The sequence below is a fragment of the Gossypium raimondii genome, chromosome 8 (genome assembly GCF_025698545.1).
Source record: "Gossypium raimondii isolate GPD5lz chromosome 8, ASM2569854v1, whole genome shotgun sequence".
NCBI lineage: Eukaryota > Viridiplantae > Streptophyta > Magnoliopsida > Malvales > Malvaceae > Gossypium > Gossypium raimondii.
The window spans coordinates 53,603,752-53,675,840 of record NC_068572.1 but is presented as its reverse complement, the minus strand read 5'-3'; the positions used below and the strand labels follow the sequence as shown (position 1 = coordinate 53,675,840).

The window sequence follows — 72,089 nt, the reverse complement described above, 5'->3', positions numbered from 1 at the left end:
GAACAATTTAATTCATAAATAAAATCACAAGATAAACATAACAATATCAATCCAAAAACATACATAAAGTCCCTTATACTAGCTCTTGAGGCTCAATACGGATATTGGAAACGATTCAGGACTAAATCAGAAACATATGAAATTTTTCAGAAAAAAGTTAAAGTTTTTCCAACTGCAGGGGTCACATGGCCAAGAGACACGCCCGTGTCCTGGACCATGTGGATATTCAAAATAGGGACACACACCTGTGTTCCATCCCGTGTCTACACTCGTGTAACTTACTGACTTGGGCCACACGCCCGTGTGCCAGGTTGTATACCCTTCGAAATGACCTCACACGCTCGTATGCCAGGTTGTGTGCTAGGCCGTGTAATAGCTTGACTTGCAACCCCTTTTAAAGCTACAGGGGGCACACAGCTGTGTCGCCTGACCGTGTGTCACACACGACTGAGACACACGCCAGTGTGGACGAAAAGTAGGCCATTTCCAAGCCATTTTTCTCACCAACTCACAATTCATGCTCAAGCCATTTGCACCTAAAAATAAGCATTCACATCAATTTAACAACCACTCAAAATACCATATAGTCTTAATAACTTACCAACTAATTTATCAACCAAAATAACATATATACAAGCCACACATAATGGCTAAATTCATTAAACAAGACACCTATACATGCCATTTTAACCATAATTCAAAAACTTTAAAATATACCGATATAACTGATGGATAGTGTGATGGATCTCCAACAAGCTTCCAAACCGCACGAACCTCCGATTAACTAGAATCATAAGAGAAAAATCACACTAGTGAGCATAAAATGCTTAGTAAGTTCGTGAATCATTAACATTACTTACTATTTTATTATAAAAGCATAAAAGAAAATAATGTACATATCCAACATTGCTTGGCACAAGCCTAAGTACCAACAACAATTCACAAATATAATTAGCATATAAATTAACCAAACTCATTATACAACAAAGAGCTTCATTAAGCTTTCCATGTAAACATTCATTCTATTATGAACATACTAAAGATCTTTAATCAATATCTTATCATAACTTTCTCATGCTTTCATGACATTATAAGTCGATGCTTATACCGATCCTTCACTTTTAGTTTATCCGTTGAACCACTAGAATAATATCGGATACGCGGGAATCTCGCACACTAAGTGCCCATTTGTGGTCGAACCACCACTAACTCATATCTCATATCAATGCTCTCTCTTGAGCCATAAATAGGTCTGCTTACAAAAGCTATCAAGTAATCGCAACACATGCCGAAAACTCAGACACCTGTAGGACGTACGAGACCAACACCCAAAACACGGTAACCCCTAATGCATGTAATTTGTATCCTATATATTCCTAAGGTTCAAACGGGATCCGAAAATTGCCAAAACTTCGTTGAATATTTTCGTAGAGTCATAATACCAAGAATATAACATAAAAGTATTTAAATCAAACATAATTTAATGCAAATTAAATATACGAACTTACATCAAACATGTACGGAGAAAAACGGTCGATTAATCCAATACTTTTTTTCTTTTTCTCGATCTAAATCCGTACGTTGCTTTTCTTGATCTAAATAATCAAATTTAATTCATTCAAAATTCATTCTATTCAATTTAATCCAAAAATCATGTTTTGGCAAAATTAAACTTTTGCCCCTATAATTTTGAATTCAATACAATTTAGCCCATATCTCATAATAATGCAAATTCATGCAATTTAATCTACACCCATGCTAGTCGAATATTAATTAGTCCATAGCAATCCTTATATTTCATTTATTTCACATTTTCACCATGAACATTTTTCTATTTTTCAATAAAATCCTTAATTGACAATTTCATCAAAAAATTCTTTATAAAAGTTGCTCAAATATCATTAGATATTCATTTCCATCCCTCAAACATAAAAAAAACCAACATACATTCATAGTAAAACCCTGTACTTTTAACAATTTTGCAAATTAGTCCCTAAGCTAGCTAGATTAAGTTATAACGACTCCAAAAACTTAGAAATCATTAAAAACCAAGCAAAAATGCACTTACATGCACTAGTAATGTTGGCCGAATATTAGGTGCTCAAAAATGGTGTCTTGCCCTAGCTTTTTTAGGTTGGAGAAGAAGAAAGAAAGATGATGTCTTTCTTTTATTCATTTTTATTTTAAGTTGTTTTATTATTTACTAAATTAACCTTAAGTAATGACCTTTAAAATCATAAAAATAATGTCCATCATTGTCCACTATTAATCTTTATGGTCTAACTACCATTTAAGGCCACTCATATTCCAACTTCATATTAAATTGACACCTTCTCTAGTAGAACACAAGTTTTGCACTTTATGCAATTTAATCCTTTTTATCAAATTAAACATGCAAACGATAAAATTTCTTCATGAAACTTTTATACAACACCACTAACATGCTGTAGACATTAAAATAATAATAAAATAAATTTTTTGATGTCAAATTTATGGTCCCGAAACCACTATTCTGATTTCATTAAAAACTGGTTGTTTCAAGGGGTGACCCTTCTATATATACCTTAGAGCACGAGAGATTAGGGATCCTCCTTCTTCCCAAGAAAACCCTAAGTATTAGCTTCCTTATCCCCTTCTCCTTCTTCTTCTTGACCACCTAAACTCCGACTCTCCACTTGTCACAGGTAAATCATCATTCCCATCTCCACCGCATTCTCCTCATCGTTGAATACTTGTATAAACAACTATATTTCTGAAAGTATGGAAAAGAAAAGCCATTGTTGATAGTGTTAAGGGTTGGATTTTATAGTCAAAGCTACTATTGTTCAACTACTTAACAATTTTACAATAACTTACAAGAGTTTTTCAACAACATACTAACAATTGACAATAGTTAGTAATACTCTTATCTCTTGTGGTTTATTGTGTTTCCCTCCCTTGAGCTTGTGCTTTAATAGCAACTGCAACTTTAAGGGCTCAAGAACGATTTCAATTTCATTTGACCAGACAAAAGATGCCAAACCAGAGTTTCATCTTTAAAGGTTGGGTTCCTTTGGGAAAGTATGATTTACCATGTTGGAGATGATAAAAATGAGTTTAGAGTTTCCTTATACCTTTGTTGGATTGTTGTTTCTATTGTATATATTTGGTTTAACCTGTTCTAGTCTTTGTTGTTATGGAGCTTTGTCTCCCTCCTTGAAATAATTTTCATGGAATTAAATTTCTCCGCTTCATATATATATATATATATATATATATATATATATATATATATATATTTATACCAATCAACTTAGAGTGTGTTATAAATAAAAGAAAGTTCATTTCATTGAATTTTTCAATGTTTAATTTCTAAACTGGTTTGGTAAATATATTAAATTTATAATTAATATAAAATTTTAACAAAAAGTATTGAATAGGATAAGTAAGTGGATAGTTACTTATCACTTAATGTTAAAAATTTTAAGTTTATTTTATTTTAAAGCGTCATATTTAGAATAAATATTTTCAATAAAATGAAATATTCAAATTATTCAAAAAGTATCCAAAAATATAATTTTATTAATAAACAAAACATTTTTATAGTATGTTAAAATATGCTCTTAGTCCCAATACTTTGACAAAATTTTAGATTTAATTCATATACTTAAAAGTTAAAATTAAGTCCTATTTTTATTTAAAATCTTAGTCAAATCATTAAAATTGTAAATATTTTCTATCAAAATTTGTCAACTTGAAATTTTGGTTAGGTTTGTCTTCATATGACGTGGCATATGGTTGATAGAAAATAAACATATTAAATTGATAGAAAATGTTTACAATTTTAATGATTAAATTGAGATTTTAAATAAAAATTATTTTAAAATTTTAAATTACATTAACCTAATCTCAAAACATTTTAATCTTATAAAAGAAACTCTTTACTTGTAAATTTTAATATTTAATTTTGAGTACTTAATTTTAAATTTATCATAAATAAGAGAGAGGTGATATGTATAATTGGGCTTCAATAATTGGTCCAAAAATTGGAGCTTATGGGTATGGTTTTGTTTACTTTATATGGTACTTAGTAGACCTGTCCATAGGCCGGGCGGCCCGGCCCGCCCGCCCGAAATATGGGAGGGTTTGGGTAAAAATATAGGCCCGAAATATGAGTTTGGGCAAAAAAACGAGGCCCGTTTAAAATTTAAAAGTATACGAGAAAAAGTTAAGGAATGTAAATTTGTACCACGATCCAACCATCAACCCTAGCTTAGGTTCCACTCATTGACTTCGTTGCCTCTCTCTTTTAAACCATGATTCCATAATCATTCTATCTGTATTCTTCATTTTTCTTATTTTCTCAAGGCTTTGACTATTGATTTATGTTTCTCTTCATAAATGTCAAATCTAAGGATGTCAGTGAGGCGGGTTTCTAAAAAATTAGACCCACCATCGGTAGTGGGGCAGACGTGGGTATGACCTTTTACCTACCACATCCTTGCCCTCCCGCATAATATAATAATCATATCTAAAAAATAAACATTTATAAAAATTTAATTTAATAATTATCTTAATAGTATTTTTTAATTTAATATTAAAGTGGTTATCTTAATATTATATTTAATTTAATGTTTATCTTGTAGATAAATATTCTATTAATTTAATAAGATTTAATATTAAATTTAGTCTAATATTTATCTTGATAAGTATTATATTAATTTAATATTAAAGTGGTTAAGTTTAATTATAGTTGAACTCTTTAAACTCTCCCTACATAAAGAAAGACTTGGGTCATTATTTCATACACTTGAATTCAAGAGAAAGTTGTAAAGAGAAAATTCTCTAAAGAGATTATTTCAGGAAATTTATAGAGATATTTTTCTGATTTACAACTTGACCCAAAAGTTTAGAGAAATTACAAAATTATCCCACTCTTAACTTTTGTGAAAAATTTTCTAATTCGAAGCAAGCCCACACTTAGGGGTGTTTAATCGGTTAACTGATCCGAACTACCATTAACCGACCCCTTTAAACCCTTAACCGTTAACCAAACCAAAATTTTTTTAACAAAATTAACCAAACCAAACTTTTTCCGTTAATTTGGTCGGTTAACCGAATTAACCGAATTTTTTTTTATTTTTAGTCAAAACAAGTATAAAACATATAAAAAAATTAACCGACTTAATAATCGATTAATTTATATGTCCAAAAAATTAACCGAACCGACCGAATACTTATATATTATAATATTATTTATTAAATTCAGTTAATTCAGTTAACCGACCATTTTCGAATCGAATTAACTGCTAACCGAACTTCCAAAAAATTATTAACTGACCCTCGACCGAATTACATCGATTAACCGACCGATTAACCGAATTCGGTCGGTTAACCAAATTAATTCGGTTTTACCCTAAATTTGCACACCCCTACCCACACTTGACAGACGTGAGCTTGAGGATAGAAGAGAAGACTACTCGGTCTAAGCGTTCATCCTAGACAAATAAAAAAATATACAATTTTATTTAAGTGTTTATTACTTTAGATATCACAATCAAGTTATTGTTTTGGAATTTTTTTTAAAAATTTGGTTTTTCTCTAAATTTATTTTATGTTGCGTTTTCCAAATATGATTTTCTAACATTGAGTCATACATTAATTTTTTTTTGTTTTGTTCAATTAAGTGATTTTTTTTGTTCTTGTTCTTATTTTGTCGATGTTAATTCTTGATTTGTTTTGTTCAATTGAGTGATGTTTTGTTAAAGGAAATGACCAGTCCAGATGCTAATGCTCGCACCCCCTCAAAACCATCAACTTCGGCAAATTGTACTCCGATTTCATTGGATGATGACGAAAGCCAGTAGATAGTGGTTCAAATGGTCCTTCTGTTCTACCTTTAACTAGAAGACATACATCATCAGTTTGGACTGATTTCACGAGAAAGTGAGTTGGTGATGCCATAAAAGCCGAGTGCAACCATTGTCCCAAGCTTCTTGATGGTGGAAGAAGAGCTAGAACAACCCACTTGAAAGATCGTCCAAAAATTTATCCAAAAAGAATATGTCAAGATGTACGACAAACTAGATTGTTTGGTGTAAAGGCTAATCCAACTAACAAAAGTGACACATTGACCTTGGCACCATATAAGTTCCACCAAGAGGATGGGAGAAGAGACTTGGAAAAAATGATTATTTTGCACGAGTACCCCATTAGCATGGTTGAGCACTATGGTTTTAGAAAGTATTCTAAGACACTTCAATTAGGGTTCAAAGTACCGAGTCGCAATACAACTAAGAAAGACATCATGCAAAGATATGTTTCTAAAAAGGGGAATATCAATGCATTGTTGAGAAAAAAAAGTCGGATTACCTTAACTGTTGACATGTGGAGTTAAAATAATTAAAGAAAAAGCTATACAATTGTCACTGCACATTTTATTGATAATGCTTGGAGACTACAAAGTCGAATCATAATGTATTGCATTCTTTTAAAATCTGTTAGGGATAAATTTTTTTTAGCTGGTTTAGTAACCTTTTATTTATTGCATATGGTAGGTTTTGTTATGTCCGAGCCCTTCACACTGCTGAGGTACTTGCTAACACTTTGAAAGAATGCATTCAATGTTAGAATCTTGATTATAGATTGTCTGTTATCAGTGGACAATTGTACAACTAATGATGCAATGATGGATATTTTGCATGGAAAGTTTCCTTATGGTTCACTTCTTTTACACGGCCAATTTTTTCATATGTGTTGTTGTACTCATATATTAAATCTAATTGTTCAATATGGGTTAACTATTGTTGTAGCTGATGGTGTCCAAAGAATTAGAGATAGTGTTGTGTTTTGGAATGCTTTTGATAAAAAAGATCCAAAAGTCTGAATACAAAAAAAAATGGCACTTGGTTGCAAGACTCGGTGGAATTCTACTTTTGAAATGTTTACAGTTGCTATGAAGTATAGGGAAGTGTTTGTTATTTTGGGTGGCCGAGATAATCTTTATAAGAATCCACCGAACAATGAAGATTGGGAGAAAGTAGAAAAAATATGTAAAAAATTGGAAGTGTTTAGTACTACCACCCTTGACTTCTCTGCTTCAAGATTTCCCACTTTCAATATTTATTTTCCCAAAATTTTTACTCTTAAACTTGCTATATCTAATTGGCTTTCGTTTCCCTATGATTATATAAGGAAAATGACACAAGTAATGCTAGAAAAATACAAGTCCTAGATTGGTGTTAATAATCTAATGGGTGTGGCGACAATACTTGATCCAAGATACAAAATGTCCCTTATCCACTTTTATTTTAAAAAAAATATTTGATCGTGATGAAGTTGAGAGGGAGGTTAGTAGAATTAGTACTTTTCTTTGCCAGTTGGTAGAAGAATATTGGTCTAAGAATGATAGGGCTCAAACTACTAGTTCTCGAGCACTTAGTGATATTGGTAACATTGGAGGATATGCACATATGCAAGAATTTGCACAATTTATGGAGCAAGAAAAGAGTCTGAGTTATGAAAAATCAGATTTGAAAAAATACTTGGAAGCTTCTAATGTACCACTTTATGATGATTTTGATATCCTCACCTGATGGAAGACAAATGGAAGCACATATCAAATTCTTTAACAAATAGCTAGGGATATTTTAAGCATTCTTGTTTCTACAATCCCTTCGGAATCTGCTTTCAGCACTAGTGGTGGAGTACTTGATCCTTATCGTAGTCGACTTCTACCAGAAAGTATTGAGGCTTTGATGTGTGCTCAAAATTGGATTTGGGCTAATTTTAAAGGTAGTTTATGATATTTTTATTTTGAATTTATTTATAAAATGGTAACATATCATTTTTTTACATTGAATTTATTTGTCAAATAAAAGTGCAAGTTACTTATAAAAAAGCTTACATATGCAGGTTCAAGTGAAGTTAAAAAGACACAATGCTCACAATTGATAAAAGAATTAGAAAATGAATGTGATACAGAAGTAATAGGAGTGACCTATATTGATTGATTTTTGGAGTTTTTGCACTTGTGTTGCATTTGAAGACATTTATGATGTATTTGAGACATTGTTTGTATTTGGATATGTAAGGACTTTATTTTCTGAATTTTTTAAACTCGTGTTGAAGTTATATTTTATTTACCAATTAAAGGGTCGCGATGATTTTTTTTTTAAATGGTGAGAGTTGGAATAATGTCACATATGTTGTGGGAGTCTAGAGGACATGCATTTCATACTTTTTTCATAAAAAATTTTGGTTTATATTTATTTAACTGATATTTATAAATATATTATATGAAGTGGATTGCGGGAACGGGGATTTGGTGGGTCTGGGGACCCACGTGGGTGGTGGGGCGAGGATGGGGATGAAAATTCTTGATGGGGATGGGTGCAGTGGGAGCATCCCCTGCACCCACCCCGTCCAATTGACATCCTTAGTCAGATCGTCTGAAAAGAGTCAATTTATAACTCTTCTTCGATCGGAGGGACAAATTGTTAAATAATAATTACAACCCGACCCGGGATCCAACCTGGAATCCAACTTGATTACCCCGACCTATATAATAAAATTCTAAGGCATGAGACTGGAGGACTTTTTCTTCCTCTTTGTTTCTAATTCTCTACTCCTCTTGGAGAATGAAATCACTCAACCCCATCCCATTTTACAACTGTTAATCCAGTGCATCAACAAAATGAAATTATAAATGAATGAATTGTTAAAAATAAATTACCTCCTTGGTAAGAAGACCCAAATATGTTTACTATCATTGTAAAATAATTAAAAAATTGTCTAGTGTGATTGAGGAGCTTCCATAAATATTATATCTCCACCTATTTATTCATATTTGAATATTGGATCATTAAAATACATGTAAGATATTTTAATCAATTGATACGTCGATTATTTACCCTAAGAGAGTATTAGAGGATATTTTAGTGTAAGCAATAGATTGGTCTTTCCCACCAATTTTTTGTACTTGTATGGAAGATGAATTTTCTTCTCTTAATTCAACACCAATTTTATACAAAATACATTTTATGAGAACATGTAGGATTAAAATTGATAATGCATGATGGTACATTTACTACAAAATTTGATAATGATACACTTACTATAAAATTTGATATTTATGATGTCATGAAAAACCCAATGTTGATGCTATTTATAAACCCATTTGATTATAATGATGATATTAGTTAAAATTGAGTTTAATTGATTAAATTTATTTAATTCAATTCGGTCAAAGAACGATTAATAATTTTAAAATTTTGATTATCGATTAATTCAATTTAAAATTGGATAATTAATTAAACTTAATAATTAATATTATGTGTTAATTTCAAGACTTCGTAGAGTTTATAAAATTTCGGTTAATTTTCAAGGCAAAACATATATTTCGATTAATTTCAATGTATATTTTATATGTTTTATGCTTATTTTAATCAAAAGACAAAAACATATAAATTTCGATTAATTCAATTAATCGACCAAATTAACCAAATTATTTCAATTCGATTAACGATTAAAGGATTATACAATTCGACTAATGCTAATTCGATTCGGTTAATAATTGAACCGACCATTTGAAATCCCACTCTTGAATGAAGGATTACAGAGATTACAGAAAGTTTCAAATTGCTACCAACCAAAATTTAAAAGAAGTAATTCCGCAAAATTAGTTTCCATTGCGGCACCAGCAACACATAACAGTAGAACGAAAACAGGAACCCTGTAGCGCCATATCAATTAGATCTGTCCTACCAAGAAAAATAATCTAAAAGGTATACCTTAGCATACTGCATCAAGAAAGTCAAGCAGATACACTGCCAGAACCTTGTAACTGCATCAAAATGGATGACCAACCCAACTTGGGAAACACAGTTGGCAAAAACAAATACCCACTTCTAAATCCTGAATTATGCTAAAATCAATAGGAACTCCTGTTCAGTAGACAAACAACTTAGGTTTCACAATAACTCTAATAGAACAAAACATGAGTGAGTGATACATCTTGAATTTTCTTAGAGCTAGTTAGTTTCAACATTAGTATTCCGTATAGCAAGACTGATACTAATAAAATATACAACCATATAACTAAAATAATTCCCAGCACAATAAACCAACAAGCATTCACTTACAAAAATATGAAAACAAGAAACGCTAAAAAGCATCCACATTAGCAGTCACAATAACAAAAATCCTAACCTTGAAAATGCTTTCACCCCTTACTCAATTCTAGCGGTTGAGCTCAGCAGGCAATGGACGATTAAACCCGCCTCTTCGATTCATATACTGCCTGGGCTGCCGCTTAGTCACGGTCCTAACTCCACTAATATCAGTCCCAGGTACATGTTTCCCTTTGGTGGAATCAAAACCAACTGGAATCCCTAACTTCTTCATCATCTCCATCTCATCCTGCTCTCCTGCATCCCCATGCTCATTCTCATTCTCATTCTCATTCTCATTCTCATTGTTTCCTTTCTTCTGCTGCTGCTCTTTAGCTATCTCGTCCACAAAATCCGACACTGCCTTTTGCCTATCCTTCTCCCTTTCCTCGCTTTCGTGGCGGTGACGTTTCCTCGGGGGTTCATCTGACGGTGTTCGGTGCCGGTGCCGGTGATGACGGTGGGCGGAGCGTTCCTGAGAGTGGGAGCGTGAACGGTACCGTTCACGGTCAGGGGAACGCGTAGAAGAGCGCGTGTGACGGGATCGGGTACGCTCCGGAGTGCGGGATCTCTTGCTGCGCGTCCGTTCCCTGTCTCTGTCTCGCTCTCGGTCGCGAACATCTCTGTCTCGCCTGCGATTCGTTTCGCGGTCACGCTCTCGGTCTCGGTCTCTCTCGCGATCCCTCCCTCGTTGCCTGTCGCGGTCTGACATTGCAGAGGATAGCGGTGGTGGACGGAATGGATGGCGTCCAGTAATTTCCCTTGGATCAAAGGAACTAGAAGAACGGAAACTGCGATTCAAAACCACAATAATTCAGCAAATCATAATAAAATACAAATCATGTACTAAATGCAACTGAATATGGCATCGAGAAACAGTGAAAATTGAATAAATTGTCAAGAGAAAAACACGAACCCTATCAGCTTCAGTAAATAACAAAATTGAAGAAATCAAACAGATGAAACCTAGAAAATGAGAATAAAAACGGATAAAGAACTAAATCATTCCAAGAAAATGTCGTTATCAACGATGTAAATGCCAGATGAAATCTTGATTCCAGTGGTTGTTCAATCAATCACTAAAAGAAAAGGAAAGTGGCAAAAGATAGACCGATTAGTACCTTGTAGAGATGATTTTCAATGAGACGAAGCTAACAAAAAGCAGAGAGAGCTTTACTAAAAATCGGAAACGAGAGTCAAATCCAAATCACGGAAGCGATAGAGTAGATACAGTTAAGTACAGAGAAGATCGCCACAAAGAATCGCTACGATGTCGGCGGCAGCGGTGAGAATGGGAGAGAATTTTGGGCGAAAAAAATCAAAAAATGAAAAAGGAAGATAACATCACGCAATCTTTTTTTTTTTTTTTGTGACGTTTCCTTATCAAATTCCCCTACATCCGGATTTGTTTTAGGTTTTTAAGCCGGCAAATAGATTGAGGAGGAAGAGAGCTGAACACCGGCGGTATCAGCTGGCCCGAGGAACGTCTGCGATGGCTGACTGCAAAGTGGAGTGAAGGCGGCGGCTAGGGCAAATGGAGAAGGAAGAAGGGGAGTAAAGAGTGAAAAATAAAAAAGGAACCAAAGCCAAAACCCATCTGTGACCTTCACGTGAAAAAGAGCAAAGGGAAAAGGGGAAATTTCCTCTTCAGTCCCTATAACTTTTTGGGTAAACTATTTTCTACCTTTTCCTTTTACATATTTGAAATTTAGTCCTTGTACTTTTCATATTTCAAAATTTAAGTCAAATTGTTAACACTGCTAATTTTTTTATCAAAATACTCACTTGGTAGCCATGTAAATAAAGAAAATACTTTATAATTAACCTAGATTTAACAAAATAATTTTAATTGTGTTAATAATTGGACTTGAAATTCGAAAAATAAAGGGATTAAATTCCTAGAAATAAAAATATAGGGACTAAATTTAAATTTTAAAAAAATTATAGGGATCTATGGCATATTTTAACCTTTTAGAATACATCATATATGGATGACACTAATAATATGTTTAGTATATGTAATACTTATGCTGACGAATAAATTAATCTTTCATTATAGATACTCCTATACCGACACTAGTAGGACGTGTTGGTATAGGCTCATCGTATACTGACGAATAAGTAATATATTAGTATAGACCTACTTATACTTACGGAATTGGACCGTCAATAAAAGTAAGTGTTGTTATATGTAACAACTCGATTTTGGCCCTAATCGGACAAAGTTGTTCCGGAACCACAAATCATAGTCAAAAAAATATTTTTAAATTATTTTTGGTATTTGCAGTATGTGAATTGATATGTGTAAAAATTTCGTATAAAAATTTGATCGTTTGAGTGCTCAATTTGATAAAATAACTTTATCGCGTAAAATGAAAATTTAGAAGGTCAAACTTAAAAGCACCCAATTGTTGTTGTCTTTCAAAAATGAGGGTTTTAAATGGCAATTAGGCCATTTAGTAGATAGTGGGCAGCAATGATCAATATTGCCCTTAAGTTATATGTTTTATAATTTATTTAATTAAGGTTAATTTAGTCATTAAGTAAATTATAATATTATAACTAAAAATAAGTAATGAAAAGATGAATATTTATCTTTCTTAGCCGAATAGTGAAAATGAAGAAACCTTCCATGGCTTTTTAAAGTTTTGGCACTTCCATAGCAAAATTAAGGTATGTTTTGGTTTTGGTTTTTGATAATTTTTATGTTTTTGAGATCGTTGCTTTGTGTACTACAAGACCCATACTTTAATTTTAGAATTTGATGGTGATTTTGAGATATGCCATTAATGAATGCTTGAGCTTTGTGATAGTTGATGATGAAATATGAAAGATATGTAAATGATTAACATGTTTTGTCTTTGAATGCTTAGTGAAATTGAGTAATTAGGGTTAAAATTGTGAAAATAAAATTTTGAGGGACTAAAATGTGAAATAAATGAAATGTGTGGACTTGTATGTAGCCTATGAATATTCAGCCCTAGCATAGTGTGGGCAAATTTTGTTTATTTCGTGTTTTGTGCAAAAAGGACTAAATTGTAAAAAGTGTAAAATGTCAGGGGCGAAATGATAATTTGTCCATTTATGTATTTTTGGATTTAATTGAATGTTTTGATGAATAAAAATGTTAAATTTGAATATGTTTAGATCAAGAACGAAGAAAACGGAATTGGATCGGGGGAAAACGAAAGTAGTCGAGTAATCGATCGTGTCCGCCGATATCCGAGGTAAGTCAATTAGCAAGTAAATGTTATCTAAATTGAATATATATATATATATATATATATATATATATATATTTTTTACCACACATATGATAAGTTAGAACTTAAAATGTGTAAATTAAATAAAACATTGTAATTTACCTATATATTATAGCCGAATATAAGAATTAATATTAATAAGTTGATGTTAATGATTTACGTTTCATGTATGTTAGCTAAATATGCTATAAATTCAATGATTGAAACAAATGGTGGAATAAACATACATAGATGTGTAAATTGAATGTAAGGCTTAATTCTTTGGATTGAATTTAAGTTATGAGTTAAAGATATGGTTCTAAAGTATATTATAAGTTCTTGTAATAAAATTTAAATACTATGAATTACATATATTTTTGTGCGTATTGTTAAAACATAGTTATATACGTATATTCATGTTCTTGAGCTGGAAAATTAATGTATGAATTTTATAGGTATAAGAGGGTTCGAACATAGATTACAAAAACATTTGTCTTTGAATGTAATGTTTTTTTTTTAGTTATACCTATGTGGTCCGAATGTAAGTTTACTATGAAGAATCGAATATAATTCAATGTTACGAATATGCGATTCTTGAGTAAGACTTATGTAATTATAAATAACTATCGAAAGAGCGTCTTTGTATTTAAGATTCTCGGGCTTGTGCCTAGCGAGCTTAATCTTGGTGAAATATTGAGACTATCGTCTAGCAGGCTTAATCTGGGTGAAATATTCAGATTATCGTCTAGCGTGCTTAATCTTTGGTGAAATATTCAGACTATATCGTCTAGCGTGCTTAATGCTGGGTGAAATATTGATTATCGTCTAGCGTGCTTAATGCTGGGTGAAATATTCAGACTATCGTCTAGCGTGCTTAATGGGTGAAATATTGAGACTATACATCTAGCGTGCTTCATGTCGATTACGGAATCGTGCTTTAAGCCTAACGGGCTATGTCTTGGTGAATTTATTTAAAACGTGTGTTCGAAAGTTCTTGTTAATGTAATTTTAAATGTAGTCGACCATGTGAATGAATTATATCTGCGGTATGTATTAATTAAATGAATGAATGGAAATAAGGTAAGTTGTCTATTCAAATGAAATATCATAAGTGTTTGTAATATTATAAGTTACCAATTTTATTTAGAGATGTAAATTGGCTTAGTTGATAACTAAGCTACCATAACAAAGGCTTATATATATATATATATATATATATATATGGATGAATTAAGGTATGTTTAGATTAATAGAAGTGTATATGGAATTGAAAGTGTAACCAAGAGATGTATAATATCCTTATAAATAATTTAATTGTTCTTTTATTTTATTTGTTAAATGTTATCTATGCTATTGACTTACTAAGCTTTAAAATGCTTACTGTATGCGTTTGTGTCAGTTTATTTTGTCTTATAGATTTTGAGGTGGTTACGAGTTCGGGATCGTCAGTAAAGTTTATCACACTATTGGATAATTACGGTATTTTAAGCTGAAATTTTCTTGAAACTATGGCATGTATAGACTAGTTTGAAATTGTTTCTTTTGAGAGTATATTTGTATTAAAGTGATGCGAATATGACTTAATTAGCTTGCTCTACTCGATTTTGGATTGGATTAAAGACCATGCACATTTTGGTTTTGGTTTGACATTATAGGAAAATTGTAAGGTAAATAAATGTTGTGTGTGTGGTTTATTCGAACTAGGTATGAGCTTAATATATATATATAACATGGTTATAGGTGAAAGTACACATTATTTTAGAGAGGAATTTGGTCTTGAATGCTAATGAAAAGTTAAACTTGAGAAGTTGGATTCTATATGCAAGTATATATGTTAAAATAGGGTATGAAATGCATTTTATAAGGTGATGAAATAAAAATTTGGTAAATGATATTTGTATAGATAATTACGTGTGTGCATATGCGGTTTTAGTATTTATATACATATATATACTTGATAATTAAAGTTGGCCTTGAAGTTTATAATATTTTGAAATAAGGCGATGGTTGAATATGCATGTTCGGCTTGGTCATAGTAAATATTAAGTAAAATGTTTAGCATCCGCATGATATATATATATATATATATATGTATGTATAATGGTGATTTATCAAAATGTTTGACATTAATGATGGGGTGGTTGTTGTTAAATAATGAACTTTGCTTAAAAGTATATTTGACTTGTTAAATATATAATATGAGAATAATAAAGTTGAAAGTATATATGCAGTTAGTGAGTAGAGAATATTAAATTATTGAATTATAAATTTATGCAAAGGTTGAATAAAAAAATGCTATGTCTTGGACTGTATTAGTAAATATTATATATATATATATATATTTGTATATATATATTCATATAGAATGTCTTGAAATTTGTTTGATTCAAGTATATAGGTGATAAGAAATATAATTATGTATATAAGATTTGCTAAATTGACACGGATATATATATGTATGAATTGCTATATGAAACTTAAGTTTTTCATTAAATGAGTATATATATATTATTTATATTCGAGTATACCTTTGATTAAATTTGGTTGCGTTGATAAGGAATGCAATTATATAATAATTTGAATTGTCCAGTAAGTATATTTAGCATTGTTCTTGCGTGTTTAAGATTGTTCAATAATTGTCTATAATCATGTTAAGTTCAGTAATGCCTTGTAACCCTAATCTGGCGACGGACATGGGTTAGGGGTGTTACAGTATATGACAAATTATTTGTAGTGTATTCATCTCTAATTATGCGTTCATTGTAATTTAGTTTCTTTATCTTTGGAAATATAAAATAGGGTTTAGGGTTTGAGTTTATGGGTTAGGGGTTGATGGGGTCTGTGGTTTAAGGGTTTAAGTTTAAGGCTAGGGGTTTTGGGTTTGAGGTTAGGGTGTAGTGGTTGAGTTTAGGGTGTAAGGTTTTAGTGTTGAGTTTTAGGGTTTTGTGATTTGGTTTTTAAGGTTTTAAGTTTTGGGGCTATATGTTTAGGGTTTGAGGTTCATGTTTTAGGTTTGAGGTTTTATAACCCAACCGTTGGGTCAAGATATAGGAATGTCACATTTGATGCCAGAGTAACTATGGCCACATATTGATAAATTGACCCTTTAACAAAGAATATTTTGTTATCATTATCATGTTATTCTCCTATTAAAGTTTTCTTGATTCAATCTGGGTAAAACTTTTAGCAACCTTTTATTTCATCATTACATATGTACAAACCAGGGCTCCAATATGGATACTGGCACTAAGGTATCGGTACCTTAGCTTAGGTATTGATACCCCTGTCTTGGTATCAATACTGATTTAAGCTTCGATGTTTTAGAAAATCAAATAAAATCCATATGTATCAATGCCCTGAATAAAGTATTGATACTTTGACTGAAGTATTTCTCAAGGTATCGGTACTATGTCTCTGATATCGTTGCCAAATTATGATTCGATGTTTTAAAATAAGAGAAAATTTACTTTCGGTCAATTTGCACTTTATACCCTAGCCTCTCATATTTATTTCAAAATAACCCCATATGTTCAAGATACAAAATTTATTCTCAAATATTATTATCCAACCACTTGAAGAATCATATGATGTTTCCTTAATGAATCCTATATACATGCTTTTAATACTAAAGTTTATCAAATTAATACAATTATTATAGTTTTACAAATAAATCTGTTAAGGGTCATGTACTTTCAAAAATTAGATTACCCTTTTTATATTGTAATAGTCGATTTTTAGTGGTGTTGAAAATAGGGGTTTGAGACTACCAAATTGATGAGTAAGCTCGTAAATTTTAATATTTAGTATTTGAGTCAAATGTGATTTTAGAAATATTTTTCATTAGTAATTTGTGTTTTATAAGGATTTATTAGGTCAAGTGGTTTAGAAAATGAGGTATCGAGACCTTGTTTCTATAAACCGAGCTGTAAATATTTTTATAAATATTTACGGAGTGTCATTAAGGTGGTATTAAAGTTTCGTCAGAAAATTTTAACATTTTGATAGTTAATTAATTAAAAAGGACTAAATTGAAAAGGTGCAAAACTTACTAATTAAGAGAAATAGTAATTAAATAGCTTAAATGGTAAATAAGGGATGACTTAAAGAGTAAATGAGCCAAAAGAAGATGGCTGAGGCGGCATAAGCAGAGAAAAGAAAACAAAATAAGGTGAATTAGGGGCAAAATGGTCATTTGGTGAAATTAAAAAAAATAAAACAAACGGCTAAAATGATTTCTAGACATTTCATCTCTAAATTTCAGTCTAGAAACACCATTGAAGAGCTCTTAAGAATCTGATTTTTTTTTATTTTGCTACATGTGAGTTTAATTCTTACCTTTTTCTTGAAATTTTATGTTTTTGAGACTTTTACAATTAGGTCCAACTAACTATTTCATTAGTTTTTGATTTTATTGAAAATTTTGAAAGTTACCATTGATGAATACTGGATATTTTTCATGAAATAACATGGATTTAGAGCTTTCATTTTGTTGTATGATGATTTTACATAGTAATTTGGATAGATAATGATTTTAGGACCAAATTGTGAAAAGGTTAAATATTAGGGCTTGATATTAAATTTCTATTTATCAAGGGCTGTATGATAGCCTAGAATATTTAGATAAATTATCAATTGAGAAAAATTAGTTCATTTGATAGACTGATTAGTTAAGGGGCTAAATTGCAAAAGTTGTAAAAGTTGGGGTAATTGTGTAAATTCAAAAAATTGAGGGGTATTAATTGTGAAGTGAATTGGGACTGAAACATATGCTAATGAATGAGTAATTTTATATTTTAGATAAAGAACCCGTAGATACTCATGAAAAAGGAAAATTAGCAGAATAGTCCCTGAACTCTGCAAATATTACAATTTAACCCAGGTAAGTTCGTACGGTTAAAATTAAATATTCATATTGATTTGATGAATGGAACACAGGATATGAGTACATTCAGCAATCGGTGAATTGACAAAATTGGAGGAAAATGACAGCAAATTACCCAAGTAAATCGAGGTTCAAAATTTGTTGCGAACTTTCGTGTTTACTTTCCGTTCAGTTCAACTAAGCTTCTATTTAACCCTTATGAGTTTCCGTTTAGCTCTATTGAGCTTCTGTTTAACCCTTATAGGTTTCCGTTCAGCTCTTGCGAGCTTTCATTCAACCCTTATGGGTTTCTGTTTAGCTCTCATGAGCTTCTATTCAGCCTTCAGGCTTCTGATAACGATGTGCTCTTTTTCATAAGTCGTTCTCTAATTTGGTAAAATTTGGTAAGTGAATTTTGTAATTGAAGTGAAAAACTTATTGTTTATTTTTGGTATTGATCTGAAATAAGTGTATTCATCAATTGGCGTTGTGATTGGCAGGAAGTTTACATTGAATGATCTTATTTAATTGATTTTGTTATATTAGTTTTGGTAAGATTTACGTTTAACCCATCAAACTTACTAAGCTTCATTAAGCTTACTTATGTTATTTAATGTCTTTGTAGATTCTCGTGAGGTCGGAAGATCGGATCAACACATCAAGCCACACTATCCAACTTATTATGGTAGTTTTTGCAACGTACACTATGGTTTATATGACATGTATAAGGTTGGAATGGTTTTAAGTAAAGTTGGTTTGTGTAAATATTATGAATTACATTTTGTTTATATTTCCAATCAACTTGTATATGTATGTGTAGTCTTATCATGTTTGATTTATGTTTAGGTGTGGTTAATTGATGGATAGTTTATAGGCATGTTGGTGAATGAGTTAGTATGGTATAAATGGTATAAATATGCAATTATGTGTTTGATCAATATGATAGACTTGAAATGCTAGGATATATGAGATAATATGACATACTTAGAGCTTGAGTTAAGTGTATTGAAGGTATTGTTATGGACTATAAGTATGAAATTTGAACTGTTTAGGTTGAAATCAAATATGGGTGAGAAATGTGGCCTTAAAATGGCCTATTTTCGTCCACACAGGAAGAGACACGGGCCTGTGTCTCAACCGTGTGCGACACACGGCCTAGCACTTGGGCATGTGGTCTGGCCGTGTGTCCCCTGCATCTTTAAAATTGAGAAACAGAATGCACAGGTATTTTCACACGGCCTAGTACACAGGCGAGTGGCTTGGCCGTGTGGCCCCTGCAACTTAATTTTACAAGTTAGTATGCTCACAGGGCCTAGCACACGGGCGTGTGGCTTGGCTATGTAACCCCAAGTCAGGGAGTTATACGGGCATGGACACGAGCTGGGACACGACCATATGCCTCTATTTTGAATGCCCACATGGCCTGGCCACACAGGTGTACGTCCCCTACACCTAAGGAAAATTTTTAAGTTTTGCAAAAAATTCATTGAGTTCCCGATTTAGTCCCGATTTATTTCTACTGTATATTTTGGGCCTTGAGGGCTCATACAAGGGACAATATGAGTGATTTATGATTGGATTCTGATATATATGTTTAAGGATATGAAATGTTCGCATTTGATCTGAAAAGTCTGGTAATGCTCCGTAACCCTGTTCCGGCGATAGATAAAGGTTAGGGGTGTTACATATATGCCATATCTATTATCAAAATTTACCAATTTTATCAATTAGGACTTCCTCAATTCATCTTATATCAATTAGTCACTTAATGTCTCAAAAATGTTTTTGAATTTCATTTATGTATTAGTAAAAATCCTCATTTGCAATAATTTCCTTGCATTATAAATTCTCCTATTATTTCTCCTCCTCTCCAATCTACATCCTTATTGTACATATACAAGGTTCTTTAGTTTTAGTATAACATGCTTTCATGTAACATTAATTATAATTACATGAATCATATGTATACTCTTAGTAAAATTGTCCATTCAAGTAGTAGTCAATAAATTATTTTTATCTTTTCTATAGAACTCAAAATTTGGATCCACTTATTCTTTTTGAAACTAGACTCAATTAAAATTTTACAATAAAATTTTAGAGTTTGCACATAAGTCAATCAATACAGTTTATTCCTCAAAATTTCCCCTATCCTGTTGTTTGATAGATTCGATCCTTCTCCACTAAAAATTAATTATCTTTTAGCTCAGGATTCGTATTACGTTACCATTTGTTTCTCTTGAAAATAGACTCATTAAGAAATAAAACATATAAATTTCATCCAATAATAAATTTTTTTATCATTTTTTTTATGTTTAGCTAAAGTCAGAACAGGGGAATTCGAATCCATTTTGTCATTGTCCCATAAAAACTAATATATCTTAAAACATACAATTTCATTGCTTACATTGTTTCTTCCATATGAATATAAACTCAATACGCTTTAATTCCATATTTAATTCAACCTCTAACTAAATTTCTATGATTTTTAGTGAATTTTCAAAGTTAAGACAACGCTTCATCCAAACTGTTTTAATGAAAATATTTTCTTTTCTATATTTCTTTGCACTATCTTTCATTCAATCATACATAATTACCATAATTTTGATTACTATTCAATTTAATCACTTATGTTGATGTGTAGATTACATATTCATTTCTTAATATTAGCACTTTTCACAATACAAATCACATTCTCTCTTACTTACCATTTTAGTGTTTTAAGTCCTATACTTCATCAAATACTTTCTATTTCTAGTATTTATATTAAAATACATGTTTCATACATCTCATTCACAACATATTTAACTCAATCTATTGAAATACAAGTAGGGTTAGTATGAAACTTACCTCATTTGTCAAGATTTTCTTCCTTTCTTCTTCATTTCCATGCCTTTCTCATCTTCACCACTTTCCTTCCCATTTTTTTCCCATTTTCTTCATTTTCATTACTATTTTCTTGCTTCTAAATTGATGAACGTATTCTTTAGAATCTCTACTTCATCTTTTCTCTTTGGTGTTTGAGGAAAAATTGAGTTTTCATGGCAAAAGGCTAAATTTCTTAAGAAGCAAAACTCTCCCCCCATATATATATAGAAGTGATGGACGGTTGGTGTAGGAGAAATGAAGAATTTTCTTCATTTTTCTACAAAAATATTTTTAATAAAATATTATTAATTAATTTAATAATTTAACTTTTAATGATTTCCATCCAAGGGTCATAATTTCTTCTTACTTTTCAATTTAATCTAAAGGCCCAAAATTTTCCATAACCAAATATATTTTCCCATAATTAGCTTATTTAAGAAATGACTATTTTACCCTTGTACTTTCTCTACAATTCCATTTTTATGACATTTTTTGGTAAAATTTATAATTTTGTCCTTCTCATTTCTTCATTTGTTCAATTTGGTCATTCTAAATCCTTTCAAACTTAAGATATTTTTACTATTGGCCCTTCAAATTGTCTATATTTATACTTTAACCCCTCACGTTTTAAATATTTACACTTGTACCACAGAACTTTTCTTATTTTTACTATTTAGTCCCTAACTCAATGGAGTTTTGGGAATGCTACATTTCAGGTTTACGATTGGGGGTTTAAGGCCTGAGGTTTGAGTTTGAGTTTGGGTTTGAGTTTGAGTTTGGGGTTTAGGGTGTAGGATATAGGCTCTAGGATCTAGGGTTTAGGATTTGGGTCTAAGGGTTAGGGTTTATGGTTCAGGGCTTAGTGGTGATGCAAATTGAGCAGTTAAATCGAGTAAATTATATGAGTGAAGTACAGCTCAAACAATTTCCTAGTGTTTGCTTTATGACTTAACATTGGCTTGAGAAAAACACATAGTCCCTTTCAAAGTTTTGAAGGAGGTAAACAAATAGGCTTACAAATGAGGTGGAAGGCATCTATTTATAATCACATTAAAGCAAAAGAATTGCCTAATACTGCACGGTTTGTGAGACTAAAGTTCTAACCCCATGACACATACACATATGCAGGCATGTATACATGTGTATAAATGTGTAGATGTATGTTTACATAACCAATTATGCATTAGCATAATTTGAATGATTGGTAACAAAACTACTAACAACTATGTTTTTATATCAATTTAATAATACATTTCAAGGGTTGAAGCAATCAAACACCCTTTAAACATGAGAAACCCAAACCATGCGATCATATGTATGCTGCCACATATAAAAACTTACAATCATTTTGGAACTGTAAGGACTATAATCTAAAGAGTTCTAACCAAAGGGTGTTAATATTCCCTAACTCACTATCATTTGGAATTGTAAGGATTATAATCTAAAGAGTTATAACTAAAGGGTTGTAACAATATTCCTTAGGAAAATTGGAGTAAGCATATGTCCCATGAAGCAAACATTTTGATTAAAAACTAACAATGAGGAAGAGGCAATTGGTTGGAATGGCTAGCTTTGACACAAGATAGTTGAAGTTAAGGTTATTTCAAATTTTTGGATATAACCTGCAAATTGAAGTCTATTTATTCAAAAAAAAATGGGAAAATTAAAGGAAATCTTTCATTTATTTTTTTTCCTTTTATTAAAAAAGCTTGCTGAAAAGGGTAATACACGCAGTATGCTAAGAAAATGAGAGAAATGAATAAGACAAAGTTTGTTGAGAAACATCAGAAAAGAGGAAGTAAAATGTGAAGGGAAATAGAACTAAAAAAAAGCTTAAGGATGAGTTAAATAACCAATGCTATTAACAACTCTCAAGCATCTAAATTTATAAGAATTTCATGTCAACTTCAACATATTATCATTTTAGTCCCTAAACTCAAAACCAACCAAATTCACTTTACAAAATAGTCCTATTTCATAATAAAGCTTCAAACCCAATCATTAACATCTAAAAAGCTTTAAAAACAAAACTACTGACTTTTCAAAACTTTGACAGTATTATAAAATAGTCTCTCGGCTAGCTAAATTAAGTTACGACGATCTCAAAAACATAAAATTTACGAAAAATGGACCTTAGAAATACTCACATGCAAGGATCGAACCTCAACCTTGAAAAACAATGGCGTATTAAAAAGAACCATGAAAAAGATGATGAATTTTAATTTTATGTTTTAACCCTTTCCATATTTACTATTTTAACCTTAGATTAAATAAAAATTAATAAAAAAACATACATATAAATCATCTATATAAAAAATTATGGCATAATTGCCATTTAAAACCTTTCAATTATGTTTTTAGACCTATTTAGCCCGTATAAATTAATAGCGACTAACTTTTGTAGTCTTTACAATTTAGTCCTTATACCTTAATTAACTATTCAAACATCAAAATTAATGGATCAAACTTTAATACGACACTCTAATGATCGCGTAAATATTAAATAAATAATTTTAAGGACTCACTTAATGGAATTGTGGCCCCAAAACCACTATTTCCAACACCATTGAAAACAGGCTATTACAGGTACTCCCTATGTTAAAGGAATGTCTTGGAGGCATTCTAAGTGGCCTATTAAATATCAATTCAACTGTGCTATCTTAGTGTTGAGAAATTTCACTTAGTGAAGTGTTTCTAATAGGATTTGGTGCAACAAGGTCAGTAGCACCTTCAAGTTTCCACATGGCAGGAATGTTAATTTCATGCCATTGTATTGTTCTTGGGATTGTGGTATGAGATCTTGAGGTATCTGTTTCTATCAAAAGGGTTTCTCCTTTTGGGTTTTGAAGTAAAGTCTTGGTATTGACTACAGAATACATAACTTTGAAGTGGAGCTGATAGACTAAAGTTAATACTTCAAATCCAAGAAACATTTTGTAATTATGGGTATGAATTTAAAGGGTCAAAGATTATAAAATGTTTTTTATCAGTTAAAGAAACCATAAACTTTTGTAGTAATTTAAATGTATTGGGCCAATACATAAGTTTGTTTCTATAGTTCCTAGTAAGGAGCCATTAAACATAATGTGTCTTTGGTCTCTTAAGACAATTAAAATTGAGGTAATTTTAGTGGCTTCAACACTAAGAGATTTGGCACCGACTTGGACTAATCCAAAATGGACATATTTATATTTTTGCTCTTTGAGTTTATTAATGACGACCTTAACTAATAATTGAATTGTTTCATATTCTTTTTGAATAGGTAAACTTCTTTCTTTTTTTTTTTATAACGTAACTACAAAAGGCATTTAAAGTTTTGAAATTTGTTTTCGTATAAACTTGGTTTGTTGGAACTCTCAGGAGAGTCCAATTATCAAATCTCTGGGAAACATTTTCATAATGTTTTTCTTGTTCGTTAATGGTATTATTTGAGGTTTGGTCAAACTCTTGGGATTGGTTAGAGGTAAAGTCCACAATGGTATTATTTTAGGTTTTTGTATTTCCTATAGAGGAATCTACTATCTGAATTTCTGGATTACTACGATTGCCTACAAGGATACTCTGTCCCTAACACGCCTAAACCATGACTAACTGGACTGTGTATTAGTACTCAGCAAAAATAATAATACATTAATAAATACAGTTAAACCAGAACTTAGAAATATTGAAAACAAAATTGAAGATTTCCAAACATAGAATTACTTGTTCCTCCTTGGTTATTAGACAGAACTTAAGTTTATATACTACTTAAGTTTTGCTTACATAAGAGTCATAGTCTAACCACTTTTTTATAATGTAAAGCTAAAAATAATCATAGGATAATCTTGACATAATTCAATATGAGTCTCGGTGTAATTCAATGTCTTCTTCAAATATAGAAAGTGACTTTATTTGATCCACAAATAACTAATTTTTAAGATTTCAATTTTAACTCAACCGGTCTCCATGTTTTGGGCTCCAACACATTCAAATATATTAAAAAAATAGCTTATACTTTATTCTAAAATTTACCAACTTTAAAAAGAGAAAGGATTGTATGAAACTGTGATTTCACGTCATCCTTATCACTTTTCAATGAGAGAATGGTTAATCAGATTTTTCCTCTTGATTTTCAGCCTTTTCCTCCTGAAAAAATTCAAATCAAACTAAAAACATTAAAAATTAAGAAAAAAAATATGATTTATCATTCTCCCATTAAAAAAAGATAAGGATAACGTGGAATCAATCCTTCCTCCTTAAAAAAATAAGGCAAATACGTCTGTTGCTGCTATTTCAACCACCACAAAATATTTTTGTTACCTTCAAATGCGTGAACTGTATATATATTTAATCATAGCTGGCGTTAAAACTAACTCGATATTAACAAATTTGTAGTGGCAATGGAAATTCCAAACATTGTTTATTTGTGGCAATTTAGCATATTTGCATATTCCTTATCTTTTATTTGCATTCTTCACATGTTCATATATCTTTTCAAGGTGGGACTTTATTTGTGGAAAGTAGCCATTTCTTGATATTAATTAACTTCTAACTTTATTTTCCCTTTTTATTTTGGCTAAAATGTGGCATAGAAACCTTCCACCAATCTCACCATTTTGTATAACAAGATATTAAAATGCTTCTAGAAACCATTATTGTTAAGTCAATCAAAAGCCACTTTTTTCTAAAACCATTTGATATTTTGATTCGTTTTACTAAAAAATAAGGGTTGTTTAAAATTTAAGTGTTTTATTAAGTTGGTGTTAATTATTAATCGAGTCTCAACTCAATTGCGAAATTATCAAAAAGCTTTAAATTTTTAGTAAAGAACAAATATTATATTAAGGGTAGTATTGTCTTTTTGTATTTTTATATAGAAAATATATGTGCACAATGGTATTTGAACTTGAAACCTTATTGCATTTATAAGCTCAACTTTACCATTTCAAATAAAGCTCCAAGTGGGATGTGCCTCGTATTTTAGGTCATATAGACAGCGACGTTATGACGAGAAACTTTTCGACGTTGACGTCACGACAACAGATGACATGAATGGAGATGTTGCTACATGGCAATGTGTTCCCCACATAAATTGAGTTTTTTTCCCCAGTTAAATTTACTATCTTTTCCCAGTTAAACTCTGATTACTTTAGGAATATTTTAGTATGATTAAACCTCTAATCTTAGCCTATTTAAAGTGGCATTGTATCCCTGTTTTGTAAGGCTAATTAAGAAGGCAATTAAAGATGTAGTACTACAAGGCTTTTCTTTTGGGGGCGACAAGATGTAGTCGCAGATGAGTTCTGGTGAGAGTTTTTGTGGTAATTATGGAGAGAATTTTGTATCCCTTTTGAGAGAACTCTATGAGAGTTAAGGTTTTATTTCCGAGGTTTGGGTTTGTACATTTAGTACATTTAAGTTTATTTTCTCCATATTGTATTCTCGTTTATTTACTCATTTAGTAAAAAGTCGAAGGCTCCTTTGCCCATAGTTTTTATCCTTTTCAGAGGAGTTTTCCACATAAAATTTGTGTATTCAACTTTCTCTACCTTTTCTCTTTTGTTGTTTATATGAGTTGATCCCCAACACTCCCATTTAATTTTTATTTCAACCTTTTATAAATTTCTTAAACTTTTTTTCACCCACATCGCCGATGTATCATAATCTAGTCCAATTTAACTTAAGATACCTTAATTTAATGGTAATGAGTTTAAGTCCCACGTATATAATTAGTATTGTAATATTCAATTTTTATTGTAGTTATTTAGCTTGTAATTTTATTTTATTTTTGAAAATTTTTATTGTATATCTAGCTAAAAAGAAACAAACAGGTTGCAGATTGGCAAGGTTGGAAACTTGGGTGATGCTTAATCTTTGCTTAAAAGAAATGTTGTTAATGAGTGTTTTGTTATTATTAATTATTAATATATATCAACCCCTTAAATGCTAGGTTTTTGGTTTCATAATTGAATTTATAAAAGTAATTTAAAGAGGTTAAAAAGATAATCATATCTTTATAACAGAAAATTAAAAGTGGAAGATATTTTTGAAGCCAAAGTATTTTATTCTGTCCTTGCACCGTTTGTATTGTTCTCAACTATCATTAATTACAAGGACCCACTGATTTTAAGATCTAGCTATACCCAACCCACCTCTCATACCTAGAAAAGCAAAAGACACTGATAACCATATATACCGCAATCAAGCCTACTCTCTCTTTTTTTAATGCAATCAATGATTGTTTTATAGTTTCTGATCATCTTCTATCATGCTTCACTTCGATTTGAAGTATCCAACTAGTCTTGTTTGAATATGATTAGCCCTTTTCCTTTTGTAATAAGATTCTCTATTATTTTATGCTTTAATTTGTCGATCATGCCTTTTTTCCTTCCCTTTCGATTAGATCCTGTTCATATAGCTTTGCTTTCAACTTCTTTGTTTATATCCCACATTATTCTATGCAGGAAAAGCATCTGCTATAAAGTAGATTCTTGGCCTCACCTTGTTAACTAACTCTTCATGTTGTAATATAAATGCCATCCATCTCATACAACATTTAAAAACTTGATAAATATCGAGTTTTTCTCTCGATACAATAAATATTGATATAGTGTAAATACAGGGAATTAATTGATACCCTCATCACATTATTAATGAACCAACATTTATTTTGTCGTGAAATTTAGGTGTGTGTCTTTGAAAAGTATGATTCCTTAAAAGATATTGTATGTGCTTGAATATATATATAGCTCGTTTTGTTAATATCACACTTATAATGGCATTTGGTTCCCTCGCCAACTTCTCATAAATGCATTCATGCTTTTATGCCTCCCTGTGATTTATTGCAATGAAGGTAGCTAAGTCTAGGAATCTGTTCACTGTGATTGATAGTGAGAGGGTGACTGATAAGATAATCAAATGGTTATATATACGGCGTGTCACAAGTAACTCATTTTATCGTACAAGAATAAGTTTTTTAATAATATAAATAGATAGAATTTTTAACAAAATAGTTAATTTGCTCTTTGATTTAACACGAAGGGATTAATTTACCATTATTTTTGTAAAAGAGGCAACATACAATCCGACTCTTAATACTAAAACCCTTATGCTACTTTTACCTTCATATATTCATATCATATTCTTATAACTTTGTATATCAGGATTTTATAGATGGGACCAGTTCCATACCATTTCAGAAATAATATTTAATGCAATACATTACAGTTACAGCCTACAATTTTAACTACTTCAATGACAGCCAGCTCTTCTGAAGATACCATTGGATAATACTGATACAATTGAATAGGTAGAGTAGTTTTCTTAAATACACACATGGAGCAGAAACCAGTTCTTAGAATATGATGTAAGAAATGCGGGTCAACTACCATTCGGCTACTATTACCACTTGCATCCAAATGTATCGGATGTCTCGATATAAAACTACATAGATAACAAAGAATGGAACAAGAGACTTGAGGAGCGTTGTTGTTAAAGGGATCTTGGGTGTTGACAAACAAAACATGTTAGTTGTTTTTGTATTTGTAAGAAGAATATATGTAGGATGCTTGGTTTTGGCGTTTTCTAGTTGAACGAGTAATTATGACATTTCAAGCATAGTTGAATATTTTTTTCCAGCAGATGCAAGCTTCAATAAACAACAGGATTCAACTAATGGAATATTTCTCCTAAAAGATGCTTTAGTTAGGCATGTAGACTTTGGATAACAAAAATGATTTGGACCAAAGCTTCTGGATTTATGCGTTTATGCTTTTTACATTTGGCTACAATTGTGTAATGGAATACTTGCCCATAATTCATATGTCATGTCAAGATTCTTCATGTTTAATACTGTCATCAACATTTAGAAACTGAGTTGTCATTCAAAATAAACATGTCGTGTTTGAGGTTAAGGACCAATCCTATGGTTGATTTTTTTCTTAAGTCAAATGTTTGTTTTGATAAGTTCCATTCCCCGACATTATCATGTTGTAGTTAGTAAGAATTCTAACCTTAAAACTGATGCGATTTATATTTAATGCATTAATTATTTTAATTTGTTAAATGAATCAGATGATTATATTATACATGATTTTAAAAAATTTAACAAAAAATTATTATTAATGGTGCACTATCATTATTTCAAATGTTTAACGTGTTGAGTTATATATGCAAACTATGTTATGGACCTATGGGGTTCTTAGGGGGAGAAATTGTGGTGTGACAGTTAACGAGCCAGCCCATTGGGTGTTTGGGTTGGTCAGTTGGATTGAAATGGGCATGAAATTCAATTAGGAGCAAGCATATTTAGGAAGACCATAATTCGGTTATAATCATGTTGTCAACAAGACAAGCCACCTAAAAAATGCCTATAAGCAGCTCTCCTCTCCGTTGGCTATTCCCGAGGTGGTCATCGGATGACCTACTTCCTACATGGTTTGTCTACATTCAACTTTTCGATCTTTGTAGAAGGGTTTTAATCACCTGTCTTTGAGGTAGAAGTCAACTCAGTTATCTCTATAAATAGATTATTTACATCCTTCCCCCATCCGCCTTTGTGAACAAGCTACTCGCTTTTCAAGTCACTTGTGTCTCTATACGTGAACATTCCCTTAAAAAATCTTTGGGCCACCTAAGCATGATAACTTTATACTTCAACAAGAGATAAAAGACCCAACATGCCCCACTATGCTATGCTTATCCTATAAGTTCTCCATGACGACAAAACAGGAGGAATAAGAGGGAGGGACCTAAGCTCACCTAATTAGCATTCTGCCTCTGCAGCAACCCCTCATTTATATACTCTTCTGGTTCTCTGCTAGTTGAGGTGAATCGACCACCTTTGCTTCATCGCCTTCTTCTCTCTAGCTATTTCCTTTTTGAGATTTGTATGGACAAACCCCGTTTTAACTGACCTGATTGACAATTTGTTTAAATTGATTTTGGTTCATTTAGATTAGTTCAATTAAGTTGGCTTTGAGTCCTGTTCTAGCACTCGGTTAATGCAATCCATAACCGATCCACCGATTGAATCCACTTATATTTATTATTTTTAAAATATATTAAGATATAGGTATTATTTAAACTACTCAAACCCAAAGCCCAATGGCCCAACCTAGCCAACAACCCATTAATACCAGCCCAACATTTTAATCCAAAACCAACCAACTTAAAGCTTTGACTGTAAAAAATGATGGATTAAAATGAAATTTGGCAAACTGAAGATGAGATGTTAGAGTTAGTGAGGGGCTATTCGTGTTAATGGATTTATTGCCCATCACGTTCACCATTTTTGGCTTCAAAATGATAGGCTTATGGTTTTGAATCCATGAATAAAAAAAGGTTTGTGAGAGTAAAAGCAAATACAACTAATTATGAAATGAAGAATAGCCATGTTCTATCGGACTGCTGCCAATTTACCTTTTCTTTATTCAAACAATATTTTATTTATTTTTTATACAAAATAATATAATAATGTGAAATTTAAATGAATAAAATAAGGTAATATTTATTTTTGGATTCCAGTAATCCACTCCCTGACATAGACATGCAATATGACCCCACTTTGATTTTAAATCAAATGTTTATTTTTTATTCTCATTTCCCATCTTCAATGAATTAGGAATTAAAAACAGACCCACCAAAATAAATAAATTATATATAAACCTTTTCAAATATAACTATAATAAATTTACTATTTTTTTTATTTACACATCCTTGACAAAACTAAATTACTATTTCACACACTACAATTTAAACCTGCTATATGGATTTTGGGATAAACACAAAGGTTGTCATTACTTTTTACTTAAATATGTTAAATTTTGTGAATTGTGTCTTAATTCAATAGGTATGAATGTTTTCAAGTGCGCTAAAACGCATTACCCTTTTATTTATGGGTTGAAAAATGGCTATGGGGTTCTAGGCATTGTGTCAACAAAAGCAAATATGATCAGAACCTACAATGAAATTGTTTAAATATATATATATAAGTTAAACTTTTATCATATCCAAATAAAAAGAAAATTTATTTTTAATTTATATTAAATAAATTCATAATAGCCCGATTATGAAAGTGTTTCTATTTTAGTCACTCAACTATAATTTTTATTTAAGCACTAATAATTTTTAATTTTAATTTTCTTGGTCCCACTATGGTTAACTTGAAAGGTGAAGTGATCTTTTATAGGTATAATAATAATTTTAACCCTCCAATATTTATATATTCTTTTAATTGTGTTCTAATTCTAAAAAAGTAATAAATTTTGAACCTCGAAGGTTTGTACATTCCATCAATTTATTCCTAATTCTAAAAATAAAAAAGTTATTCAAACTATTTTCGATCAAAATTCTGAACTTTTATAAACTGAAAAACATTTAAGTATATATAAAATAAAAAAATTGAAAACATTAGTGAAGAGCATTTTGATTTATGATTTATTTATATATTTTAATGTATTTTTATCAAAAATAATTTTAATAATTTTCTCTTTTTATTTTGAAAACTTTAGTTAAAATTATGACTAAAATATTAGAATGTTTAAACATTGAAGAGAGACAAGTAAAAGATCAAAACACTTTGATTAACAATTAAGTAGCAATGTGGCTAAAGAAATAAAATTGGAGAACATTAGTGATTAAATCAAAAACTATAATTAAGAAATGAAAATAGAAAATTGAATTGAGAAATTATAAAAATAATGGAGATCATCACCGAGTTGGGATTAAGCTTGTTCTTATCTTAAGTTAATTTGTTTAATATTAAATAGAGGTTTGGCAGTCAAAGGTTGTGGTCCATCCATTATCACCCATTCTCCATAAATTTAATTTCCTTCTTTTGAAATTTTCAAAAGAAAGCTCCGCCTTTATTTTATTTTTGTTAATGAAAAAGAAATATTGGACACCTCACCAATGTGTGTGTTAATACATATAATTTTAATTTTAACAAATTAAATAATTGAAAAGAGATGGTGGTTTCAGATCTATTCTAGAGAAAAGGAAATGTAGATTAAAATTTAATTTAATTTCTCCAAATTATTTGTCTCTTTTCTCATTTATTCCAAAATCGCCTAATAAAATATACAAATTTACACCATGCTTTGTTCTATGTTTTCAATCAAATCAACACAATTTCGAGTGCCCAAAGTTTTATTATATCTTTTACGTGATTCATCATTTCATAATTTATTCATATATATCATGCATATCAAGTTAACTCTTTATTTTATGCAAATAAGTTTACGATAGATTATTAAAATTATAATCCAATGATCGGTTTAGTACCTATCACAATAAATAAGGCATTTTAGTCCTTATAGTGATTAAAATGTTTAAATATACCGAGGTCTTTCTACTCTTATGAAATTTTAATTTTAATTTTGTACCTTAATTTCCACATATTTGAGTCCTTATATCTTTTTATTTAATAATCTTAACCTATTCGTCTAATTTTACAACTATAAAAAACTTTTTAGTCCTCAACATTTATATTTTTTATCAATTTTATCCTTTTTTAAAACTATATAAAATTATTAAAATTGATTTTGTTATAAAATAAAGAGAGATGGAGAGAATAAATAATAAAGAAAATATGAAAGCAACAGTGAATGAACTTTATTGATCAAAAGGGATGATTACAATGCTTCATCAAAGTCTCTATTTATAGGGATAAGAAGTATAAAAGAAATAGAGATCTAAGTCTAATAACTATTAGAATTTAAAGTATATCAAAACTTTCTCTTTATCATGACGGACATCCACTTAATAAGATATTCATAACACTCCCCATTGGATGTCCATTGGTAGATAATGTGCCCCGTTAAAACCTTATTAGGAAAATCCCTGTGGGATAAAAAACCTAACGAAGGAAAAAGAGTACACAATCTTTTATTACAAGCTGCCTCGTTAAAAACCTTTACCGGGAAAACCCAATGGGACTAAACATTGATTAAAGGAAAAGAGTACAACTTGCTTTTAGACCCCCCTAATGGCAATATTACATTACATCTTTGAGTCGACACATTCCAATCTTGTGTTGTAGTCTTTCAAATGTTGAAGTTGGCAATGCCTCAGTAAAAAGATCTGCTAAATTCTCACTAGAACGAATTTGTTAGACATTTATATCACTTATTTTCTCAAGATTATGGGTGAAGAATAATTTTGGTGAAATATGTTTCGTTCTGTCACCTTTGATATAGCCACCATTCAATTGAACTATATATGCTGCATTATCTTCGTATAAGATAGTTGACATCTTTTCCTGTAAAGGCAAATTACATACCTTCTGGATATGTTGGGTTAATAACCTTAGCCACACACACTCTCGACTTGCCTCATGCATTGCAATTATTTCTACATGATTTGAATAAGCAGTAACTAATGTTTGCTTTGTTGAACGCCATGATATGACAATATCCCCACATGTAAATAAATATCCTGTTTGAGATCGACCCTTATGTGGATCCAATAAGTATCCAACACCAGCATAGCCGACTAATAGGGATTTTGAATCATTTGAATAAAATAACCCCATATCAATAGTCCCTCTGAGATATCTAAATATATGTTTAATTCCATTTCAATGTCTACGTGTTGGAGAAGAACTGAATCTTGCTAACAAGTTTACAGCAAAAGCTATATCAGGTCTTGTGTTGTTTGCAAGATACATCAATGCCCTATGGCACTTAAATATGGCATTTTAGGACCAAGAAACTCTTTACCATCCTCGCAAGGACGAAATTGATCTTTATTCACATCTAACGATCGTACAATCATCGAAGTACTTAATGGGTGTGTTTTATCCATGTAAAATTTATTTAATATCTTTTCCGTATAAGTTGATTGATGAAAATGAATTTCATCTTTTAAATGCTCGATTTGTAAGCCAAGACAAAACTTTGTTTTTCCAAGATCTTTCATCTTAAATTCTTTCTTTAAACAAATTACTGTATTTTGGAGCTCTTCCGGAGTTCCAATAATATTTAGATCATCAACATAAATAACAATTATCACAAAATTTGATCCAAACTTTTTTATAAAGACACATGGACAAATTAGATCGTTTTTGTAACCTTCTTTTAATAAGTATTCACTAAGACGATTGTACCACATACGTTCAGATTATTTTAATCCATATAAACTTTTCTTTAATCTGATCAAACAATTTTCCTGAGAAACTCTATATCCTTCAGGGATTTTAAATCCTTCAGGGATTTTCATATAAATTTCACTATTAAGTGTGCCATACAAATAGGTTGTAACAACATCCATTAGATGCATGTCAAGTTTTTCACGTACTGCCAGACTAATAAGATATCTAAACGTGATTACATCTACCATAGGAGAATATGTCTCTTCATAATCAATGTTGGGCCTTTGCAAAAATCCTTGTGTTACAAGTCGTGCTTTATATCTTACGACTTTATTTTTTTCATTTTGTTTTTGCACAAATACCCATTTATATTCTACCGGCTTTACACCTTTAGGTGTTTGGACTATAGGTCCAAAAACCTCACTTTTAGAAAGTGAATTCAATTCTGCTTGAATTACATCTTTCCATTTTGGCTAATTTTTTATATTTCTACATTCATCAATAGATTTAGGCTCAGGATCATCATTTTCTTTTTCTACTTCAATAGCAACATTATATGCAAATTTGTTGTCGAAAACTATATTTTTTCGGTTTCATCTTTTCCCCGAAGTTATATGACTTATCGAGATCTCTTCGTTATCATCATTTTCAGGTACCTGAATCTGTTCTAGGGTTTTATGATTATAATTATTTATATCTTTGGCCTCTTCTTGAGAACTTGTCTCCATAATATAATCATCTTGAGTATTTGCTCCTTTCCTTTTACGAGAATTTTTATCTTTGGAACTAACGGGTCTTTCACGCTTCAGGCACGAATTACTTTCTTTTGCACTAACAGTTTGCCCTATTGGGATATCAATTCGTATTGGAGAATTTTCAGCTGGTATGTAAGATTTTGTAATTCTCTTTAGGTTAGTAAATAAATCTGGCAGTTGATTGGTGATATTTTGCAAATGTATAATCCTTTAAACTTCTTATTCATATTGACTAGTACGAGGATCTAATTGAGATAATAATGATCCATTCCATGTAATTTCTTTTACCAACTGTATTTTCACATGGAGGTTAGATTGAGACAGTGTGGGCTTCTTTCTATCTCCTTTAGTGAGGATGACCAAAGCTTTGTGCGTTTCCTTTCCTTGATAATCGATGGCGATTCCCTTGCTAAAAGTAGCTTTTGAAGGCTAGCTTGAAGTTAACAGGTTTGTTTTCCCCCTTTTTGTGTTATATTGTGTTGGTTTCTTTTTTCTTTTTCTAGGGGGCACATAGCTCAATCGAGTTGCCCACGATAGCAAGGGATAAGAAATAGCTTTAGGAATCAATGGTTTTTAAGCAAGCTTTGTGTAACACCCATAACCTATATTTTTCCCCGGAACAGGGTCACAGAGCATTACCAAAATTTACAGACTCAAATACAAACATTTCATATCATTTTACATTCATATCATAAAACAATCATAATCACTCATATTGTCCCTTATATGAGCTCTCGAGGCCCAAAATACACATTAAAATTAAATCGGGACCAAACCAGAAACTCAAAAAAAATTTCAAAAAATTTCAAAATTTTTTCCAAGGTGTAGGGGACACACGCCCGTAGTATAGACTGTGTGTCACACACAGCTGAGATACACACCTGTGTCTCTGCCTGTGTGGACGAAATTAGGTCATTTCCAAGGCCACATTTTTCACCCAATTTGTCTTCCACCTACATTAACACTTTAACACATTCACAAGCCAATATAAAACATTCAAATCAAGCCAAAACTAGGTCATATGCATGACATATCAATACATATGTTTAACTATCCAATTTACTAAAATAACCATACATACATATTGGCATATTTTACCATTTATATCATCACAAAGCAATCACTAACATGTCTATATGATTTTTTACATTCATCCATTTTAAATACACACCAAACATATTAAGGCCAATTTTACATATCAAAATATACAATTTACAAGTCATACCAATGACTAGTTTTCAACCAAACACATGCATATATACATGCCATCATTGGCCAAATTTAGCCTATACATGCTATCATAACCAAAAGTAATTTAATATTTATACCGAAATGAGCAAAGGATAGTGTGATGATGCTCCGACCAACTTCCAACCAATTCGAGCCTCTGAATTACTATAAATAGGAAAAATAAAACAGAGTAAGCTTTTAAGCTTAGTAAGTTCGTATAACGGGAAATTAACTTACCATTCTTTTACATCTAATGTAAGCATACAAAATACATCAAAAGCAATTTGACTAATAGCCTAAACACATACTTCATCAAACATGTTAGTCGTTTATTTCACATGAATATCTAAAAAAAATGTATGAGCTCATCAAATATCAAATTCCTATTTATTTTGTGTATATACGAATAATGATTCATTTCAAATTCATATATTTTCTCATGTCAGGATTTTGCCCGTTGAATCATTTAAAATGTCAATGGATACACGAGTAGTACACATAAGGTGTACAAAACTATAATCCGTCAATTCATATACATGAATGCTCATGCAAACATGAAAACGGGAAGCTTTTTTGAGTCATATAACGGGAAACTCATGTGAGTCATGTAACGGGAAGGTCATTCGAGCCATAATCGGAAAGTTCAAGCGAGCCAATATCGGGAAGCTCCGGAGAGCCAATTAATTGGGAAGCTCATAAAAGAGCCTTTAATCGGGAAGCTCCGAAGAGCCATATATCAGGATGCTCATAAGAGCTGCAGTGTGTCTACAACACATGCATGATCACAACCAATCGGAATGCTTCAAAGAGCTATTAATGGGAAGCTCGCAAGAACCATTTAACGAGAAGCTCATGAGAGCTAATAATGGGATGCTCTTTCGAGTTATGGTGTGTCTACAACACATGCATGATCACAACCAATACGAGAACCCTGTATCCATCGAATTTCATTTATTCAAACGGGACTTAATGCTTATCGGTCATTGTCGGATATGCGATTACTTTTATATACATAGCAATAATACAATCACATACATACAATTCAAGTTAACATTTAAACATACAATTTAATTATACAAACTTACCCCGACAAGTGTTCGTGTACACAAAATCTCCCAATCTGACATTTTTTCTTTTCCTCGATTTAACTTCGTATTTGGTCTATTCGGATCTATATGAATGAATTTAACATTAATTTAATACAATTCATATTCAATTCAATCCAATACACATCTTTGGCAAAATTACCATTTTGCCCTTATACTTTTAATTAATTATGATTTCGTCCCTAGGCTCGGAAAATGAAATTCATGCAATTTAATCCTTATTCCAAGCCTAGAAAATTTATATATATCAATAGCAACCTATGAATTCCATAAAATTCAAAATTTTCCATGAATTCAACATCTTTTCAATTTAATCTCTAAGTCATTATTTCATCAAAATTCTTTAACAAAATACTTTTAAATACCCAATAACATCTCAAATTCATCATCTAATAACTAAAATCATATAAACTTATCAACGGTAACTTCCAAAACTTTCAATAAAATCAAAAACTAAGGTAAAGGTTACTTTAATTGTAACAATCTCAAAAACATAAAACTTTCAAGAAACGGGTAAGGATTTGACTCACATGAATCAAAAATTGAACAACCAGCTTAACCCCTCTCTCCCATGGCTGTTCTTGGCCGAATTTTATGAGGAAATGTCTAGAAAATCTTTAATTCCAATTTTATTTCATTTTAATTTGGCAAAATTTACAATTTTGCCATTAATTGGTTTTATTTTATTAATTTCCTATGTTATGCCGCCTCAGCCATTTACTTTAGGCATATTTATGCCTTAAGTCCCCCCTTATTTAATGGTTAAGCTACTTAATCACTTAATTATTATAATTAATAAGTTTTGCACCTATTTTTTAATTTAGTCCTTTTTAATAAATTAGACATGTAATCGGTAAAATTTCTTAACGATATTTTCATACGATATTCCTATCATACTATAAACCATAAAATAATATTAAAATAAATTTTCTTTCGACCTCGGACTTGTGGTCCCAAAACTACTGTTCCGATTTCACTAAAAACGGGCTGTTACACTTTGTGCACCTTGTTTCGATTTTGATCTTTGATCTTTCGTAATTTGATATGACAAATTAGGTTTTCCCGGTACACTTAAGGAGCTTATTCTAAAGCAAAGTAACGTTTTTTTCGTAGTTTTTAGGTTTTAAGTGAACAAGTGTAAATATCTCGTTTTTACTCATTTTGAGACCCAAATTGGCCAAAAAGTGTCATTACGGGCCCTAACATATGGTTGAGTGATATAGAGACGTGCTGGAGTCTAAAATTGAGCAAGAATGACACCAAAGGAGAAGCAATAATACTTATTTCATTTTATAATATTAGAAATCACCATACCCACAATATACGTGGAGAAAATAAATATTTGACATATAAATATTATAAAGAAAAATACATAAAAAGAATTAGTTGATGTTCATATTATATATAAAGGAATTATTAGTTTCAAATATTTTTAACATAATGATATATGCAAAATATATATTTTATTATATAATTACATATTTATTAGCTTTATTTTATGAATAAAAGAGTTATTAATTAAAAGATGAATTAAAATAAAAATGAAAACAATATATTTCTTAATTAAAAAACTTGAAACAGTATGAAATAAAATTACAAATATGTTTAGTAAAGGAATTGAACACAGGTCTCGATGATAAAATCATTATTATTTAACCATTTAATTAAGAAAGTTAATATGTTAAAAACATTCATTAAAAAGAAAAAAGAAGAAGCTTAAAAGAACATGAAATAAAAAAATATAAATGTGAGTGGGAGAAGAATCGAACCTAGGACTCAATGACAAAACTACCAACATTTAACCATCCGATCAAAAAATTTGATTACATTAAAAAAGTCCAAAATTACAACTTAAAGGTAAAGCGCATCTAACTGGACACCTGTACAAAAAACACACCCTCTTAAAAAGGCCTATTTCCCTAAATAAAATTAAAAAAAAATAACAGATTCAACTAATTTAGCCAAGCTTATGCATTAACAATATTTTTAAATTAAAGTAAAATGAAAAATGCTTTTGGGAATTTCACATTTTTAATGTTTTGAATATTTTCTTTTCCTTTTTTCTGGCAAAGCAAAAACATGATATTAAGAAGCCAATAAGAAAGTTATTGCTAGGTTAAACCCAACTTTATATTTTTAATTTTCTTTTCTAGACAATTTCTTCAAGCTTTGGCAACCTAATTTTACTTACCATTTACTCAAAATGATATATGCCCCACTTTCATTGTCCTTTAAAAAAGAAAAAGAAAAAGAAAAATAATTTACCCACTTTCTTTTTAAATTAAATTTTTATCTACATGATTCCAACCAAACACAAATATCATTATCCTAACATAGTAAAATAATTAATGATTACAAATAATAATATTTCATTAAAGCCCCATTATTGAATATTTCCTTTTCCATTATTTTATTAATCTTATAAAGGTTAAATTAGCTTGACAACAAAAGCAAAATAAAATAAAAAACATTTCTTTATTATATTTCATCATTTTCCTTTCATTTTTATTTTTCTTTCTCTAAAAAAAAAAAAAAGTTCAAAAAGAATTTTGGTAGCCCTCCATGGTCCGTGTATGAGTTTAAACTGAAAGGAAACTTGTTTTAGCTCCAAAATCAATTTTCAAAACCTGTGTTAGTGCCAAAAACTAAATCTTTTGCTGAGTTTCAAGTTAAAAGTTGATATCTTTCAACTTTGTCTGTTTCGGGTTCTTTTTTATTGTTAAAAATTAGCCTTGTTTTTAGCTGGTTGAGCTGAAAATCCAAATGCGTTTTTGATAAAATCTCAGAAAGTTTTTAGTTTTAACTATGGAGTCAAGAGAAGCTGTTACTAATACTAATATTAGTACTAATACTACCACCACCACCACCACTACTACTACTACTACCACTGCTGGCGTAACGGTGGTAGGATCTGATGCTCCATCGGACTACCACATAGCTCCAAGGTCTGAAAACTCGACCCAAAATCCTAACCCGGCTCCTGGATCCGCTCCGCCGCAGATTCCTCAACAACCGGCGGCTCAACAAGTCCCTCAGCCTGTTGTGGTGCCGGGGATGCCCTTGAAGAAGAAGAGGGGAAGACCTAGGAAGTATGGACCGGATGGTTCAGTCACTATGGCGCTCTCTCCAAAGCCTATATCAACGGCTGCCCCACCTCCAGTAATCGATTTTTCAGCCGGGAAGAGAGCGAAAGTGAAGTCGCCGATATCGTTTCCGAAGACTAAGTACGAGCTGGAGAATTTAGGTGAGGAACTATTAGTCATTTTTGGTGCATACCCTTTTCGAGTTCCAATTGATTTTTCTGGTTCTTTCCATCTTTAAAAGATGGATTGTTTCACTTCAGGTTGTTTTAAAGTGTTTTTAGTGTGTAGGGAGAAAGGGGTGGGGTGTCGAGTTGTGATAGTGTTGGTGTTGGGTAGAAGTGGGACCTGAGAACCGTGACTAGATATGGCCCTAGTTGAGAGATCTCCTGATAAGTGTGTGTGTGTGTGTGGTGGTAGTTTGTGAAGGATAGTGAGAGTTTTTATGGGGTTGGTAATATGGGAATGATGGAATCTTCTTGTTCCTACTGTCCTTTGCCACTTGGCATGCTTTATTGGAACTAATTTTTGTGTGTGTGTAAGGTACCCCTCTTTAAGCACCTGCTTAAATCTGCCAAGTGATGATGAAGAGACTTGGATATGAAACCTGTCTGCTATTTGCTGGCTGATATTATTACTAGATGGGGGAGAGCCATAAAGTTTGCTTTTATGCTTTGCCTTGTGTTGTTGGCTATATGTCAGTTTGTGTGATTCTTTCCACCATGTGGTGAGTATGAATGTATACGGGGCTTGGTTTTTTGATTACTTGCATCTACTTTCTTTGATTTCAGCTGTGCTCTTATCTTTTGAGCTTTGAATTAAATGTTAACAATACACCGGCATTTGTGTTGTTACTAGTTTAATTCTCTGGTTTGTCCTCCAACCTACCTAAGTTGTAGGGAGCACAGCTTGAGTACCATGCCTTTAGATAAGTTTCATGGACTCCCCTGGATGCTTATAATAGTCTTGCAGGATTTGAGCTAGGCAATGACCTTTGAGACATCGATGCTTGTTGTTTTTGGTTTCCTGGTTTGACTAAAATGCGTCGATCATGATTCTTTGTAGGACGCTTACTATTAATGCACTCTAAGGGCGTAGCACGTCCCTTCCAATGTGTGCATGGAAGAAGAAGATCTTGAGATGTTTTTGGTAGAATTTTTGTTTCTATTAAACCATTTGTGTTCTCCATTGTTTGATTTTCACTTTTTCCTTTCCATTCAATTTGATTCTGTTCTCTTGAAGGATGCCTCATCAATGTCCATCTTTGAATAATTATCGTCTGTAATAAATATAAGCTAAAAGTAAAATTTGAGAGGGCATCTTATTTTAGGTCTCACAGTTAAGTAACCTCTGAATAAAGAAAGAAAGTTTTCAACTACTGGGTATCTAATATCTACAATATCAATAATAGTAAGAGTTATGATGTTTTATAGTACAAACTTTCTGAGTTAATCCTTGAACTTCCGGATTATTGGAATATTGAGCTTAATACTGTTCATAGGTTTGGTTTATCAGGAGGATCTCTTTAAAAGAGACAACTCCTACATCTGGTTTCTGGCTTGGTAAGACTTTGCTTTTTGTAGGTGAATGGGTTGCATGCTCTGTCGGTGGTAATTTTGCGCCACATATCATCACTGTTAATGCTGGTGAGGTATGATGTTAACATAGCTGTTATCTTGAAGTTAACTTACATTCTCAATAAAGGTTGGGTGAACTTCTATTTAGAAAATATATGGTTTGAGAATACTGTTTTGTCATCATGATGTTTAGCCAATATCAAGGGAAAAAAACTTGTTAATATAGTACAATGGTGATTCTTTTTTGTTGCTTTAGGATGTCACGATGAAGATTATATCATTTTCCCAACAAGGGCCTCGAGCTATATGCATTCTTTCTGCAAATGGAGTGATCTCAAGTGTCACTCTTCGTCAACCTGATTCTTCCGGAGGTACATTGACATATGAGGTAATACACTGTTTCTCTTCGATCCTAGATTGGTTACAATGTCACTTTTTGAGTTGTCTAGCTCTTAAGGAACTGTTCATACAATTGTTGTCTTGAAAGTTGAATACTCGGTGAACATATAATTTGCTTATAGTTTATTGATTAATGCTTTAATGAAGGATAAACTTAAATTGTTGCCTTTCTAGAAATTTTCTTGATAAACAGTGGTCAAATATTACATGTGATGTGCACAAGTGAGTACATAAGCAATTTGTTGCGGGTTACGTCTTTTCCTTCCAGAGTTACGTGATGGTCTGAGCTTTCAATGTCGATTTATGCTTGCCATTACCTATACTTGTTATTTCTATTTAAGAAAACTTTTGAGCTAAGCCGTGTTTGTCACGATAACCAATATTTGCTTTGGGGGCAAATATAATGCTATCCCAATTATTCAGAATAATTGTTTCAAAAGTTACAATCGAAGGATAAAGTCTTTCTTTTATGGTAGACATTGGGCTATGTTTTAGTACGAGTCATCAGGCTTATTCGCTTTCTGCTGACGGTTTACTAGTTGACGTGGATTTGCCGTGAGCATCTTTACTCATGCGCTAATTTGCTAAATCCGGTGATTGGAATTAGTGGCTGCCTGAAGATCATGCATTTTGGCTGGAATATGTCATTGATCTGCCTTAATCTACTTGCTTAATCTGCATATATCTGCAGTTTGTTTCTTTTATCATTCATCAGCAAACACCTTATTTCTTCTCAAATTTCTTGCAGGGTCGTTTTGAGATACTGTCCTTGTCTGGTTCGTTCATGCCTAATGACACTGGAGGAACAAGAAGCAGATCGGGTGGGATGAGTGTGTCATTAGCGAGTCCAGATGGACGTGTTGTAGGTGGCGGAGTTGCTGGTCTCCTAGTAGCTGCTGGCCCTGTGCAGGTTTGACTTCTGTTTTGTCAGTGCCACTGAAACCCTGGTGAAGACAGAAGCTCTAAATTTCTTACTTTTGGTTGTTTCTGAACCAGGTTGTGGTGGGCAGCTTTCTAGCAGGGAACCAACATGAGCAGAAGCCTAAGAAACAGAAGGATGAGTCTTTTTCAGTTGCCACACCAGTGGCTGCCGTTCCTGTTTCCAGTGCGGATCCAAAATCAAACATCACTTCATCATTCCGCAGCGAGAGTTGGTCTCCGTTGCCTTCTGATTCAAGGAATAAACCGACCGACATAAATGTATCTTTGCCTGGAAGCTAATCTAAATTTCCCAACCTTAAGGTTCCAATACTGACACCACAGGCAATCAAAGTAAATTTGATGAATCCCATTCTCACCTTGTTTTACGTGTAAGCTTATTTAGCTTCTCACCAGTACCAGCATGTTCATGTTCCTTGGGGTTTATTTACCCTATTTATTTGTCACCATTAGTTTAGTCTAGTCAGGTGATTAGATAGCCTTATCCAGCTGTTGTGTCAAGTAGAATATTTTGAATGTAATGTTTACTGAGAGAGTTGGCCTTTCCTCGAAGTGATGATGGATTTGTTTATGGCTTGTTTATGTAGCTTCAACTCTGTTCTATTTCTGACCGATTCAAGTGACTCAGCTTCAAATGCATTTTAGACAACAATATCAGCAGAAAACCATGAGTCTGCTATTATGAAAAAATTGTAAATCAAATGACTAATTCTAAAACTGTGCAAATAAACCAAATACGATATAAAAATTTTATTACAGCTATCATCCCATTTGATAGGGAAATACTAAAGAACACTAACCGAGGCCTGCTCCTGCATCTGTGCAAGGTGCATCTGCCTTGATACGTAGTCTGACAATACGATCAATGAGTCCATATTCAAGGGCTTCTTGAGCATTGAAACGTTTCATGTTGAAAATTACCAACTACTTTATTTTTTAGTTTTCTCTTTTGTAAATTTTCCTTTTGTAATCAAAGAGTCTATATTCCCTTCCGCTCATACTCTATACTACCCTTCCTCCCCACCCCCGCTTGGTATCAGAGGTGCCGGTGTAACGAGTTTCTGGAGAAATAATATTCTAATATTCATTGTAAGTTTTTATCTTTGATTTACATTTCTATTTGTTTCACAGTTGTTTGTTTCAAAACCTATATCTGTTTATCTGTCTTCTTGTTGCCGTTGAGTCCAGGGAGGACGTTAGGCGTTGTGTGAAGACATTAGAATAACAGGCCGGTCTTAGGTACCCGAGACAAACATTATGGAGCAAATCGAGTGTCAGTTTAAAGATAAAACTTGTGATCATATTACGCATATAGACTCTAGAAATGAAAACAACATTTCATCTCTGAGTAAGGGTATTAATAGTCTTGTTGATATAACTTTTTTTTTATTTTGGTAGGTTATTTAGTAAAGTAAATTCAGAGAAGAAAAAATAAATAACTTAGGAAATATAAAAGATTTAGACTTAAATCATGAGTCTAAAGAAATATTAACTAGTGTTAATAATAAATTAGATTAAGTTTTAATAATAACAATATCGAGTCCGATGTAAATTTAGGTCCTTTATATTATGGTAATGGTCAAGATCATATTTTTGTTTTATCGATGAAGAAAACACTTCATCGATGAGTCGTCATCTATGTTAAAAATTATAAAAACATAAAAAGATGAAAAACAAAAGAATATGATTTCCAATCCTATAAAACACTTATAGAACATTGGAAAGAAAAATTTACTAATAGTAATGATCAACTTGAAAGAGTTGAATATTTAAAATTAATAGAAGAACTTTATGAAAAACATAAAGATCTTTTCAAGTATGTTCAATTATCATTATATGTTAAAATATAATGATAGTAGTAGTTCAAGTAATTCTGAAAAAACAGAATTATATAAGAAACAATCTGATGAAGAAAAAACTTCAACAGATCAGGATGAAGATATAAAAGTCTCAACTTATAATTCCGATGAAGAAACCACTTCATCTAAAGATGAAAATATAGATGTTCCAGAACCCATGGATACTGAACCACCAGATCCATATAGGAAAAGAAAAATAGAGTCAGATAGTCAAACAGATGATTATCTTAGATTTTCTAATAAAGATTTTGAATTTGATAATGAAAAATTTAGGGTTTTTGGTAATAAAACCGAAAACATAGCTACTGATGATGTAAAACCTGAATACCCAGGTGAAACGTCAAATCAACCTGTTCAACCAAGAATAGATGATTTAAATAAAAGAAATGTTGCCCAAGGAGGAATATATTTAGATTTAACTAATACTCCTATATCAGACTATGAAAAAGTTATAGATGATTGGGCACAATCAATGACTATTGTTGTAAACAACAACAATTGGTCAAAAGAAAAGTTTTTAAACTATTTTGTTGGAACTTTTCAAGGTGTTGTTCTTCAATTTCTTAGATGATGGGAAGAGTCTATATTATTTTTAATATTATAGTAAAAATATTACATAATATTCCCTTCCGCATATTACATACTTCTGACAATTATATTATTATGTAATTATTTTTAAACTATTTTGTTGGAACTTTTCAAGGTGTTGTTCTTCAATTTCTTAGACGATGGGAAGAGTCTGAGAAAGGAAAAGAACAAAAGGAGCTTTTATTAAACCAAATAGGATCTCCTAAAGACCTTTTAAAAGGATTAACCTCAATTCTAAAAACAGAATTTTGTGGTTATTGTGATAAAAAAGATCAAGATAGTGTAGCTAGTTACATACTCTCAAAAATAAAATTATGTGATATTAGGTATTTAGAAGAATTTTCTAAAAAATTCATTTATGAATATCAAAACTTAAAAAATGAAAATATAGAGTTTTGGAAAAACCAATACTTCCATAAGTTACCCCACCTTGGGATGAGATATGTATAAACAAATATGTATCTTACTTAGATAAGCCTTGTAGAAACTCGTGGCTTTCAAAAGAGAATATAGATACTATAGGTAATAGAATTAACTTTGCAAAAGAAAGAATAACTTTACATTGTTTGCAAAGTAAAGCGGCTAAACAAGTCAAAAATAAGTTAAGTCATAAATATTGTTCTAAAATTTTAGAAAATGAATGGGAATTTGGGTGTAAACAAATATATCTCAATACTTATAAAAAACGTAAAAATATAAATTAAGAAAATAGAAACCGGTAATAAAAATTCTCTGGTAAAATCAAAAAGTGGTTAGGAAAAGAATTCCAAACCAAAGAAACAAATTTGTAAATGTTTTATTTGTGATGAAGAAGGTCATATAGCTAGTAGTTGTCCTAAAAGGGAAAAATGCTAGAAAAATGATAAAAGTATTGAAGAACAAGATTTAGAAGTATGTTATCAAAATGAAACAAATCTCAAGAAATTTTATATGAGTTAATATCGAATCATTTACGATAGTAACGATGGATATATATTTATGTTTAATATAAGAAGCGGTTCTAATAATCAATTAGAAGAAATTCGAATCTGAAAAATAGGATATTAAATTAGGCAATTTAATCGGAGAAGAAAAGACTTTTTCGATGAAATGATAGAAAAATAAATAAAAATCATATTTCTAAAGAAGAAATATATAAGATCTCTAAGTTCAAAATATGGACTCTGAGACATATAGAAAAAATTAGCGGTAACATCGTCGCTAAAGATACAAGAGGAGGATTAACAGAAATTCCTCTCTTCACTAAAGAAAAAATTAAGAGGATTAGAAAGAAATATCCTCAGGTTAGATATATTCATTTAAGTATAATCATGATTACTATAAGAGCTTTATTTAGAAGAGGTCATGATATTCCTATAATAGCTGTCCTATTAGACAAAAGATTTGAGAATCCAATAAAAGCACTTATTGGAGGTATTCAGTCTAATTTACATACAGGCGTAATAGGATTTAAAGTTAAACCCAATTACTTTATTTCTATTACAGATCCTCTAATAGAAGAGTGTCTTTGCCTTAGAATTCAGACAAAAGATTCTGATATTAATGATCTGGCAGAAGATCTAGCAATCAGCTGGACTTCCATTAATGAATATACAAATACTGCTGAAGTAGAAATAAAAGAGATTAATAATAAAATTATTGAACTCTTTGAACCAAACAGGTTTACTACTAAAATTCAACCAAGATTATTAGATATAAGAGATCTGTCAATTCCAAGAGATTGAATGATGGAAAAATTAATAGTTCTAGTACTTCTAAACCAGTTAGTACTATTGAATATATGTCATCGGGTAATAAATTATATTTTAAAAATAATTGTATAAATAATACAAATGAAAATTTAGTATTACCTCTAGTTCTCAACTGGAAGAAGAAGAGGATAATATTAGTACAAATAGTACACCAACAGAATAAAACAGTTTAAATTCCTATATTTCCTACCGATCCTAGTAATAATTCTAGAAAAACTAGAATGGAAGAAATTCAAACTTCAACAATTGATAAAAAGTCAAAAGTTGGAATAAATATTAAAGTTACATTTCAATTTAGAAAATATAAAAATATTCTCTAAATGCTTTGATTGATTCTGGAGCTACTATCGTAGTTGCAGAGAAAATGCATTCTGTAGAAAAATGGGAATTGGTTAAAAATCTATAAAAATAATAGGTATAGATGGTAGCAAAACCATTATAAATTATAAAGCTAAAATATACCAATTTACATAAACAATGTTAAATTTGTAATACCTAAAATATTATGTTTTCCTAATATGAAAGGAGACATAGTATTAGAAAATAATTTTATATGTATATATTTACCTTTTACTATAGACAAATTCTATTTGGCTATCAGTAAAAGAAGATTTTATGGAAATTCCACTAGAAAAAGATAATAAAGTAGTGTGTAATAAAAATTTTACACTACTAAAAAATTAATATTTGTGATTTATTACTAATATTTGCTGATTTTTTGAGCATGCCTTATGGATAGAGGTAAACAACCTCTAATAGTTGGTGAATGGACAACCGTTCACAAAAAACCCAACAAAGGGAAAGCAGAATCAAACTCCAAAAAAAGGATTTGTACCTGCACAAAAACCATTTTATCCTAACCAATGATATTATGTGTCTTATCCAATGGTAAACCAACCACTTGGAACAAATATTTTAAATTACCCTATGGTAAATCAACCAATGGGAAATACTTTTTCATTGACCTCAAACACAGTGAGTCAATTAAATTGGTCCCAAAATCCGAATTCAGTATCACAAACAAGTTATGCTGAAGTCATTAAGGGAGTTGAAAATTTGTTGAATCAACAACAAATTCAAGATTTAAAAGATCTTTCAAAAATTAAAGATTTTTATAATCCTGGCTTATCACCAGAATTTTATGATTTTATAAATGAGATGGAAAACCCATATTTCAAACCAAAGAGCTAATTTCCGAAGAGCTCTTACCAGATTTTCATCTTTCTTAGTTGAAAAAACAACTAAAGAAAATGAAGCTGAACATTTATTATTAAAATCTATTTTATATAGAGAATGGGATGAATTCCAGTTAGAATTCATTGATATTAAGGAGATAAACAATCTTCTTGATATTATTCAATATTTTATTCATAAAGGAAAAACAATTCTATTATGAATAAAGTATTTAGAATATGTATGTATAATAAAGCTAGGAAATTATTACCGTAGAAATATTCACAAAATAAATAAAGAAATTTGCAGATGAGAAATTCAATTTCAAAAGCTTTTTGAATATTTTCTACAAGCATATGTTTTCTTGATTATTTAGATAATGAATTTCCTACTTTAAAATACAGACTTGATCATGAACCATTTGATATAACCAATATTGAATGGGGTTTTACTAAAGAAATAGTTGTGTAAAATCTCTCTTTCATCTCTTAAAAGATTTTCCAGCCATTGTAAAGTCTGTAACAATGATGATTTCTATTACTATTTTCATATTAAAATTAGTAGTCTAATTGGTATAGCTGAACAAGAAAAAATTTATCAGCCATATCAAATTTGGATAATTAAAAAGATGGTTGGAACACCCCAATTATCTGCTGTAAATGAAGATAAAAAACATTTGTCAAAAACAATTGATAAATGTTATACTAAATTTGAAGATTATCAAGTCCAAACAGGATTAGATTTATTATCACAAGCCCATTATCTTCTCCATGATGAAATCTACAAACTATGGATGGATGGCAGAAGAATATTGGCATTTCCAAATGGAAACATTCAGGAGGAAAGAAACGAAGAATCTGTGAAGCTGTTAAAAAAGATTGCTGAAATGGAGATAGAAGAATTTCCATTTCACATCACAGAAAAAGTCAAATATACATGGGAGACGTGGAACTCACCACCAAGACTCTCATCAGATTTTTTACATTTAGATGAAATTGAAGAAATGAATCTCAATAAGATGCAAGAAGGTTGATGTCAACAAAGATAGCAACATGGATTGATGATGCACGCAAGATGGAAGCAGCCATTAATGTTTGATGAAGACATCTAGATTAAGACAAAAAATCTTAATCAAGTCTTAATCATCATTAAAACAATGATGATGTAATAGATGACATAAAGCAGCTGTGACACAAGCAGTGACAACAACGGTCATAAATGCAAGCATGACACATGGAAGCAACTATAGCCATGCAAAAAGATGGAGACGTGGAAGCAACCACATCCACAAAGAAGCCGAGTCCTTATCAGAAACACTGTACGTGATTCAAAATACAATTGTATAGAATTTTCAGAATTCCTCTATAAATAGGGAGGAAAGCTCGATTGTATAGCATCTTGTAAATTACCAACTACTTTATTTTTTAGTTTTCTCTTTTGTAATCAAAGAGTCTATATTCCCTTCAGCTCATACTCTATACTACCCTTCCTCCCAACCCCCGCTTGGTATCAGAGGTGCCGGTGTAACGAGTTTCTGGAGAAATAATATCGTAATATTCATTGTAAGTTTTTATCTTTGATTTACATTTCTATTTGTTTCACAGTTGTTTGTTTCAAAACCTATATCTGTTTATCTGTCTTCTTGTTGCCGTTGAGTCCAGGGAGGACGTTAGGCGTTGTGTGAAGACGTTAGGATAACAGGCCGGTCTTAGGTACCCGAGACAAACATTATGGAGCAAATCGAGTGTCAATTTAAAGATAAAACTTGTGATCATATTACGCATATAGACTCTAGAAATGAAAACAACATTTCATCTCTGAGTAAGGGTATTAATAGTCTTGTTGACATAACTTCTTTTTATTTTGGTAGGTTATTTAGTAAAGTAAATTCTGTAGAAGAAAAAATAAATAACTTAGGAAATATAAAAGATTTAGACTTAAACCATGAGTCTAAAGAAATATTAACTAGTGTTAATAATAAATTAGATCAAGTTTTAATAATAACAATATCGAGTCCGATGTAAATTTAGGTCCTTTATATTATGGTAATGGTCAAGATCATATTTTTGTTTTATCGATGAAGAAAACACTTCATCGATGAGTCGTCATCTATGTTAAAAATTATAAAAACATAAAAAGATGAAAAACAAAAGAATATGATTTCCAATCCTATAAAACACTTATAGAACATTGGAAAGAAAAATTTACTAATAGTAATGATCAACTTGAAAGAGTTGAATATTTAAAATTAATAGAAGAACTTTATGAAAACATAAAGATCTTTTCGGTATGTTCAATTATCATTATATGTTTAAATATGATGATAGTAGTAGTTCAAGTAATTACGAAAAAGCGAATTATATAAGAAACAATCTGATGAAGAAAAAACTTCAACAGATCAGGATGAAGATATAAAAGTCTCAACTTATAATTCCGATGAAGAAACCACTTCATCTGAAGATAAAAATATAGATGTTCCAGAACCCATGGATACTGAACCACCAGATCCATATAGGAGAAGAAAAATAGAGTCAGAAAATCAAACAGATGATTATTTGATTAATAATTTAAATAAAGTTCAATGTATAATCAGTATGTTAAATAGTAATATAAAAAATCTAACTATTGATGAGAAAAACTCTAAAAATATAAGAAATTATACTAATAAAAATTCACTAGGATGGTTAGGAGTAAAACCTAATACTCATCATAGACATAAAAAGAAAAATTATAATAAACAAGTCAAAAGAAACTAGAAAATAAAAATTTTCGGTCATATTATTGAATCAGTTTTCTAGAAGAAAAACTTCTAAAAACTTAAAGATATTTTAAATAACAAGATAAGTTATATGGTCAAAAACTTTTCTAAAAAAGAAAAGAAGTTGAGAAAAGAATTAAAAGTCTTGAAAAACAAGACTTACAAATAAGTCATAGAAAGGAAATAAATTCTTATAAAATTAAATCGATAAAAATGAAAAATATTTTTATTAGAAAATTCCATAAATACTAAAAAAGTACAGACTATTATTCAACAGATGACATTAGGAAAAAATGATATTATTACTTTTTCAAATTTAGAGAATATAAAAGTATTCTTTACATGCTTTATTGAACCTTTGGAGCTACAACTAGTAGTTGCGAGAAAAAAATGCGATTCCTATAGAAAAATGGGAAGTTATGAATAATCCTAGAAGAGCAATAAGAATAGATGGTAACGAAACCATAATTCAATATAAGGCTAGAAATATACCGATCTACATAAACAATGTTAGATTTGTTATTCCTAAGATTTTATGTTTTCCTGAAATGCATGGAGACATATTATTACGTAATAATTTTATATATCAACACTTACCTTTTCTATAGATAGAAATGTCATAAATGCAAGCATGACACATGGAAGCAACTATAGCCATGCAAAAAGATGGAGCGTGGAAGCAACCACATCCACAAAGAAGCCGAGTCCTTATCAGAAACACTGTACGTGATTCAAAATACAATTGTATAGAATTTTCAGAATTCCTCTATAAATAGGGAGGAAAGCTCGATTGTATAGCATCTTGTAAATTACCAACTACTTTATTTTTTAGTTTTCTCTTTTGTAATCAAAGAGTCTATATTCCCTTCAGCTCATACTCTATACTACCCTTCCTCCCAACCCCCGCTTGGTATCAGAGGTGCCGGTGTAACGAGTTTCTGGAGAAATAATATCGTAATATTCATTGTAAGTTTTATCTTTGATTTACATTTCTATTTGTTTCACAGTTGTTTGTTTCAAAACCTATATCATTTATCATCTTCTTGTTGCCGTTGAGTCGGGGAGGGCGTTAGGCGTTGTGTGAAAACGTTAGGATAACAGTAGGTCTTAGGTACGAGACAAACATTATGGAGCAAATCAGTGTCAATTTAAAGATAAAACTTGTGATCATATTACATATAGACTCTAGAAATGAAAACAACATTTCATCTACGAGTAAGGGTATTAATAGTCTTGTTGACATAACTTCTTTTTATTTTGGTAGGTTATTTAGTAAAGTAAATTACATAGAAGAAAAAATAAATAACTTAGGAAATATAAAAGATTTAGACTTAAACCATGAGTCTAAAGAAATATTAACTAGTGTTAATAATAAATTAGATCAAGTTTTAATAATAACAATATCGAGTCCGATGTAAATTTAGGTCCTTTATATTATGGTAATGGTCAAGATCATATTTTTGTTTTATCGATGAAGAAAACACTTCATCGATGAGTCGTCATCTATGTTAAAAATTATAAAAACATAAAAAGATGAAAAACAAAAGAATATGATTTCCAATCCTATAAAACACTTATAGAACATTGGAAAGAAAAATTTACTAATAGTAATGATCAACTTGAAAGAGTTGAATATTTAAAATTAATAGAAGAACTTTATGAAAACATAAAGATCTTTTCGGTATGTTCAATTATCATTATATGTTTAAATATGATGATAGTAGTAGTTCAAGTAATTACGAAAAAAGCAATTATATAAGAAACAATCGATGAAGAAAAACTGTGAGATCGGGATGAAGATATAAAAGTCTCAACTTATAATTCGATGAAGAAACCACTTCATCGAAGATAAAAATATAGATGTTCCAGAACCCATGGATCTTGAACCACGAGATCCATATAGGAGAAGAAAAATAAATTCGAGAAAATCAAGCAGATGATTATTTGATTAATAATTTAAATAAAGTTCAATGTATAATCGGTATGTTAAATAGTAATATAAAAATCTAACTATTGATGAGAAAAACTCTAAAAATATAAGAAATTATACTAATAAAAATTCACTAGGATGGTTAGGAGTAAAACCTAATACTCATCATAGACATAAAAAGAAAAAATTATAATAAACAAGTCAAAAAGAAACTAGAAAATAAAAATTTTACGGTCATATTACGAATCGAGTTTTCTAGAAGAAAACTTCTAAAAACTTAAAGATATTTTAAATAACAAGATAAGTTATATGGTCAAAAACTTTTCTAAAAAAGAAAAGAAGTTGAGAAAAGAATTAAAAGTCTTGAAAAACAAGACTTACAAATAAGTCATAGAAAGGAAATAAATTCTTATAAAATTAAATCGATAAAAATGAAAAAATATTTTTATTAGAAAATTCCATAAATACTAAAAAAGTACAGACTATTATTCAACAGATGACATTAGGAAAAATGATATTATTACTTTTCAAATTTAGAGAATATAAAAGTATTCTTTACATGCTTTATTGAACCTTTGGAGCTACAACTAGTAGTTCTTGAGAAAAAATCGATTCCTATAGAAAAATGGGAAGTTATGAATAATCCTAGAAGAGCAATAAGAATAGATGGTAGCGAAACCATAATTCAATATAAGGCTAGAAATATACCGATCTACATAAACAATGTTAGATTTGTTATTCCTAAGATTTTATGTTTTCTGAAATGCATGGAGACATATTATTACGTAATAATTTTATATATCAACACTTACCTTTTTCTATAGATAGAAATTTTGTTATTTTATCTGTGGAAAATTTCTCAATGAAATACCACTTGTAGAAAACCATAAATTTGTGTGTGATCAGAATTTTATTCCAACAAGGAAAGAACAAATTAAACAACTAGAAACAAATCATTGGTTGTTTAAAATTCTTGAAAATAATTTTAGTGAAGAACCATTAAAATTATGGAAAAACAGTCCAAGATCTTGTGAAATAAAATTAATTAATCCTAATAAAATCATTAGGGTTAAACCTATAATCTATACTAAACAAGATATAGATGAATTTGATGTTCAAATAAATGAACTTCTAGAAAAAGGATTAATAGAAAAAACTAGTAGTCCTCATTCCAGTCCAGCTTTTATGGTAAGAAATCATCTTTGAAATTAAAGAGGAAAAGCTAGAATGGTCATTAATTATAAGAGATTAAATCAGAATACTATTTTTGATGGATATTTTATTCCAGGAAAATAAGTATTAATTAATCAGGCTAAACATGCTAAATACTTTAGTAAATTTGATTGTAAATCAGGATTCTGGCAAATCATGCTAACTGATGAATCAAAACCTTTGACAGCCTTTAGTGTTCCTAATGGTCATTATCAATGGAAGGAAATGTCATTTGGTCTATGTAATGCCCCACAAGTTTTTCAAATGTGGATGGATTCTATTTTTAATAAATATAAAAAATTGTGTGGTATATATAGATGATATCTTAGTCTTTTCAAAAACACTTGAAGAGCATAAAAACATCTAAATATCATTTCTCAAGAATTCCTAAAACATTAAATTATATTAAGCCCTAAAAAATAGAGCTTGAGAAAGCAGAAATTGAATTTTAGGATTAAAATTATCAGCTCATGGTCTTCAACTCCAAGATCATATTATTGTAAAAATAAAAGAATTTCTGAAAAATAGAAGATAAAAATATCTTTCACAATTTTTAGGAATAGTTAATTATGGAAGAACCTTTTTCCAAAATTAGCTGAAAAAATAGGAGGATTATATGATAAATTAAAAAGAATATTTGTTTTTGTTGGACTAAACAAGGCGAATAAGTTGTAAAAAATAAAAAGCAGAAATTACTTATAATCCAAAGGTTTATTTACCTAAAAAAGAGATAAACTAATTTTAGAAGCTGATGCATCACAATATTATTGGGGATGTATTACGAAAGCCAAAACGACTAATAATAATGAAGAACTAATATGTGGATATAGCTCAGGAAAATTTAAACCTAATGAGGTTAATTATATTATTTATGAAAAGAATTGTTAGCTATTAAAAGGGATAAAACTTTCCTTATTTATTTAGCTTTGAAAAGTTCATTATAAGAAGCGATAATCGAGCGATTAAGCAGTTTTAACTAACAATAGTTTAAAGCTGTTCCTAGAAGAATTAGGTGATATAATGATTTATGTATTTTGAATTTTGAATTTTTTTTTATTAAAAGTGATGAAAATCTACTTGCTGATTTTTTGAGCAGGCCTTATGGATAGAGGTAAACAACCTCTAATAGTTGGTGAATGGACAACTGTTCACAAAAAACCCAACAAAGGGAAAGCAGAATCAAACTCCAAAAAAAGATTTGTACCTGCACAAAAACCATTTTATCCTAACCAAGGATATTATGTGTCTTATCCAATGGTAAACCAACCACTTGGAACAAATATTTTAAATTACCCTATGATAAATCAACCAATGGGAAATACATTTTTATTGACCCCAAACACGGCGAGTCAATTAAATTGGTCCCAAAATCTGAATTCAGTATCACAAACAAGTTATGCTGAAGTCATTAATGGAGCTGAAAATTTGTTGAATCAACAACAAATTCAAGATTTAAAAGATCTTTCAAAAATTAAAGATTTTTATAATCCTGGTTTATCACCAGAATTTTATGATTTATAAATAAGATATGGAAAACCCATATTTCAAACCAAAGAGCTAATTTCCGAAGAGCTCTTACCAGATTTTCATCTTTCTTAGTTGAAAAAACAACTAAAGAAAATGAAGCTGAAGATTTATTATTAAAATCTATTTTATATAGAGAATGGGATGAATTCCAAATGGAATTTATGGAAAAGAGGAGATAAACAATCTTCTTGATATTTTCAATATCTTATTTATAAAGGAAAAATACTTCTATTATAAATAAAATATTTAGAATTTGTTTATATAATAAATCTAGACAAATTTTACCAAGAGAAATATTCAACAAAATTAATGAAACTATCTGTAACCAACAGATAATTCAATTTCAAAAATCATTTTCGAACATTTTCTACAGTCTTATGTTTTACAAATTTTATAAGCAAAGAATATCCATTATAAAATTTAGATGGATCATGAACCATTTGATATAAGTATCGAATGGGGTTTTGTTAGAGAAATAGTAGTACAAAATTTTTCTTTTCATCTTTTAAAAGATTTTCCAGCTGTAGTAAAATCTTTATTACAAACCATCGTAAAAAACGATGACTTTTTCTATTATTTCTATATTTAAATAAGTACTCTTATTGGTATTTCTGAAGAAAAAAATTTCAACCATAACAAATATGGAAAATCCACGTAATGCCCTAAGCCCCGACTATCTCATTGTAGATGAAGACAAAGATTACTTGGCAAAACAATTGACAAGTGTCAAGATAATTTAAGCTATTATCAAATCCAAGCTAGTCTTGATTTAATGGCTAAAGCTAAATATCTTCTTCAAGAAAGAAATTATCAATTCAGAACTGATGGAAGAAGAATATTAGCATATCATTCATATCTCATTAAAGAAAATGATGATGGTATCAATCTGCTAAAAAAGATAGCAGCCATGGACATTGAAGATTTTCCATCCAACATTCTGCAACAAATCAGAAGTGCATGGGAAAATTGTCATCAAGACATATCTACTATCCATCATTTTGAAGGATAAATAAATAAGACAAAAAGTCTTAATCATCATGATGTAAGAGATGACATAAAGCAGCTGTGACACAAGCAGTGACAACAGCGGTCATAAATGCAAGCATGACACATGGAAGCAACCATAGACATGCAAAAAGATAGAGACGTGGAAGCAACCACATCCACAAAGAAGCCGAGTCCTTATCAGAAACACTGTACGGGATTCAAAATACAATTGTATAGAATTTTTAGAATTTCTCTATAAATAGGGAGGAAAGCTCAATTGTATAGCATCTTGTAAATTACCAACTACTTTATTTTTTAGTTTTCTCTTTTGTAAACTTTCCTTTTGTAATCAAAGAGTCTATATTCCCTTCCGCTCATACTCTATATTACCCTTCCTTCCCACCCCCGAGCTTTCCTCCCTATTTATAGAGGAATTTTAAAAATTCTATACAATTGTATTTTGAATTCCGTACAGTGTTTCTGATAAGGACTCGGCTTCTTTGTGGATGTGGTTGCTTCCACGTCTCCATCTTTTTGCATGGCTATGGTTGCTTCCATGTGTCATGCTTGCATTTATGACCGCTGTTCACTGCTTGTGTCACAGCTGCTTTATGTCATCTCTTACATCATCATTGTTTTAATGATGATTAAGACTTGATTAAGACTTTTTGTCTTAATCTAGATGTCTTCATCAAGCATTAATGGCTGCTTCCATCTTGCTTGCATCATCAATCCATGTTGCTATCTTTGTTGACATCAACCTTCTTGCATATTATTGAGATTCATTTCTTCAATTTCATCTAAATGTAAAGAATCTGATGAGAGTCTTGGTGGTGAGTTCCACGTCTCCCATGTATATTTGACTTTTTCTGTGATGTGAGATGGAAATTCTTCTATCTCCATTTCAAAGAATCTTTTTAACAAACTTCATGATTCTTCGTTTCTTTCCTCTGAATGTTTCCATTTGGAAATGCCAATATTCTTCGCCATCCGTCCATAGTTTGTAGATTTCATCATGGAGAAGATAATGGGCTTGTGATAATAAATCTAATCCTGTTTGGACTTGATAATCTTTAAATTTAGTATAACATTTATCAATTGTTTTTGACAAATGTTTTTTATCTTCATTTACAGCAGATAATTGGGGTGTTCCAACCATCTTTTTAATTATCCAAATTTGATATGGCTGATAAAATTTTTCTTGTTCAGCTATACCAATTAGACTACTAATTTTAATATGAAAATAGTAATAAAAATCATCATTGTTTATGATGTTTTGTAAGACAGACTTTACAGTGGCTGAAAAATCTTTTAAGAGATGAAAAGAGAGATTTTGCACAACTATTTCTTTAGTAAAACCCCATTCAATATTGGTTATATCAAATGGTTCATGATCAAGTCTGTATTTTAAAGTAGGAAATTCATTATCTAAATAATCAAGAAAACATATGCTTGTAGAAAATATTCGAAAAAGCTTTTTGAAATTGAATTTGCTATCGCAAATTTCTTTATTTATTTTGTGAATATTTCTACCGTAATAATTTCCTAGCTTTATTATACATACATATTCTAAATACTTTATTCATAATAGAATTGTTTTTCCTTTATGAATAAAATATTGAATAATATCAAGAAAATTGTTTATCTCCTTAATATCAATGAATTCTAACCGAATTCATCTCATTCTCTATATAAAATAGATTTTAATAATAAATCTTCAGCTTCATTTTCTTTAGTTGTTTTTTCAACTAAGAAAGATGAAAATCTGGTAAGAGCTCTTCGAAAATTAGCTCTTTGGTTTGAAATATGGGTTTTCCATATCTCATTTATAAAATCATAAAATTCTGGTGATAAACCAGGATTATAAAAATCTTTAATTTGTGAAAGATCTTTTAAATCTTGAATTTGTTGTTGATTCAACAAATTTTCAGCTCCCTTAATGACTTCAGCATAACTTGTTTGTGATACTGAATTCAGATTTTAGGACCAATTTAATTGACTCACCGTGTTTGGGGTCAATGAAAAAGTATTTTCCATTGGTTGATTTACCATAGGGTAATTTAAAATATTTGTTCCAAGTGGTTGGTTTACCATTGGATAAGACACATAATATCCTTGGTTAGGATAAATGGTTTTGTGCGGTACAAATCCTTTTTGGAGTTTGATTCTGCTTTCCCTTTGTTGGGTTTTTTGTGAACGGTTGTCCATTCACCAACTATTAGAGGTTGTTTACCTCTATCCATAAGGCCTGCTCAAAAAATCAGCAAGTAGATTTTCATCACTTTTAATATAAAAACTTCAAAATTAAAAGTACATAAATCATTATACCACCTAATTCTTCTAGGAACAGCTTCTAAACTATTGTTAGTTAAAACTGCTTGATCGCTCGATTATCGATTCTTATAATGAACTTTTCAAAGCTAAATAAATAAATAAAGTTTTATCCCTTTTTAATAACTAGCAATTCTTTTCATAAATAATATAATTAACCTCATTATGTTTAAATTTTCTGAGCTATATCCACATATTAGTTCTTCATTATTATTAGTTGTTTTGACTTTCGAATACATCCCCAATAATATTGTGATGCATCAATTTCTAAAATTAGTTTATCTCCTTTTTAGGTAAATAAACCTTTGGATTATAAGTAATTTGCTTTTTATATTTTTACAACTTCTTCGTCTTGTTTAGTCCAACAAAACAAATATTCTTTTTAATTTATTATATAATCCTCCTATTTTTTCAGCTAATTTTGGAAAAAGGTTCTTCTATAATTAACTATTCCTAAAAATTGTGAAAGATATTTTTATCTTCTATTTTTCAGAAATTCTTTTATTTTTACAATAATATGATCTTGGAGTTGAAGACCATGAGTGATAATTTTAATCCTAAAATTCAATTTCTTTTCTCAAGCTCTATTTTTTAGGGCTTAATATAATTTCATGTTTTAGGAATTCTTGAGAAATGATATTTAGATGTTTTCTATGCTCTTTAAGTGTTTTTGAAAAGACTAAGATATCATCTATATATACCACACAAAATTTTTTATATTTATTAAAAATAGAATCCATCCATCTTTGAAAAAATTGTGGGGCATTACATAGACCAAATGGCATTACCTTCCATTGATAATGACCATTAGGAACACTAAAGGCTGTCAAAGGTTTTGATTCATCAGTTAGCATGATTTGCCAGAATCCTGATTTACAATCAAATTTACTAAAGTATTTAGCATGTTTAGCCTGATTAATTAATACTTATTTTCATGGAATAAAATCTCCATCAAAAATAGTATTCTGATTTAATCTCTTATAATTAATGACCATTCTAGCTTTTCCTCTTTTAATTTCAGCATGATTTCTTACCATAAAAGCTGGACTGGAATGAAGACTACTAATTTTTTCTATTAATCATTTTTCTAGAAGTTCATTTATTTGAACATCAAATTCATCTATATTTTGTTTAGTATAGATTATAGGTTTAACCCTAATGATTTTATTAGGATTAATTAATTTTATTTCACAAGATCTTGGACTGCTTTTTCCATAATTTTAATGGTTCTTCACTAAAATTATTTTCAAGAATTTTAAACAACCAATGATTTGTTTCTAGTTGTTTAATTTGTTCTTTCCTTGTTGGAATAAAATTCGATCACACACAAATTTATGGTTTTCTACAAGTGGTATTTCCATCGAGAAATTTTCCACAGATAAAATAACAAAATTTCTATCTATAGAAAAAGGTAAGTGTTGATATATAAAATTATTACCTAATAATATGTCTCCATGCATTTCAGAAAACATAAAATCTTATGAATAACAAATCTAACATTGTTTATGTAGATCGGTATATTTCTAGCATTATATTGAATTATGGTTTTGTTACCATCTATTCCTATTGCTCTTATAGGATTATTCATAACTTCCCATTTTCTATAGGAATCGCATTTTTTCTCGCAACTACTAGTTGTAGCTCCAAAGGTTCTAATAAAGCATGTAAAGAATACTTTTATATTCTCTAAATTTGAAAAAGTAATAATATCATTTTTCCTAATGTCATCTGTTGAATAATAGTCTGTACTTTTTAGTATTTATGGAATTTTCTAATAAAAATATTTTTTCATTTTATCATATTTAATTTTATAAGAATTTATTTCCTTTCTATGACTTATTTGTAAGTCTTGTTTTTCAAGACTTTTAATTCTTTTCTCAACTTCTTTTCTTTTGTTAGAAAAGTTTTTGACCATATAACTTATCTTGTTATTTAAAATATCTTTAAGTTTTTAGAAGTTTTCTTCTAGAAAACTGATTCGTAATATGACCGAAAATTTTTATTTTCTAGTTTCTTTTGACTTGTTTATTATAATTTTTCTTTTATGTCTATGATGAGTATTAGATTTTACTCCTAACCATCCTAGTGAATTTTTATTAGTATAATTTCTTATATTTTTAGAGTTTTTCTCATCAATAGTTAGATTTTTATATTACTATTTAACATAACGATTATACATTGAACTTTATTTAAATTATTAATCAAATAATCATCTGCTTGATTTTCCGACTCTATTTTTCTTCTCCTATATGGATCTCGGTGGTTCAAGATCCATGGGTTCGGAACATCTATATTTTTATCTTCGATGAAGTGGTTTCTTCATCGAATTATAAGTTGAGACTTTTATATCTTCATTTTGATCTGAAGTTTTTCTTCATCGATTGTTTCTTATATAATTCTATTTTTCGTAATTACTTGAACTACTACTATCATCATATTTTAACATATAATGATAATTGAACATACTTGAAAAGATCTTTATGTTTTCATAAAGTTCTTCTATTAATTTTAAATATTCAACTCTTTCAAGTTGATCATTACTATTAGTAAATTTTTCTTTCCAATGTTCTATAAGTGTTTTATAGGATTGGAAATCATATTCTTTTGTTTTTCATCTTTTTACGCTTTTTATGTTTTTTATAATTTTTAACATAGATGACGACTCATCGATGAAGTGTTTTCTTCATCGATAAAACAAAAATATGATCTTGACCATTACCATAATATAAAGGACCTAAATTTACATCGGACTCGATATTGTTATTATTAAAACTTGATCTAATTTATTATTAACACTAGTTAATATTTCTTTAGACTCATGGTTTAAGTCTAAATATTTTATATTTCCTAAGTTATTTATTTTTTCTTCTACTGTAATTTACTTTACTAAATAACCTACCAAAATAAAAAAGAAGTTATATCAACAAGACTATTAATACCCTTACTCAGAGATGAAATGTTGTTTTCATTTCTAGAGTCTATATGCGTAATATGATCACAAGTTTTATGTTTAAACTGACACTCGATTTGCTCCATAATGTTTGTCTCGGGTACCTAAGACCGGCCTGTTATCCTAACGTCTTCACACAACGCCTAACGTCCTCCCTGGACTCAACGGCAACAAGAAGACAGATAAACAGATATAGGTTTTGAAACAAACAACTGTGAAACAAATAGAAACGTAAATCAAAGATAAAAACTTACAATGAATAATCAATGATAAAAACATACTTAAGTCCTTGTTAATCTGCATGTACAAATTCATCGTTATTCTGTTTCAATAAATAAAACGGAGATTTCATGTGAGTGTTTCCAGTTTATCTAGTGCCCAACTGAAAGGCAAGACCGGATATTGGAAATACACAAATGAATCAAACAGAAAGAGAGGATTGTGATTCACTATTGAGCTTTGAGCTGTTAACATACCTTCTCAACAGACTGGCCTGTGTTCATAGCTAGCTCATTGAAAAGGTGCATGAAAGAATTTTTAGTGGGCTTGGGAAAGAAAACAAAGTATTCATGCAATATTCAAAATCTAGTACAGACTTCAAGTATATATCCATAACAGATTGCCGAACCACTTTGAAACCCGAAAGTGATTAATATAACAGCAGGATGATAAAATTCGTTTAAGATTTTACTCACCAGTGCATTCCATAAATCAACCCATTGCCAAGTTCCTTCACCAGGAACTCCATCATTCCAACTCGCGACCTTGTTGGTTTAGAATTTCGAGTTCTGCAGATAACAAAATTCACAATCATCAACAGGATTTCAAAGAAATAATTGGAAACTTGAATTTAGAGATTTCGTGTATTATCCATTGAGACTACATGAGATAAAGCTTCCCATTTCCATGAACAAGAAATAAATAAGATACAACAACAATCATGGCGTAAACACAAACAGGTAGGTGTAGCAGACACACAATAGTCATCAAACATGATAAACTGATTAAATAACATGCTTAAAGGAGCAAGCTTTGTACCAAAACTTATCAAACATAACAATTAAAAAGATGCCCTTTTTTCTTTTCCTTGTTACCAAAATAAAAATCAAGAAAATACAAACAAAACTTCCAATTTATAAACTGTAAAGTTGCTGTGGATTGACAGACCCATAGTCAAATTGAATAGGAACAATTCCAAATCTCCAATATCAAGCCAATGAGAAGATTAAGCTAATAGTAAGAGATAAATGATAATAAACCAAATTACAGAGTAAGACCATAAACAAACAATTACCCGCATTGGAGGCTTTTATTAATTCTGCTAAAGAAGTCTGCAGTCAAGTTTGGTCTCCCAGTTGCAAACAAACCTTTGAAAGATGGGAATTTAGGGGGAAAGGTTTAAAATTTAGGGTATATAAAAAATGGGGGTTAGAGCATAGAGTGGAGGGAAGGAGCATACAGGGAGATTGAAGCTTCAAACCAGAGTAAAGCTTAGTCCCACAACTGCAAAACAAGAAAATAGAAAAATACCATGTCATGTACGTATAAAACTACACAGGGTATGTATTATACAGAGAAGAAAGAGAACCTGAGAGAAGGGTGATGAAGATTTGTATTAAGAGAGATTGCCATTGTTTTGGGGGACCTTGAAGACTACGACACAGTTTTTATTCGGAAAATTAATAGACTGAGAGAAGGTTCGATGATTTAGCGAGGATCTGATCTGATGAATGCGCTACTGTCGTAGATATGTTCATGAAAATCTCTGCCGCTTGATTAGATTTAGATATAATAAAGGGAATATTTGCTCAATAATTGTGAGAAACTAGTCTTGCAGGTTAAAATCAAACTATTTATTATTAAAAATTAATTTACTATTTGATTAGTTTATTATTTTTTGAATATGAAGATCAAATATAATACTTTTAATACAAATATTTTATTGAGAATTACCCGATACCTATGTTTTTAATTAATCTTTAGAAGATATTAGACGATTAAGTATAGAAAGGTTTTAACATGGTTGATTAAGGGCTAGTTTGACTGTGGAAAAGTGCTTTTGAGAAATAAAATGTCCATTTTAGACATGTTATTATTAAGTAACAAATATGCATTTAAATAATATTTAAATTAATTAATATTATTATATTTTAGTAAGAATATAAAAAATTATTATAATTTGTTGTTAATATTTTAATATATGAAATATAAATTTTAAATATTTTAAGCAATAAATATTAATTATTTATAAAATTTAATTAGAATATATAAATTATATTTTAAATATTTAAATATAACCATTAAATATTTGTAATTAGTATTTTAAAACATATTTTTTTATTTTTAACTAATGATTTTAACACATTTGTAATTTAAGCACCAAGAAAAAAAAAGAAAGTACTATGTTATTGGAGGGGGTGAAAAAATAATTAAGCACCAAAAGTGTTTTGGGGAGAAGAAAAACTAAAATTTTTAGCTTTTTCTTTTCAAAAGAAAAGCTGAAAAGTTAAAAATTTCAACCAAAAGTAGCTTATTTTGCACAATTTTTCTTCCAAAAATACTTTTGAAGTTAGAAGTGTTTTTTTATAAGTAATGAAGAACTGGCCCTAAGGCTTAGATGATTTTTTATTACTGATTCTATTGAGTCTAATTTTAATATATGCATTTATTTTGTTTGATTTTTAATGATTTTCTATTAACTTTTAAACGAATTAAAATTCAATAAAAATATTTTTTATGGTTTAGCTTAAATTTAAAATATTTTTTAATTAAAATTTTAATATTCTTAATAAAATTTGAAATTAAAATATGCCACAAATCTTTGCATTCTTCGCAACTTTAAAATTTATTCTATATACTCAGATGCATCATACACGACCAATTTCATTAGGGAGTTACTGGGAACTACAACTCAACTTCATTTTCTAATTAAAAGAAACCAAGAACAAAAACAGAGGTGCATTCAGCTGCCACTCACAAAAGAAAAAGAAGGAAGAAAAAATTAGGCGAAAATGGAGGTATCCTCCATCTTCCTATGCAGTTGAGGAACAAGAAGAACCTGTACCTCCTGTTAGACATAAAACTTTAAGCAACACAGGAGCCAGGGGGATAGCACTCTATGAGTAGAGAAGAGGAGGTGAGGATTATCAATGTTCTTGTACCAAAATTATGTAGTACTCCAAGCATTTTATTGAGGACAAGCTGGCCCATTCAATGTCAACTCGCCATCACTCCTGGACCACATCCTGAGTTAGATGGTCTCTTAAGTCTGTCAATGGAGGAAGACTCAAGTCCATTCTGTCCAACTACAACCAGGTATCTTGTCCAGCTTCTTCCTGTCCATATTCCTTCTCATTCGTCTAGCATCCTGCCACCTCCCAACAGAGGCATAAATATTGGCAAGGAGAGAATAATAACCACCTGTACCAGGCTCCAACTCAAAGCAATGCTTAGCTGCAATCTCTCCGAACTCAACATTTTTATGTACACTACAGGCTTGAAGCAAAGCTCCCCAAACACCAGTATGGGGCTTCACAGGCATACTCTTTATTAGTTTATATGCTTCTTCTAATTTTCCTGCCCTGCCCAAAAGATCAACCATGATTGCATGGTGATCAGTTGAAGGTACAAGTCCATTGTCCTTCATTAAATTAAAGCATTGGTAGCCTTCTTCAACCAGGCCAGCATGATTATAGGCAGTTAATAACCCGGTGAAGGTAGCTAAATTTGGTTGAATTTGCGCTTCCACCATTTCTTGGAATAACTTGATGGCATCAATAGCCTTGCCATTGATGGCACATCCAGCTATCATTGCACTGTAAGCAACAACATCCTTTTTTCTCAGACCATTAAAAAGCTTATAGGCCTTATCAACATTTCCACACTTCGAATGCATATCGATTAAAGCAGTAGCCATATGGTCATCCATTTGGATTCCATGCTTATTTATGTATGATTCAATCCATGAACCAAATCTCAATTCTCCTAGTTGTGAACAAGCAGATATAACACTTGCCAAAGTTACTCCATCGGGCTGGATATTGACACCTGATTTAAGCATGTCGTCGAACAACTTTAGGGCTTCCTTTGGTTCACTGTTTTGGGCATAGCAAGATATCATGGCATTAAAGGCTAAATGATCTTTCTCAGGCATTTCGTCAAAGAGTTCGAGGGCAGACTTGACATCCCCACATTTAGAGTACCCACCGATCATTATGATCCAAGTAATATTATTTCTTCGATGCATCATGTCAAAAAATCTCCGAGCTGATTCAATTTCTCCACGTTCCATATAACCACTAATCAAAGTATTCCAAGAAGCGAAACTTTTCTCTGGCATCTGCTTAAAAAATGAAAGGGTCTTATCCATATTTCCCATTTTCGCATACCCTGATAGAATTGCATTCCAAGATATGACATCTTTCTTTGGCATTTCATCAAACACCCTCTGAGCTTCTCCTAAGTTTCCAGCTTTCAAATACCCAGATAAAATCGAATTCCACGAGACCACATTCTTTTCAGGCATCTCATTGAAAACCCTTTTTGCAGTATCCATATCACCCAGCTTCGTATAGAAATCCACAAGAGTTGTTTGCACAAAAACACAGTTGCAAACCCCATAGATATGAACCTGAGCATGGATCGAAATCCCACCGGTTTTACTCCCAGTCCTAGCGCATGCTCTTAAAGCAGACGATACGGCATGTGTGCTGGGGTACAACCCAAGCTTCTGCATTTTAACATAAAGAGAAAAAGCTTCTTCAAATTGCCCGTGCTGTGATAAAAACCTTACGGTGCAACCCCATGAAAAAGCATCCGGCTTTTGCAAATGGTAGAGGATTTCTCGCACATACACAAAAACACTAGCCGAATAGTTGGTTGTGGATAGAAGGAACTGATGAACCAAGGAAGGCTGGAGGTGGTTAAGGCTGGTAATAAGGATTTGAGCATGAATTTGTTTCGCCTGTTTGATAGTTAGCTGGTTATTTAAGAAGCACTTTACCCTATGAAGCAACATCTAATATACAAGAGGCTAATTAAAATGGCATAATTTGAACCATTTGGATTTGGAATCTCGTGTGCCAAATCAATCAAACCAAAACAGAGAAATACCCTGTAGTTTCTAAGTTTCACTTCAATCCAACTCTTCTGCAGAGTTTGTTCAATCAATTGTCGATATAATCATAATAAAATATCAAACTTTACAATCCAAGTAAAGGATTCCATTTTTGGATTTCACACCTTATGAAGTGATAAACCCTTCTCTAACAGCCAACAAACTCGAATCAGTAAAGAAAAAGAACATTGCACTCTTAAATCGAGTTTATGTAAGAAACACATACGACACAACGGAAGTTCGTTCCGTTTAACACCTTCCTTTCAAAACTCATCCTCATAAATACCGACGATTTTATCTTCGGTCGGGTCCTGTTAACCCCTTTTTAACCTCCTACTATTTTTGGATAACTACACCATTACTCCCTAGACCTTTTAATCACTTAATTAAAAAAGATACAATTTAATCGTTAAAGTTTTTGAAATTATTTTTTTAGTCACACTTCTTTAATTGATATGATAATAATTTAAGGGTCTGTTTGATTGACGGAATTGATTTCCCGGAAAATCATTTCCAACTTTTCCAGTGTTTGATTGGCGGAAAACATTTTCCATTTGAAAAATGAACTCCAAAACAAGGGAAAATGGGTTACATTTTAGGGAAAATGTCTTACCATTTCAATTTCCGTAAGACATTTTCCGTGCTCTCTCTCTATCGCCTCCTTCATTTCTTCCTTCATTTAGTAAAAACCGCTTTTGTTTATCGATTTTCCAAGAACTTGTTTTTTAATTATTTAATACTTGTTTTTTAACACAATTACAAATAATTTATTTGATATTAGTTTTTTCAATTTATAACGATTAATATTGTAACTTAATAATTGAGTATTATTATAAATAAATCATTGCAATATATGTAAAAATAATTTAAAATATAAAATTTATTAATATATATTAATATATGTAAAACAACTTTTCCGAAAAATATTTTCAAAAATCATCAAGCAAGCAGAAAATATTTTACATGATTCAATCAAACACTGTAAAATATTTTCCAAGAAATCATTTTACAGAAAGTAAAACATTTTCCGTAAATCATTTTACGGAAAATATTTTCTTGGCAATCAAACAGAATCCTAAGTCATCATCTTTTATACTTTCAGCCAATTTGACATTGATTATATATAAAATGATTAAAATGATTTTTTTAAATTTAGAAAATTCTTAAAATAAAATTAGATAAAGTGAGAGAAAATGAGGAAATTTGTTTTAAACCTCCAAATTTTCTCTTTGTATTATTTATATAGAAATATTCAATACCTTTTTTTTTTTTAAAACATAGAAGAAAAACCAAAACATTAAGCAAGATGATTGGTTCTCTATTTTTATATCTTCAGTTTCTTGATATAATTTTTTGTTATAAGAAAAAATTCTATTTTAAAATAATTTTGAGTTATTTTATCATTTTATAAATAAACAAGTCAAATTGACAAAAGTATGAAAATTGAGAATTAAAATTGTTATTATACCAGTTAAAAAGTGCCACTTAACAATCGAGTGACAAAAAGATAATTTCAAAAACTTTAGTGACCAAGTTATAATTTTTATTAATTAAGTGATCAAAATAAAACTTATTCATAATTTAGTAACCAATAGTATCGTTTACCTTTAAACTTTTAATTGGCAACAACTACTTAGAAGAAGAGATATGATTTTGAAGATATTTGTGCCAACAAAAGTTTAAACACTTCACACTCATATGCATGTGGAAAACGATTTGCAATGCAGAGTTGTATTTAAAATAACATATAACAAATAATGTAACATTCGATTTTAATTAAAAATAACACATAAAATATATATAATATTAAAATGTGTAAAAATATCAAAATAAAACTTAAGTTAGGAAGTAAATTCAAGACATTTCTAATGTAATTGACATAGATTCAAATCCTCTATGTGCTTATTTTTATTAATTTTTAAAAATAATTATAAAAATTAAAATACACTTAAATGGATTCTTTTATGTCATTGGCATATACTCTTACTATGATGATATAATTTTAAAAGAATAAATTTAAATTGAAGAGTAAATTATTTGAGAGCTTATACTCCATTATTTAAGTTATTTTCTTAAGAGTAAGAGACCATCTGTATTCTGCTGTCACTTCCTCCTTTTCTACTTTTCTTGTTAATTATAAAATGAAAAGCTCATTCTAGCAAACTGAATTGCAGATAAAATAATATAACACTAAAATCAACTAGAAATTCTCACAATTATACAACTTTGAAATTGATGCTATATATCAGTTACAACAAAAACAAGGCTTAAATAAATAACATGTAAACCCCCCAAAAAAAAAAAAAAAAAGAAAAAAAGAGTATGAAGAGCCGAATACCAATGCAGGGCAGCAATTTAAATCCACAAACACTTCCATTATATCTTCCATTAATCATCCTCTAATGCAGAGTAGATCATCCTAACAAACACATATCAAAGTTTCCAAGTTAGCAGGCTACTACTCAATAAAAAGCAACATGTTTAGAGGGAGCATTTTTGTCTACTGTTAGAAAAATACCAGAATACAGCGAAAAAGAGGAGAATGACGACATAGGTGAGTTTAAAAAGGCGTTTCTTCTTCTCCCAATGAAGCAAGTTAAATATCTCTGTAACATCTACCAGGTGCTGTTTCCGAGTGTAACTGATAACGTCAAAGTTAGGAAAAACAACCCCGAAGCATACACTATTTCAAAAGCACTCAACATACTGTAAAATATAACTATAACCATGCAAGAGGCTAAGAAGAGTCTCACGTTCAATCTTCAATAGCTAGTGTAACTAACTTTGCAGAAGAGATAGCTTATATTGTTCGGGACTTGCAAAACGAAGCAGAAACTTGTTACTATGGCAGCTAATCAATCCCCTCTTTCACTCTTTTGCTATTTTCTCCTTGATGAAGATATAAAGCCTTCTATTATTTCCATCTATTGATACATATAAGATTTTCTTTGCAATTAGTGTTTCATAGCAAGAGTCTCTAAACTAAGAGAGGGCTAAAGGTAAACAAAGCAAACGGTTATCTATTTGTTGATATTCATATTAACTACAAGGCGTATAACCATTTTCCATACAGTTCCAATGCTACCTATATTAAATTATTCAAGTATTAACTATCCATTGATGTATGTCATCTCATCATTCACATTATAGAACAAGCTCTCCGAGTTGGAACTAGATAGAATTGATCGACCAGAGAGGGGTTTACATCCTACTGGACATAGAGTTGCAAGCTCAATATCAAAGGGAGATGCAAAGAAGAAATTTGAAATTAACATTGAACCAAAGCTGGTTCTCCTCAAAACAGACTACACTGATAATAAAATGTAGATAAAGGAGGGAGAAAAAAACTTACAGTCTGACATTGTAGTACAAGTATGGAGCACATAACAGTGACATAACCCAATGCCCTGTTAGTAGATAGAAAAAACATAAAAATCCTTCCAGGATAAATTCCGGCAACACCACTTTGTTTATCCGTGATGAAGAATCATAAGGATTGATGTAATCAAACTCTAAATCAGCCAAGCATATGAGCTGCAGCAAAATTATCAAGCTGTTAAATTTCCCTTTCCAGTTTTCAATATAAATAAACAGAACAATAACCTAGTTACTCAAATCAAAGGGCAGTGAGATAATATTCCAGAAATCAAAACTTCAAACACAGATTCTTATAACAAAATACAAAATACCCAGAACTAGTATTCTCTTTTTTTAGCACTTAATAAGGAATTTAGTTGCAAATAAATTGAAGAATAAACTAAACAATCATTACCCACCAAGTCAATTTCATACATCATATACTAGATTAGATGAAGGGATTGACCTGATAAACGAGGATAATGAGGAGGGCAACGAGGATGAAGAAAGAAAAAAGCCATATGAAGAGATCTACCATGCCTCTCTTTCTCTATCTCTGCCCCCTCTTCCGTTGGGAATTATTGCTTGGTTGATAAGAGGATGAAGCTCCGACAATAGCAGGGGCTAAGCCGGGTGACTAATGCCCTCGGGTGTCCCCTTTCCCTGAGGAAGGTTATTATTACTGGATTGACTTATTGCACCGGAAACGCAGAAAATACCCAACCAGAAGTAGCCTATATAACTCAGTTTTTGAGTTTTAAGGCTTGCAATACTTTCTGTTTTTAACCTTTTTTAGGATTTCTTTTTCATTAGTTTCCTTCTTCGAGGACTCCGACCGCGCCTAGTATACTCAATTTCTAGGGAAAAAAAATAATTTCTAGGATAAATTTCTCCCAAGTCCATAGTTTATATTTTGGTTATTCAATTTTAAAAAGTTATAAAATATCATTATTGAATTATATGAAAGTTTTGATTTAAGTCTTCATTAAATTACTCAAAATTTTTAGTAAGTCACTATGTTATTAAGGGTTTTTTTTTAAAAAAAATTAGTTAGTGAGCTCTAAATAACAATTTGATGATCAATACGGTAAATTTAGTTAGATTTGAGTTGATCTGAGGTTCACTGTTGGAGATCGAAGAAGAAAGCTATTTAATTTTGGTTGTGAGATTTAAAGTTGTTTCATTAAAAAATTGAACTATAGAAGAAAATGGGAAATGGAGCTTCTGATTTATGCAAGCGATGTGAATAGCAAAGGCTATACAAAAACAATTTTAATAG

At 30.7% G+C, this 72,089-nt stretch overlaps 5 protein-coding genes and 1 long non-coding RNA gene across 8 annotated transcripts; 1 reads left to right on the top strand and 5 right to left on the bottom strand.

Annotated features, from left to right (window-relative positions):
• Positions 1 to 9,931: 9,931 nt before the first annotated feature.
• On the bottom strand, positions 9,932 to 11,718 carry LOC105792132 (uncharacterized). Its single transcript, XM_012620547.2, has 2 exons — positions 11,270 to 11,718; positions 9,932 to 10,939 (listed from the first exon to the last, which is right to left on the bottom strand). Exon 2 carries the CDS (start codon positions 10,858 to 10,860, stop codon positions 10,219 to 10,221), a length of 642 nt encoding a protein of 213 aa, XP_012476001.1. The 5' UTR covers positions 10,861 to 10,939; positions 11,270 to 11,718; the 3' UTR covers positions 9,932 to 10,218.
• Positions 11,719 to 39,812: 28,094 nt separating this feature from the next.
• LOC105792130 (AT-hook motif nuclear-localized protein 1) lies at positions 39,813 to 43,878 on the top strand. The gene is made up of 5 exons (XM_012620542.2): positions 39,813 to 40,520; positions 41,940 to 42,007; positions 42,190 to 42,321; positions 43,081 to 43,242; positions 43,329 to 43,878. Exons 1-5 carry the CDS (start codon positions 40,082 to 40,084, stop codon positions 43,551 to 43,553), a joined length of 1,026 nt encoding a protein of 341 aa, XP_012475996.1. The 5' UTR covers positions 39,813 to 40,081; the 3' UTR covers positions 43,554 to 43,878.
• LOC128043099 (uncharacterized) lies at positions 43,833 to 44,656 on the bottom strand. The gene is made up of 2 exons (XR_008198805.1): positions 44,072 to 44,656; positions 43,833 to 43,899 (listed from the first exon to the last, which is right to left on the bottom strand). It is a non-coding gene; the product is annotated as an uncharacterized LOC128043099 (long non-coding RNA).
• Positions 44,657 to 49,034: 4,378 nt separating this feature from the next.
• Positions 49,035 to 64,136, bottom strand: LOC105792131 (ATP-dependent Clp protease proteolytic subunit-related protein 2, chloroplastic). Of its 3 annotated transcripts, none has more exons than XM_052634259.1 (5): positions 63,926 to 64,135; positions 63,797 to 63,840; positions 63,632 to 63,704; positions 63,033 to 63,125; positions 49,035 to 49,749 (listed from the first exon to the last, which is right to left on the bottom strand). In XM_052634259.1, coding segments are annotated over exons 1-5 (255 nt in total). In that variant the 5' UTR covers positions 63,970 to 64,135; the 3' UTR covers positions 49,035 to 49,748. The 3 variants fall into 3 exon arrangements, with proteins under 3 accessions (XP_052490219.1, XP_012475999.1, XP_052490218.1); XM_012620545.2 differs by lacking the exon at positions 49,035 to 49,749 and adding an exon at positions 62,612 to 62,634; XM_052634258.1 differs by lacking the exon at positions 49,035 to 49,749 and adding an exon at positions 62,655 to 62,842 and having other exon boundaries at positions 63,926 to 64,136.
• Positions 64,137 to 65,157: 1,021 nt separating this feature from the next.
• LOC105792127 (pentatricopeptide repeat-containing protein At4g22760) lies at positions 65,158 to 67,759 on the bottom strand. The gene has a single exon (XM_012620537.2). It carries the CDS (start codon positions 67,352 to 67,354, stop codon positions 65,624 to 65,626), a length of 1,731 nt encoding a protein of 576 aa, XP_012475991.1. The 5' UTR covers positions 67,355 to 67,759; the 3' UTR covers positions 65,158 to 65,623.
• A 1,847-nt stretch (positions 67,760 to 69,606) lies between these two features.
• LOC105792129 (protein cornichon homolog 4) lies at positions 69,607 to 71,653 on the bottom strand. The gene is made up of 4 exons (XM_012620541.2): positions 71,277 to 71,653; positions 70,806 to 70,987; positions 69,972 to 70,094; positions 69,607 to 69,872 (listed from the first exon to the last, which is right to left on the bottom strand). Exons 1-4 carry the CDS (start codon positions 71,346 to 71,348, stop codon positions 69,842 to 69,844), a joined length of 408 nt encoding a protein of 135 aa, XP_012475995.1. The 5' UTR covers positions 71,349 to 71,653; the 3' UTR covers positions 69,607 to 69,841.
• Positions 71,654 to 72,089: the final 436 nt, after the last annotated feature.

Bases quoted from the DNA above. Each gene is read 5' to 3' on its own strand.
- LOC105792130 (XM_012620542.2), top strand. From the start codon at position 40,082: ATGGAGTCAAGAGAAGCTGTTACTAATACTAATATTAGTACTAATACT. The intron at 40,521-41,939 runs GTGAGGAACTAT...TGCTTTTTGTAG, and splicing joins GTACGAGCTGGAGAATTTAG to GTGAATGGGTTGCATGCTCT. The intron at 43,243-43,328 runs GTTTGACTTCTG...TTTCTGAACCAG, and splicing joins TAGCTGCTGGCCCTGTGCAG to GTTGTGGTGGGCAGCTTTCT.
- LOC105792131 (XM_052634258.1), bottom strand. From the start codon at position 63,969: ATGGCAATCTCTCTTAATACAAATCTTCATCACCCTTCTCTCAG. The intron at 63,841-63,925 runs GTTCTCTTTCTT...CTTGTTTTGCAG, and splicing joins CTTCATCACCCTTCTCTCAG to TTGTGGGACTAAGCTTTACT. The intron at 62,843-63,032 runs GTGAGTAAAATC...TCAATGAGCTAG, and splicing joins TTGATTTATGGAATGCACTG to CTATGAACACAGGCCAGTCT.
- LOC105792132 (XM_012620547.2), bottom strand. From the start codon at position 10,860: ATGTCAGACCGCGACAGGCAACGAGGGAGGGATCGCGAGAGAGACCGA.
- LOC105792127 (XM_012620537.2), bottom strand. From the start codon at position 67,354: ATGTTGCTTCATAGGGTAAAGTGCTTCTTAAATAACCAGCTAACTATC.
- LOC105792129 (XM_012620541.2), bottom strand. From the start codon at position 71,348: ATGGTAGATCTCTTCATATGGCTTTTTTCTTTCTTCATCCTCGTTGCC. The intron at 70,988-71,276 runs GTCAATCCCTTC...ATTTTGCTGCAG, and splicing joins TCATTATCCTCGTTTATCAG to CTCATATGCTTGGCTGATTT. The intron at 70,095-70,805 runs GTAAGTTTTTTT...TGACGTTATCAG, and splicing joins TTGTACTACAATGTCAGACT to TTACACTCGGAAACAGCACC.